General features: G+C 41.3%; 1 long non-coding RNA gene across 1 annotated transcript; it reads left to right on the top strand.

The window, feature by feature from the left end:
* The first annotated feature begins 17,245 nt into the window (after positions 1 to 17,245).
* LOC110219538 (uncharacterized) lies at positions 17,246 to 46,595 on the top strand. Its single transcript, XR_002327666.2, has 4 exons — positions 17,246 to 17,495; positions 43,834 to 43,976; positions 44,100 to 44,183; positions 46,388 to 46,595. It is a non-coding gene; the product is annotated as an uncharacterized LOC110219538 (long non-coding RNA).
* The last annotated feature ends 13,182 nt before the right edge of the window (positions 46,596 to 59,777 follow it).

Genomic DNA, 59,777 nt, shown 5'->3' with positions numbered 1-59,777 from the left:
AACAGACATATTTTCTCCCCTTCCTATAGAATGGAATAAATTCCTTGAGGTCAGGGTCTGTTTCCTCTCTGTCTTTGTATCTCTAACACTTAGTCTATGGCTTGGAATCCCAAAAGCACTTAATAAAATGCACATTGAATTGAATTGAATGACAAGGGTAATTTGAATTCCAGCTGTAATTGCAGAGGTCTTTATAGCCACCTGATTCTTGCATCAGCCCTGTAAGGGAGGTAGTACATCTGACTCCTTTTATCTCCATCTTTCAAATGAGAAAACTGAGGTTCAAAGACAATGAAGTGAATTGTTCAAGTCCTTACACTTAGTCACGGGCATTTTTTGTGCCCTTCACTTCCCTTGTAGTTCTTTATCTGGGGGGGAAAAAAAGCTAGTATGGAATGAATGTTGAATTTGGAGTCATTTGAACTCAGGTCTTTTGACCTCGGGACAGCATTCTTTCCATTGAGCCACATGATTACGGAAAGCCTTCTGTTTTAGGTTGCAGCTTTCTCAGGAATCTTGAGAGATTCTTAAAATAAGTTATGAAGTCCCTGTGGAGAGATGAAAAGAGAATGACCCTCGTTGCTAGCATGCAGATACACACAACTTCTGTTGTTGGGGGGTGAGTTAAGGGGTGCAAAGCCAATTTCTCTTGTAGGCAAGAAACGTTTTCAGGTCAGCTCTGGGACATACACTTCAGGGGCCTCCCTCTTCCTCTGATGGCGATCCCTCAGTCCTCTCTCCCTGGCCCAACCTCGATATGACCTTACTGGCATGCTGCAAGGAAGTGTATACAGCCCTGGCACCTTGATCTCCTCTGGGGGTTACCGTCATCAGCCCTGGGGCAGAGATCAGAATGGCAGCCAGGCTGATCTCTGGAGATTTCATATCTTCTAACAGCCTTGAGGTGGTTGGCTCAGATGTGAAGACTCTGAATAAGGACAAGGAAGACAGTGAAAAATGTGTGCATATATATATGAGGAAGGTAGGGGCTCGCAGAAATTTTTTCCTATCACAGATTTCCTCATGAGCAGTGAGCAGCCTCCTCCCATCATCCTCCCCTAGGGTTATGGCCCCTAGGACTGGCTCAGTTGCTGCATTCCCTAGCTCTGACTCCTCACTAGTATTTCTTAAGCTGCTGCCTCCCAAATCCCAGTCAGATATGTTTTCCACCTCATTTGGCACTTGTCAAAGGTGCTTGGTTGATACAGCCCCTAGCAGAGCAGAAGGCCTCTCTTTTCCCCAGGCTGGTGCCAAGAATTCCATTCCCGGCTTCCTGGCAGGAAGAACATAAAGAGAATATTCTCTCTGAGTCACTAAGGACCCCAAGTTCATTGTGAAGATGGCCCTGCCAGAGACCAAGGTGACCTTTTGTCTGGTTAGGAATTATTAGGAATTACCCAGATAGACAGATGTCCCCTGTGTTCCCCACCCAGTCTCAGCCTCATGACAAGAGAATGAAGCTGCCTGAGAGGTAGGGTTTGGATTGGAAGCATATGGAGGGATTTGGGAAGAATAAACTGACCTCTTCAGACAGGGATGTGCTGAAGTCAGCTCATACCAGCTCAAGAAAGTCAACCGTTAAATTTTCAGCATGAACATTTTTGCCTTGGATATTGGCAAAAGCCACAAATTAGAATTTGATTTACTATTTTGTTGATTGTCTAGATTTAATAAAGTGATGGAGAAAATGCAGATTAATGCATATTATAATCTCCAGTATAAATAATGCAAATTAAATGCTAAAATATATGCACATATGTTTTAACATTTAATTTTAATTTTAAAATAGTATATATGTATATCCATCTCTCTCTCTCTCTCTCTCTCTCTCTCTCTCTCTCTCTCTCTCTCTCTCTTTTATGTATCTGTCTGTCTATCCACGTTTTTTTTTCCTGGAGAGTCGGTCATTAAACATTGACCAGCACACCTTGATCTTCAGGTGGCCCTTTGGTGTGTCAGGATTCACATCTGATGAGAGAATTTACAGAACTGCTGATGTATCGTAGGAAGGTCCCACTTTATCAGGGAGCAGGCAGGAACTTGCCTACTCCACTCTGGGCTACCAACCATAAAGTTTGAAAGCCTTGGACTTGCCAGGGTTCAACTTGGCAATTAGCTGATTTTAGGCTAATTACCTCTACGCTTCATGTTTTCATCTGTCAAATAGGTATAATTCCACCAACCTTAATTATCACATGAGGTGAGGAACAACCAAAGGAACAATGAAGGTGCTTTGGAGAAGAAAAAAGTGATATTCCAATACAAGGGGAAATTATTATTTTATTGCTTTATAGAAACAACACAGAGAATCACTGAGGCATAGTAGGTAGAATGTTGGACTTGGAAGTAAGGAGACCTAGGTTCAGAATCTGTTCTTTGTGACTGTAGGAAAATTATTTAACCTCTCTGAGCTTCAGGTAACTCTCTAAGACTAAGAGTTACAGAGGATTATGATCTAAATTGTTTGTTCAGTTGTTTCTTCATGACCCCATTTGGGGTTTTCTTGGCAGAGATACTGGAGTGGTTTGCCTTTCCCTTCTCCAGCTCATTTTACAGACAAGGAAACTGAGACAAATAGGGTGAAGTGACATACAGCTAGTAAGAGTCTGAGGCTGGATTTGAACTCATGAAGATGGGTCTTCCTAGTTCCAAGCCCAGTGCGCTATCCATTGTACCAACTAGCTTCCCCTTGTGGTCTACATAGGTGGAAGAAATTCCCACATTTCATTGTGAGGTCCTTCAGGCATGGATAATAGTAATAATTTATTATTATAATTAATCTATTACTATAACAACTAAGAATTAATATTATCATTACTATGATTGTAGCTAACATTTATGTAGCACCTGCTATATGCCAGGCACTATGCTAAACACTTTACAATTGTTATTTCATTTGATCCTCACAAGAACCCTGGGAGGCAGGTACTATTATTATTCTCATTTTGCCGATGAGGCAAATAGAGGTTAAGTGACTTGCCCAGGGTCACACAGCTAGTAAATATCTTAGGCAGGATTCAAACTTAGGTTTTCCTGACTCCAATACCAGTCACCCTACAGTTCTCAAAGGTTAAAACTGACAATAATATTTTTTAAAGTATCCAAACAAAAATCTGGATAATACTAATGAACCACAGAGTTCCCTAACTCCAGGCAGCTATAGAAAGAGGAGAACTTCCTTCTCAAAAAGGAGGGAGGGGGGATTGAAAGCATATGATAAACAGGTTTAAAACCTCACGACCAAAAGACCACACCACTGGGCTTAGCAAATGTGACCAATATTGCTTTATTTCTGTTTTTTTTGTTTTGTTTTTGTTTTTTGTTTTTAGGCAGTTGGAGTTAAGTGACTTGCCCAGGGTCACACAGCTAGTAAGTGTCAAGTGTTTGGTCTGAGGCCAGATTTGAACTCAGGTCCTCCTGACTTCAGGGCCGGTGCTCTATCCACTGTGCCACCGAGCTGCCCCTATTGCTTTATTTCAGGATGGACCCATGAAACAGCTAAGATGGAAGAGTAGAACTAAAAAGTCCCCCATGGGTGACACCCACATGGACTCAACCAACAATATGTCAACAAAGAAGGGCTGAATAAATGACTGAATGACACAGATTCACTCACAGAAATGAGGGAGTTTATGATAGCCAAGGAAGAAGGAGCTCCTTGCTGCCACAAGTTATAGAAGGGTCATCCTCAAGGATCATGGACCTCTTGCTTGAGGCAGATTTTTGCAAGGAAATGGTAGAAATTGAGCAGCAAATTGCTTCAAGCTGTCAAAATTTGCCACCTATAAATACCTACAAAGACACAATCAGAATCTCACTGTCCTTCAATATCACTATGGTTCAAAAGCTTGGAAGGCAAAAGGAAGCTAGATTGTGCAATAGATAGAGCACTGGAGCTGGAGTCAGGAAGACTCATCTCCTTGAGTTCAAAACTGGCCTTAGATACTTAATAGCTGTGTGACCCTGGGCAAGTTACTTCACCCTGTTTGCCTCAGTTTCCTCATGTATAAAATGAACGAGAGAAGAAAATGGTAAACCACACCAGTACCTTTGCCAAGAAAACCCCCAAATGGGATCACAAAGAGTTGGATGTATCTGAACAACAACAAAAACACACTGTATCTGTAATTGAAATCTTAGAGAGAACTCTGGAGTGCTGAGAGATTAAGAGACAAAGAGTCAGATGTTACTGAACAACAACAATGGTTTAAAACTATATCACTACCATTCAAAACTAATAGACAGTGATACCCCATACTACAACTGCAAACTCCAACACATCTTGAATATTCAACAAATAAAACATGCTGGGACCACAAAAATATTGCCAATAGTTACCTAGACATGCCATTGACTCATACAAATTTGCCAACGATGTTTTTAATAGATTCTGCCATACTTAATGCTCCGGACTCCAATCTACTGTAAATAAAATCTGTGGCTGTAAGAGCCATTTGCATAAGACTCTTCTCATTCACAGAGATTGGGAAAGTCTTATGCAAATGGCCCCTTGAGCCACAGGTTACATGGAAAGTAGTGCATTGTGAGTGGATCTCCACTCTATTAATCCAGTTTGTCAATGTTCTTCTGAAAATGTCTCATGCTAATTAGGGTAGGTTTGATTACAAGGTGACAGATGATAGGATCATAGGTATATGTGGAGGGGTCCCTTGAGGTCATCTACTCCAACCCCCTCATTGTACAGATGGGGAACCTTAGGTACAGAAATCTCACCGCTACTGGTGAGATCTATAGCAGAGTCAGGCTTCTAACTCAGAGCCTCTGACTTCAAATCCGCTGTTCTATCCATTGGACCACGATGCCTACCTATGAACAGGAAAACTCATTCTGATGATTGTTTCTGCCAAAAGAACATTTTTGATTCATATAGCCTTAATGGATGGCTTTTGTAAGTTAAATGTAGATTCATTATTAGAAAATATGACCATAGGTTTAGAGCCAGAAGGGACCCTTACAGGTCAGCTAGTCTAACCCAGTTCATTTTGCAAAAGATGAACTTACTGCTAGGGAAGTGAAGGGACTTGCCTAATGCCATACAGGGAGTGTGTGGCACATCTGGTATTTGTGACTCTCTTTTAAAAGAATGATTTAGGGCAGCAGTTTTCAAACTTTTGGCTTCAGGCCATCTTTACACTCTTGAAAATTGAGAACCCCACCAAAGTTATATCTGTTGATATTTACCATTATTAAAAACTAAAATGTCATAGTAATATTATGAAAGTAATTTTGACCTTGGGAACCTCTTGGATTCCTGGACCACACTTTGGGAACTACTGATTTAGAGGAATGACTGCATAAATTATGAGATATAAATGAGAAGGAATATTATTGTGCTATAAGAAATGAAGAGATGGTCAAAGAAACTTGGGAAGACTTGTGTGAACTGATACAGAATAAAGTGAGCAGACCAGCAGAACAATTTATACTATAACATCATTAATATGAAAATGAACAATTTTGAAAGCCATCTGAACTCTGAACATCCCACTGATCAACCATGGTTCTAGAGGACTGATGATGCAAAAATGTTACTCGTCTCATGACAGAAAGGTAAGGGACTCAAAAATAAGACAGGCATTTTTGGAGAGACCCAGTGTAGGAATGTGTTTTGCTTGGCTATACATTTTTTATTATGAGGATTTTGTTTTTCTTTTTTCCTCCAGGAGTTGAGGGGAAGGAGTGAAAGACAGCAAAAAAAAAAATGCTTGACTGTTGAAAAAAGAAGTGAATTTTTTTAAAAAGGAAAAAAAAAAGATAAAACAATGATTTGCAGAGACCATGCTTAGACTTTGGAATTATTATATTATATATATTGGATATATAATACATGTGTATTATATATATGTGGAAATATTCTACTCAAAATGTTTCTTTCCTTTCTATTCTCCCTCTCTTCTGGCCCTTTAGAAATGGTTAATTTATCTACTTTTTTTTAACCTATTACTTTTTAGAGAGATAAGGGTAAGACTTATAGACAGATAAGGAAGTTTGATTGTAGCTATTATCACTTATCTCCATTATACATGTATATACATATATGTGTATGTCTGTATATGGGTGTGTGTACATATGTATATACACATTTAGGATTATTTTGAGTCCCAACCTAAGAAAAAGAAAGAAATAAACTTATATGTACATGTATATTTATACGCATGTATGTATATGCATACAGACTTATGTATACATATATATATATATATATATATATATATATATATATATATATATACTTTTGAGCTGAGACCTGTGATTTCTTCAATTTAGGCTTTCCCAGTGAGGAATTTCCTCTACCAATCAAGATTGTCACATTCTCTGAAATTTATAATCTTAGGGAGACTTTCCATGCCTGGGGCATAAGATGTAAAAGTCAGACAGCCAGAATGAGTGAGTAAAATGCAGCTCGAAAACCCATGTCCTCTCAACTCCCTCAGCCAGCTCTCTATTTGCATTCCATTATCTCATCCTTTCTCTCATCTCTCAGTACTGCTGTGTATGATAAAAATTCATTTCTACGTGGTGGATTGAGGTTAACAAAGGGTTTTCTTTTTTAAAAAATTATATTTTTTTTCCAATTTCAGGTAAAAATATTTTTGACATTTTTTTAAATCTTGAGTTCCAAATTATCTCCCTCCCTCCAACCTCCTTGAGAAGGCAAACAATTTTATATAGATTGTTATACATACACAATCATGCAAACCATATTTTCATATTAGCCTTGTTGCAAAAGAAAACAGACTTAAAAAAACCCCCAACAACATCAACTTAAGAAGAAGAAGGAAGAAAGCAAAAAAAAAATGATCTGTATTCAGACTCCATCATTTCTTTCTCTGGAGGTGGAGAGCATTTTCATCATGAGTCCTTTGAAATTGTCTTGGATTGTTGTGCTGTTGAGAATAGCTAAGTCATTCACAGTTGATCTTTTTTACAATATTGCTGTTACTGTGTACAATGTTCTCCTGGGCCTGCTCACCTCACTTTGCATCAGTACATGTAACTCTTTCTGGGTTCTTCTGAAACCATCCTGCTCATCCTTTCTTATAGCACAATAGTATTCCATTACATTCATATACCACAACTTGTTTGGCCATTCCCCAATTGATGAGCATCCCCTCGATTTCCAATTTTTTGCCCCCACAGAAAGAGCTGCTATAAATATTTTTGCACACATAGGTCTTTTTCCTTTTTCTTTGATCTCTTTGGGATACAGACCTAGTAGTAAGTGGTATTGCTGGATCAAAGGGTATGCACAGATTTCTAACAACCCTGTGAAGTAGGTGGGGCAAGGATTGTTATCCCACAATGAGGGAACTGAAAAATGAGCAGGTTAAGTGGAAGCCAGGTCTCAAACTCTCATCACCTCATTCCACTCTGCTCTCCCTGCTCATTTCTGCCTCCAGGTTTCCCAGGATCCCTTCGAGTCCCAGCTAATATTTTGCCTTCTACAGGAAGCTTTTTCCAATCTCGATTCGGCACTTTTGCTCTGTCGGTTGCTTCCTGTATACCCTGCCTGTAGCTTGTTGGTACTCGTTTGCATATTGTCTCCTCCTTTAGATTGTGAGCTCCTTGAGGGCAGGGTCTGTCTTTTGCCTTTCTTTGTGTCCCCAGCACTGAGCCCAGTGCCTGGTATACAGTAGGCACTTAATACGTGCTTACTGGCTGACTTTACTGCATTGCCAGCAGTGGATATGCTTATGGCTGTCAAAAGTCACATTTTGAGAACTGAATGGACTGGTTGTCTGAGGCTTTATGAAATGTTCTAGACATAGAAAGCATTGACTCCAAAATCCTGGTAAGGCTTGCATCCATTTTACCAAATAATGTATAGAGGTACCTCTGGGACCATCCTAACATGGGTTTCCTAAAATTTATAAAATAACCACAAAATGTATACACTCTAAACATGTCAGAAAATGTAACTTCTCACTTAAAAGTTACATGTTGTACAACTTTGAGCTTATATATATATTTTATTTTATTTTTTATTTTTTTGCTTTTTGGTGAGGCAAATGAGGTTAAGTGACCTGCTGAGGTCACACAGCTAGTAAGTGTTATGTGTCTAAGGCCAGATTTGAATTCAGGTCTTCCTGACTCCAGGGCCAGTGCTCTATCCATTGTGCCACCTAGCTGCTGCAAGCTTTAATATATCTTAAATTAATAATAATAATAGTTAACATTTATAAAGCACTCACTATGTGCCAGGCCCTGTGCTAAAGACATTACAATTACTATCTCACTTGATCCTCACAACAACCCTGGAAGGTAGGTGCTATTATTATGCCTATTTTACAGATGAGGAAACTGAGGCAGACAAAAGGTTAAGTGACTTGCCCAGGGTCACATAGCTAGCGAGTGTCTGAGACCAGATTTGAATTCAGGTCTTCCAGACTTTAAGCTCAGTACTCTATCCACTGTACCACCTAATTGTTCCAAAACTTAAAAAATAAAGAAACAAAAAAAAAAATGCCCCTTGAATATGCTCTGGGCTCTCCCACCTCCATGCCTTTGCTCAAACTGTTTCCCATGCTTGGAATGTCCTCCTTCTCTCTCTTGAAATGCCTACCCCTCCTTTGTCACTGTTGTTTGTCCTTTGTTCTCGAAGAGGACTGTAAGTGACATCAGGACTGTTCTCTGAATTCTGTTGTCTTCTGCTGGTGATGTTCTTCCTTAGTCAGCAAACAAGCATTTATTAAGTGCTTACTACATGCCAAGTGCATTGTTAAACCTGGAAAGACAAACACAAGTTAAAAAAAAATAGTCCCTGCCCTCAAGGAGCTTCCAATCGAACGGAGAAGACAACAAACAAATACGTACAAACAAGCCAGAATAGAAACTGGCCCCAGCTGGCTCTGGAGGAGTAAGTGAGGCTGGTGACCTTGCCCAGCCCTGCCGCACTTAAATACAATTCACTTGCATGTCATGGCATCACCTGCCTGATGTCACCATCCTCTTTGAGAATGAAGGAAAAACCACACCCACAACCACAAATGAGCCAGAGATTGGACAAATAAGAAATGATTAGAAGAAGAGAGGGGTTGGGAAAGGCTTCCTGTAGAAGATGGAACTTACAGGAAGCCGGGAAGCCAGCAGGCAGAGATGAGGAAGGAGAGTGTTTCAGGCTTTGGGGGCAGAGAAAACGACCAAGATAATAGTCGTGGATGAAGAAATCAAGGAAGAACAGCAAAGGAGAAAAGAAGGGGACACTGGTAAGAAGGAAGCTGTCACCAGGAAGGACTGTGTGGTGGTCACTAATATTGCCCTGGTTCTGGTGGGTTCTTTTTTGCCTTAAGAGAGATGTGGGATGTGTAAGAGGGGAGAGAGCAGCCATCAAGGTCCTGGCCAGCTTCTGGGCTCTTCCTCAGTCTCTCCCCTAGCCCCGTTAGGTCAGGGAGGTCATAGAGGGACTACTCATGCAATGCAGATGGTCGGACTGACTGCTGTCTGCGGAAATCCCTTGGCTCCCAAAGTGTCTGTGATTCTCCCAGCTCTGGTCCCCTCCGGTGCCTGAGGGTGGCAGCCAGCCTAGTAGCAGCAGCCTCAGAAGGCTCAGTTAATAGATGACAAGGAACAAGGGAAGCTGGGTGTGAGGGACAGCGAGTCCCTCAGAGGTAGCAATAAAAGGGGTGATCCTATTCTTAGCCTCTGCATCACAAACAGGGCCCTGCCTGGAGAGTCCTGACCTTCAGGGAAGAATTTGCTCCTGAGCCCCAGTCCTAAGCCTACCATTCCACGGCCTGAGGACATTCAGCAAAGGATCCCACAGAAGGACCTTTGTCCAAGCAAATCCCCTCACTGACTCACCCTAAGCCTTCGTCTGCTAACTTAAATCCTGGCCATCCTTCTGAGTCAGTCAATGAGCTCTTATTAAATGCCCACTATGTGCCAGGGACTAAGTAGTGGAGATCAAAAACACTGTGTGTGTGTGTGTGTGTGTGTGTGTGTAAACCAGTCCCTGCCCTTAAGACCTCAGAGTTTAATAGGGGAGATTATGTTCAAACAACGATGTACCAACAAGATGTCTGTGGATTATTATCCGAGATAGTCTCAGAGAGAAGGCACTAAGGTTAATGAGGATGGGGAAGGGCTTCTTGCAGAAACTGGGACCTAGTTGAGACTTGAAGGAAGTCAGGGAAGCCAGGAGGAGAGCATGAGGAAGAGGATGAGGACAGAGATTCAAGCATAATGGACAGATGGTGAAAATGCCTGTGGTTGGAAGCTGTGGGTCATGTGTGAGCAATGGTAAGGGAGCTAGGGTCCCTAGAGGGCTGGGCTCAGTAAGGTTCAAGATGACTGGCCTTTCTAAACTGATGAGTCCCCAGTGAAGTCTTTCCATTGCTCCAGCTGGCAATGACTCCTTATCTGACCACCCACAGTCACTATGGTCTGTTCTATACATTCTGCTCTCTCCTACTCTCCCACTCGAAGAAGCCTCATTTTGAGCATTTTATTGTGTAAGAGACCTAGTTTCCTCTGTCACACATGTGTATGCTCGTATCTCCCCACCTTGGAAAACCTCTTCAGGGCAGGGATTGCCCTCATACTTCCTTTGGTGTCTCCCCCTATAATAATAATAAAAATAAGAATATGAAATATATCCATACAATATTAACACAACATGAGGTACATCACCCTAAGGAAGTCATTAAAAAATCAGTACTTCTCACTCAAAAAACAGAAAAGAAGACTACTAGATATTCTTTTTTTTTTCTTTTAGCCAAAGACAAGTTTATTACAACATCCGTCATATTGGGCAGACTCTTAAGGAGTCTGAACATCAGTAAGCTATTGGCTAGATTATAAGAATCTGAGCTCCTTACATACAGAAAGACTATGGGAGGGATCTAGGAGTGGCCAAGTAGTCTGGTGGACGACTGTGAGGTAATAGTACGCTGAGGACCTGGACCGCCCGGGCCAAGGGAGAATGGAGCCTAGATAGGATTAAGGGTAGGAGGTGGCCATAGGGAGGTAAGACTATGGAGGGCTAGGCTATGTTAATAGTAACACAGAATTGGGAGATTGGGTGTAGCCACAATGAAAGGCCAGCTGATGGGATTACAGTTGATGGGACCGCCAGAGATTTGCCTATATGGGAAAGACCAGGGTTTTTCCTTTTTTGGGGTCTAGATCCCATCCTCATCATTCGCCCCTCAAACAAATGGGGCCCAAAGTCTTTTGGGGCAAGGGGTGAAGGTCTCAGCTTCTGAAACTGCTTCTTGCTGGTAAGGGGCATAGAGCTGTCCCTGCTTCAAAGAGGTCCCAAAGAGATTGATTGGAACAGAGCACAGGATGCATCCAGGGAACGATGGGGGACATTGGTTGGTACCCAGTGTTTGCTATCAACTATAGGTGAATTTCCTACTACTAATTAGAGCAAAAACTTGGCAGGTCAAAAAGTTATAGAAATATTTTTGGAGCAAGTAGATATCATTTCATTCAGCAATAGTAAAGGATACTTGAGATTTGTTGAATATAACCTAACGTGACTTACCTCTGAATGGAGCCCATGATATGGCTAAGATCTAATAATAGTACTAAAAGGCTCTCTGTGGGTGAGATCTGCAAGAATTAGGCAATAATATGTTGACAAAGAAGCATTAGGCAAATATAGCTGACTCATACGCATTTTGTGTTTGTGTGTGGAAACCAGGTCGTTGACCCCAGAAACTACTGAAAGTTGGCCCTTCCTTTAAGAGCCCAGACTTAGAGACCAATGTAGATGAGGCAAGAAAATAGTTCAGGCTGTGAAAGTTTAACACCTACTTAATACCTGGTAGCTAGAATTATACATCACAAACTCACTTTCTTTCATGAACTTGCAAATGACAAATTCCCATACAACCAATGCAGACCTCAGAATATCTTGGAAAATTCAACCGACAAATGATATTAGAACCAGATGGTGATCCCAAATAGAATGGTGTCATAACATTACTGGGTCAATACATTGATTTGTAGAAACTATATTTTTAAGTTTAAAAGACAATTTTTAGAAATAGATGTCACCAAATAGTTATAATCTCAAAGCTGTGTGGAACAAAAGCTTTCGGAATATTGAAACTGCTCAGAATCTGCTCAGAATCAGAATGAGCTACACAGGAACCCTGTTGTCTGTCTGCTACTGGATTTATACTGAGGATGCTCTCAGTGAAGCTGCAGGTGACCTTACAACCTAATATTTTTATTAAACTACAATATAAATCTGTATCTGAGTCCACAGAATATTGAATTTAAAGGGAGAGCTACTTGTCCCAGGACAGTTTATTTCTGAACTCCATAAAAATAAGGGGGAGTAGAGGGGAGGAGCAGAGGAATAAGCATTTATTTGTTTGTTTTTGCCTTTTGGCAAGGCAACTAGGGTTAAGCGACTTGCCCAGGGTCACATAACTAGTAAGTGATGAACTCAGGTCCTCCTGACTCCAAGGCCAGAGCTCTAGCCACTGTATCACCTAGCTGTCCCCTGGAATAAGAATTTATTAAGTGTTTGTTATGTACTGAGCATAGTATTAAAGCGCTTTTTATAAATATTATCTCATTTGATCCTCTCAACAACCCTGTAAGGTAGGTGGTATTATTATCATCCCCATGTTACAGTTGAGGAAACTGAGGCAAGCAGAAGCTAGTTTGACTCCAGGCTCAATGCTCTAAGAGCTGGGCCACAGGCTGCCTCTGAAAATAAAAAGATAATTATATTAAAAGGAGATCTATACATTTATGTATGTCTCACAAAGCACATTGCATTCATTATTTAATGATCCTCACAACAATTGTGTAAGACAGGCATTATTGTTATCCCCATTTTATAGCTGAGGAAACCGAGGTGCTCAGAGATTGTGTCTGATAAATGACCACACAGTCATGAACATGTGGAAGGGTAGATTCAAACCCAGATTCCTCTGACTCTGCATCAAACCCTCTCTCCACTCCACGACATTGTGCCTAGAGAAGTGCTGCTTAAATTGAATGTCTGTTGTTGAAATGTTTGTAAACGTGTTAAGAGCCTCCCATCTTGATGTTAACCACTTTGGCCACAGCTAAGCTGGTCACACCTTTGGCACCGTGCCAGATAGTCAGCACAACTCGGGCTTGTAACTTCCTAGGCTTGCTACTGCTACCAGCTGCAGCAACAAAATTATCTCGCCCATTTTATTCTCCCTCAAAGCATTTTCACATATATTTTGTATGCCATCTAGATAGTCTGTCTCCTTGACCATCCTCCGTGTGCCCATATACAACGTTCAAGGCTGGAATTGGAGTGAAGACAAAAGCCCATTTCTGAAGCCTCACAGCTATTTTTGGCTCCACCTGAGTCCTGTACAGAGAGCCCTGGACTCTCAGTACATGTCAAAGCCACAAACTTCAAGCCTGGCCCAAACTGGTTCTTGAAATTGTTAAGCCAAAATTATCCCCGGGCACAAGAAGGCAGGCTACAGGCCAGGACTGCATGGTGTGTTATTGCCCATAATAATCCCAATGCTCTGTCTCTATCTCTTTTCTTTTCTTTCTTTCTTTCTTTCTTTCTTTCTTTCTTTCTTTCTTTCTTTCTTTCTTTCTTTCTTTCTTTCTTTCTTTCTTTCTTTCTTTCTTTCTTTTCTTTCTTTCTTTCTTCCTTTCTTCCTTTCTTCCTTTCTTCCTTTCTTCCTTTCTTCCTTCCTTCCTTCCTTCCTTCCTTCCTTCCTTCCTTCCTTCCTTCCTTCCTTCCTTCCTTCCTTCCTTCCTTCCTTTCTTTCTTTCTTTCTTTCTTTCTTTCTTTCTTTCTTTCTTTCTTTCTTTCTTTCTTTCTCTTTCTTCTTTCTTTCTTCCTTCCTTTCCTTTCTTCCTTCCTTCCTTCCTTTCTTCCTTCCTTCCTTCTTTCTTCCTTTCTTTCTTTCTTTCTTTCCTTTCTTTCCTTCTTTCCTTCTTTTTTTCTTTCTTCTTTTTCTTCTTTCTTTCTTTCTTTCTTTCTTTCTTTCTTTCTTTCTTTCTTTCTTTCTTTCTTTCTGTCTTTCTGTCTCTCTGTCTCTCTCCCTCCTTTTCTCTCTCTCTCTCTCCCTCTCTCTCTCTCCCTCCCTCTTTCTCTCACATACAGACACAGACACACAGACACACAGACACACACACACACACACACACACACACACACACTGCTTTATAGTTACAAAGCCACTAGCTGGCTTAGATCAGCTTGGAGTCAGGAAGATCTGAGTTCAAATACTTCCTACTTTTGCGGCCCTGAGCAAGTCACTTAACCTCTGTCTGCCTTGGTTTCTTCACTTGTCAAATGGGAATATTAATAGGATCTCCTTCCTCATGGTGAGCACCAGTGAGATAGTAATTATAAAGCACTTGGCACAGTGTCTGAACCATGGTAGGTGTTTAATTTTTGCCTCCTTCCTTCCTTCCAAAGAACTTTAGATCCATTATCTAATCTGGTTTGCATAACAACCCGTCTGGGAGGGCAGTACAGGTAATATTATCTTCACTTTATTAGCCAGGAAACTGAGACAAAATATTAAGTAACTTGCCCAGGCCACTAAGCTGTGAAGTAGCAAGTCCTGGGCTCCTTCTCAGGTCTTCTGATTCCAACGTCAGAGCGTTCATCACTCCAGCTAACGTTTACATTCGACTTACAGCTTTGCAAAGCACTTTGTACGTTATCTCATATGGTTCTCACTACTCTGAGAAGGAGGCACTATTATTTACCTCATTTTACAGATAAAGAAACTAAGGTACCCAAATGTTAAATGACTTGCCCAGGGTCACACAAGGCTACCAAGTCTCTGAGGCAGAATCGCAGCTCACGCCTTCTTCACTCCAGATCTAGCTCTCAATTCACTATGCCCAGCTATCTCCCACTTTCTCGAGTCACCACCTTTGGCTGGAACGGCTTTAGACAAGTTGAAACATTAGCCTTTGGAAACTCAAGCCAGGCCAGGAGGTGAGAGAAAGGCAACATCGTTCCCTAGGGAGCGTGAGGACCAGGCCTGGTAAGCTATATGCCTCAAAACCATCAGAAATATGTATCCATTAGGCAATCACACACGCAGATATCTCTGTCTCTCCTAATTCAAGATACTGCTGCAGGCAGAGATATTTTCCACTGTGAAAACGCCTGGGGAGGCCACTGGAAGATGGTCATGCAAAACCATATGGATTCCTATGATGCCCTCAGGTCATTCTCACTTCCCTTTGAAGGGCAGCCTATAGCACTTAAGAAGGTCCTAAGCTGGAAGTCACAGGGTTAAAGTAAAGAGTGAGAGTGAGAACCGGAAGTGAACCCAGAAGCCTCCATCTTATAGATGGGGAATCTGAGGCCCAAAGAGATAGAAATGGTTCGCCCAATATCAAGCATATAAGGATCAGAGGCAGAATTTGAACCCAGGTCCTCTGACTCCAGAGTTAAGTCTCAGTGTCCTGGTCCATGCCCTTCTGCTTGGTTCAGTTATTTAACTGATCTTGAGTATCAGACTGGATCCATAAAACACCATGGCTTAACCCAGCCCCTTTCTGTCCCTCGACTTATTGTATTAAACCTTCACCAAGCCTTTGCAGCAAAATTGAGGAAATACAATACTGAGGGTGGAAGGGCTTGTTTAGGCCTGATGTCCCTTTCCCCCAGTCTTTACTTCCTCCCTATTGAACTCCATTGTTGGGCATGGTGTTTGTTTTTTTTTTTTTTGTTCATCTGCAGTATTATTTACAGAGTGCTATCAGGGCCTGGCATCAGAGCTCTCTGGCCTCCATAAATCACTGTCTGCCATAGCTAATTCAGTTGCTAAATCCTCTAAATTTCTAGAATGTGGCTTAACACACTGGACTTAAAACTGGAAAATCTGGGTTCAAGTTCAAGCTCTCTGTGAAGCTAGCAATGGAGTCTTGGGCAGGATAAGACACCACCTGCCCCCTACAACAGCTGCTTTAGAAAAGCAAATGAGATAATGAAGGCAAAGGGCTTTCATAACCGTAAGGTGCTCTATAACATTTTTCCCGTCATTTCCAACTCTCCATGACCTAACTGAGGTTTTCCTGGCAAAGATACTAGGGTGATTTGCCATTTCTTTTTCCAGATGAGGACACTCAGGCAAACAGAGTTAAGTGACTTGCCCAGGGTCACACAGCCAGTAAGTGCCTGATGCTGGATTTGAGCTCAAGTCTTCCTGACTCCTGGGCTGGTGCGGTAATCTTGCTGCACCACCTCGATAAATGTGTTATCCCATTTATTTAGCCAAGAAAGGTAAAGCTTACTCAGGACACTGAGTTAGGCACAGGGAGGCAGTGTTTATATAAGATGAGATCTCCACACTCAAGTTAATGGTCCAGTTTGGGAATAAGATGTAAAGGCAGATAACTATGACAAACTATTACAGACATGCATAGGAGATTTGCAAAATAAAATTCTATGGGAATTCTCAGGAGGGAATTATTGCTGACCCATTGAAGAACAGACTTCCCAGATGAGCTGGCCTTTGAACAGGGCTTTAAAAGGAGAGCCAGACTTAGGACCAGAAAGAGAAAAAAAATTTGCTGTGTGATTCTGGGAAGGTTATTTGAATTCTCAGTGCTCTAGGCAAATCTATAATAATAGTAATGATAATAGCTGTCATTTATAGGGAATAACTCATTTGATTCTTGCAATAACCCTGGGAGATAGGGGCTATGATTATTTCCATTTTACAGATCAGTAAACCAAGGCACAAAGATTAAGTGATTTGCCCAGGGTCACACAGTTAGTAAGTGTCTCAGGAAGGTGGGAACTCAGGTCTTCTGACTCTAAGTTCACCTAGCTGCCTCACAACTCTCAGAAAAAGTCCTGACTTACATTAGTAGTTTTCTTATCTGGCAGTTCCCAACCATTGTCCAGTTTAAAGGAGGGATAAGAATATAGTAGTAGGCAGATTTGGTGAAGAAGAGCATTGGAACTAATTTACTGAGCCTGTTGAGAGTTATTTCTCGCATGACTCTAGTCTGCATGAGGAAAGAGTGAGAGACAGTAGAGAAGGAGATCAAGGCAGAGGGGCCTCATTTTTTCCTTTTCTCTAGGCTGAGATGCCTAAGTAGTCCACTTGATAAGCTGTGCTTGGGAGGACCTGAGAATAATGCTTGATGTGAGCCAAAGGTAAGAGGGGCCTTTCTGAAGTTTTCTAGCTGTGCTGGAAAGGAAGTTCATTTCCAGGCCATTAAGCACAGTCCCCAGTGTTCAGCTGAAGGTTCCACTCCTCCTTTGGTGCAGATCTCAGCAGATTGGAGACAGTTTAGCCAGGGTTTGTTTCTATTTTAGCTGACAGCAATTTTCGTGCCTACCAGGAAACCAGGGGTAGGATGAAAATAGAGAATTGCTCATGGGCTTTTGCACTCACGATCCAGCACCTGGCTGTTTCTCGGTGTCCATTCCTGGCTTAAAAACAAGATAACAGAGGTAAAAATGAAAAAATGCAGAGTAGAGACTCTCCGATATGCCTGCTGCTGTTGAAAGACATGGGGGCAGCTCTGCTGAAGGAGTGAGTATGAGCCTGATGAAATACTAGTCCCATCTGGAGAATATTTATAGGTTCATAGCATTATAGACTTAAATGTGGAAGGGACTTTAAAGGCCTCTCAGTTTACAGATAAGGAAACTGAGGCATTAAGTGATTTTTTTTCTCAGACTCACATGGCAAGATTTGAATGCAAAATTTGATTCAGATTCAGTACAGCAATTCCTGATTTGTATTATCTGCTATTTTAGTGGTGTGGACACTCCTTCAATCAGATCACAGACTCCCTGTGCCTTACTAGACAGTCTAATAAGCCCACCCAACAAATCTAAACCCCAGACTACCAAGACAATAGTTTTAGAAAACATATACACTTAGTTCTAATTTACATCAGTTTTCTGGAATCAGCAAGTCATAGAATTTAAGAGAGACCTAAGATATAACCTAGTCCAGGGCAGCTAGGTGGCGCACTGGATAGAGCACCGGCCCTAAAGTCAGGAGTACCTGAGTTCAAATCCGGTCTCAGACCAAATGCTTGACACTTACCAGCTGTGTGACCCTGGGCAAGTCACTTAACCCCAACTGCCTTAAAAAAAGATATAATCTAGTCCATGGGTTCTAACTTTTTTCTGCCATAGAGCCCTCTGGCAGTCTGATAGAGCCATTCTGAGAATATCGTTTTTAAATATATAAAATGAAATATACAGTATTACAAAGGAAACCAATTATATTGAAATACAGTTATCTGTTTATATTATATATTACATATATCTGTATAAACATAGGTTCATAGACCTCAAGTTAAGAACCCTGAACTAGTCCATCTCTCTAATTTTATAGATAGGGAAAATGAGGCCCAGAGAAGTGAAATGACTTTTCCAAGGTTGAGGTAGACCTAAAAACCTAGGTCTTCTGCTTCCCATTCCAATATTCTTTCCCTGATACTGTTCTTCCCTGTTTCTCAAAAAAAATGAAAACAGAAAACAAGCATCTAGATTTTTAAAACAAATTAACTTGTCTGTTTTACTTCCTCAACACCTCTTGATATCTGTCCCCTTCTCTCTAATCGAGCCACAACTACCCTGGTTTGGGCCCCAGTCATCTCTCACTTAGACTATTGATTCTTGACTGATTGTCCTGCAATCAGTCCTTCTCCTCTCCAATTCATTCTCCACACAGTTGTCAAAGTGATGTTCCTAAAATGCAGGTCTGTGTGTGTCACTATTGTGCTCCAGAAACTTCACTGACTCCCTCTTCCCATCTGCTGGAGCCCTTTCTGCTAAAAGTAGAGGAGCTAATAACTTCTAGGCTCACCTCAAGACAATTTCATCCTTCAGAAGGTGGAGGAACCACAAAGAGGGAAATTCAATACGACACCTTAATGTGGTAACTAACAGGGAATGAGTAGTTTCTGGGAGTGTGAATGATGATAATCATGGAGAAAGGCAGAGAGGGAGGAGGTCAGAGAAATGACCACTCCCTCCTGGGGTTTATGAAATATAAGGAGAGGAAAGCTTAGATGTAGATTAGATGATAGTGTGATTATATGGACTCAGACTCGGTTGGATGGTTAGACTGAAAGGTATTGTTAAGGGTTCAGTGTTGACCTAGCAGGAGGTCTCCAGTGGAATGTCCCAGGGATCTGCTTTTAGCCCTGTGCCATTGTACATTTTTGTTAATTACTTAGACAAAGGAATGGGTGGCATGCTCATTAAACTTACAGATGAGATTCATCCGGGAGAAACAGCTAATGCTCTGGATGACTGGGTTAGGATCTGGAAAGATCCCATGACGCTAAAGCTTTGGGCTGAAATCTAATGAAATGAAATTCAACAGGGCTAAAAGGGAAAGTCTTATACTTGGGTCAAAGAAATCAACCTGACGAATGTAGAATAAGGGTGAGAATAAGCATGTTTCGAAAAGAGCTGGTATGAAAAAAGAGCTTGGTCTTTCTCTGTCTGCAATCAAATACAATCTCCTCCATTTGGCATTTTATGGAGTTATATACTCAGTATGAATCAGCAGTGGTGATGTGGCTGCCAAAAAAAAGCCAAGGTAACCTTGGGCTGCTTTAGTTCCACCTCTTCCAGAGATGAGATAAAGATTCTACCACACTCTGCCCTAGTTAGACAACCTATGATGGTTGTGGTCAGTTCTAAGCAGAATGGCTTGGGAAGAACATTGAGAGGCTGAAGCCCATTTAGATGAGCACAGCCAGGATGGTGAAGGATCTCAAGCCAACGCCACATTGAGATTTGGTGGAGGAAATGGGGAACAGAAGATTGAAGAAGGGAGGGGAGGCAAATGATATCTGCATTCAAGTATTTGAAAAGCTGTCATGTACAGGACGAAATTGACTTTTCCTTCTTGTCCCCCAAGGGATACCACCAGCAGCAATGAGTGGACATTGTAGAGGCAATCTTAGGCTTGATATGCGAGAAAAACTTCCTATTAGTTGTAGCTGAGCCAAACAGGGCTGCTGCTGGAGGTGGTGGGTTCTCACCAGGGATGTGCTGGTAAGTGGCTCTCTGAAGGAAAAAGAAAAAAAAAAGACTGTACCTTGGAAACACTTTTAAATTTAATTTGCATTTTAAATCCTAAGTCTAGATAATCAACAAAACTATAAAGCAAGGCCTGATTTGTAGAGTTTTCTGATTTCCAAAGTGTAAACACATACACTGAAAATTTAATGATTGGCTTTCTAGAGTTGGTAGGAACTATTCTGGAGCACCTCTGGTTCCTTCTCACTTGAAGTCTTTAAGGAAAGGCTATACGAGCACCTCTTGGATATATTAGAGTCAGGATTCTTTTCAGGTATAGGTTGGATTGAATTCCTGCTAAGTGTGTCACAACTCTAAATAAATTCCATGGTTCTATGAATCTGTCTCTAAGATAAAATATAAACTCCCGTTTGGCATTTTGCATGCTTCGGAATCTGGCTCCAGCCTAACTTTTTCCCCTGTGCATTCTATGCTTCAGTCAGTCTGGTCTCCAATGCACAGGCTGTACCCCCTCACCCCCAATTCATGCCTGTAATGCCTCCCTCCTTAAGCCAGTTAAGCTCAAGTGCCATCTCCTTAATGAGAAGATGCTGGAGACAGAACCTCGTTCCTGTCCCTTCTCCTCCCCAGGTTACTTTGTATTTATGCTGTATATATCCTGTATTTACTTTCCCATGAACATGTATGTCCCTTCAGTGGAATGTAAACTCCTTGGGGGCAAGACCTATCTTGTTTTTGTATTTTAGTTTCCTAATGTCTAGCACAGTGTCTAACACATAAGAGGTATTTAATGCTGATTGACTGGCTCTTAACTCAATAAAATTATTTAAATTTAGGTTTAGCTTAGGAATCAGTAAATGAATAAGGCTGTTTTCAATTGGGAGTTAACGGGGGCAGCCAGGTGGTGCGGTGGATAGAGCACTGGCCCTGGAGTCAGGAGGAATTGAGTTCAAATCCTGCCTCAGACACATGATACTCACTAGCTGTGTGACCCTGGGCAAGTCACTTAACCCCAATTGCCTCCCCCAAAGAAACAAAACAACAACGACAACAAAAACCAGTTGGGGGTTAATGATCAATTTTTTTTTTTTTCTGGTCAGGATCCCATAGCCTGAGATAATAAGAAAGGGCTCAGTCCTTCAGTAGTCTCTATGTCTAAGACCTCAGGCAGTTTATAGAAGAAAATGGCATACGATACTTCTCCAAGAATCTATGCAATACAGAAGAGTACAAACAGAGATGGGAAAACAATCCAGGTGCCTAGTGAGCCTCACTTCTTTTTGTCATCAAGGAGGTCTCCCCTCCTCCCTTTCCTGGCAAAACATGAATTCTGTGATTCTAGTACAATGATCATTGACTTCAATCTAGTAGGGACTGCAGAGGCCATTGAGACCAACATTCCCATTTTACAGATGAGGAAACAGAGGCCCAAAGGAAACAATGAAAATAAATAGCAGCACTTAGATTCGAACCCATGTCCTGACTCTATCTGTTTCATCCCTGCCAACCTAACACAGGTCCAATCTTAGAAACTGCTGGTTGCAGCTTCTGCTTTCCTGCTTCTATAGCTCAATAACTTTGCCACCATGATTGTGGCAAGATGGTTCCAAAGGGCTCCAGGGGGGACAATTAGAATCAATAGTTGGGAGTTCCAGAGAGGAAAGTATTGACTCAGTATCAAGGAGAACTTCCTGACAATTGGAGCTGTCCAAAGGTAGGATTAACTGTTACATGAAATAATGATTTCCCTGTCTAATTGGTCAAGCAGAAACTGGACAACCACTTGATAGAAATTTAAAAGGTAGATCCATGTACTGGGAAGGTATTTAGATAAAGTTGATCTGTAGGACCCCTTGCAGCTCTGGTATTCAATGAGATCCTACCCCAAAGACTAGGGCAGACCATCGTTCTTTAACGACACCATCTATTTCCTGCTCCCTGAAAGTCTCTCCTGCTCTCCTGGCCCTGATGGAACACTCTACGAAGAATAGGTCACGTTCTACCCAGAGGTCAAGAGGGGAGAAATCTATCTTGTCATATGAGTTGGGTCCCCAAAAGGAGAACAAGGTCAGCTTCCTTTCAGAGTGAAACAGCCAGCTGCGAGTTGAATTTGGGTTTCCACAGCTGCAGGCTTCTGGGGATGTACCTGAGAGTGTTCAGCATGGCTGAATAAGACCTCATCTCTTTCTAAAACTCTCAGGCAGACAGGTGCAACTTATTAAAATTTTCAGCGCATAGGATGAGTCTCTCCAAGGGCAGCTGGAATTTTCTGTCTTGCAAATGAAAAAAAAAAAGTGAGGATAAATAACTCCACACATGTAGTATGTTCATGACACTTCCTCGTGGGAGTTAGTTATCACACCGACATCTCTCAGTATCTGATACTCTTTCTTGAGAATGCAGAGAGTGTTTGCAGGGACTCATGACTGAGGAAGGACAGCACAAAAGGCAATGATACACTGGAGAGAGAGCTGGATTTGGAGACAGAGGACCTAGATGTGAATCCTTCCTCTATCTTTTTCTACCTATAAAAGCTTAACCAGGATCCTTCCTTTCTCTGAGCCTCATTTTTCACATCTGTAAAGTGAATGGGTTATAGCCATTCTGGAGAACAACTTGGAACTAGACCCAGGATATCACTAAACTGGACATACTCTATGATACAGCAATACTACTACTAGGCCTATTCCTCAAAGAGATCAAAGGAAAAGGAGCCATATGCACAAAGATATTTATATCAGCTCTTTTTATAGTGACAACTGGAAGCTAAAGGGTATCCAAACTGGAGAGTGGTTGAACAAATAATGGCACTTGAATGTAACAGAACATTGTTGTGCTATTAAAAAATGGCAAAAGAGATTGTTTCAAAGAAAACTGAAAAGACTCATATGAACTGATATGGAGTAAAGTGAGCAGAACCAGCAGAACAATTTATACAATAATAGCAAACTATGGCAAAATAACAAATATACAATAATGGTAAAATAATAGCAAAAATCATACCAAAATATTTTAAAATTATTTTATAATGGCAAATATTTTATTAAAATTATAATTATGTGATATTGATATGTTATTGTAGTTCAAAAAACTTTGAAAGACTTAAGAACTCTAATCAATGCGATGATCAATCATGATTCCAGAGGGCTAATGAGGAAACATGCTACCCACTTGCTGACAGAGAGAGGACTGGTTAAAATGCAGAATGAGACACACATTTTTGGACATGGTCAATGTGGGAATCTCTATGCATATTTGCACAAGGATTTTGTTTTTATTTTTCCACAATGTGTTAGGGATGGAAGAGAAACAAAACAAGTGCTTGTTAATTAAAAATAAAATAAAATTAACATTTTGAAAACATGAATGGGTTGTATTGATGAACTCTAAAAGCTCTTTGCAGCAAAAATCTATGATCCCATGGGATTTCACTGATATAGACATGTCTACGATGAACAATTTTTTCCAATGTAGGTCAGTACCTCTTATGCAACCCATAGTCTTATAGAGTTACCTAGAGTACTGACAGGTTAAATAACATGCCCAAAGTTACATAATCAGTATGTGTCAGAGGCAGATTTTCCTGGTTCCATGGCCAGATCTTGATCTATTATACTACATTGTCTCACATGCTCCTACTATATGTTCACATATTATTTTATATTATAGTTAGCAATATTTGTGTCATATTCTTCTACTAGCCTATAAGTTTTATAAGGGCAGAGATTGTTTTGTATCCAAACTCTTAAAAGGGATGGATGTAAATTCCTTTTAAATTACCTTACCCTAAAGGTTTACCTTAAAACTTGAATAAAACCCAGGAGATTCTATCTTTATAAGACCACCAGAAAGAGAAAACTCAAAAAGAGATTGCCTATATACTTCCTCTGCGATCACAAAGGTGATTTGCCTTCCTGACTACCTCCATCCTCTATGTTGCCCCATATTGCTGCTTATTTTAAAATTTATTTGTAAGAAGCTAAAGGACATAGATAATATTTTATACTTTCTTGTCTTCTTTGTACCCATTGCAGTGTCTGATGTGCATAGATGGTAAAGATAATGGTAAGAAAAAAAGGCTTCTTGTAGACATGAATGAATACAGACTATGACTTTTCCTCAAATGCTAACTTCACATAAAATATAACTTTTGTAAAGCTATGAAGCATAGAACAACTAATGTCTAATTATATGTAGAAAGTGACAAACCTCTTAAAACTTAAATATGAACACTCAGGTATAATTTGACAACTTTCTTACCCTTGATTGAAAATAATCATGACATGATTTAACCTTGGCTGTCCCACAAGTTTGAGGCTATACCACTTTTCTAATTTGACCTGAACTTTTTCTTGAGACAAAAGTCTTCCCAGCTGATTATAGAATTTTGACTCAGGTGCTTTGGGGCATCAGAAAGTCTTGATGTTTGAAGGGCTTAGAGGAAGCTTCTGTTTAGCCTTTCCTCTCATCAGCAAGGAATTTTCCATTAAATATTTTTGCTCTTTGCTTACAACTAATTAGAGTGAAGATGGTAGGTCACCTACGTTGGCACTCCCAGGTAGCTTTTTGAACATTGCCTACTGATTCTGACTCTTTTGCTTCTTCCTCCTTGCAAAAGCAGAAAGAAAAGAGTGAAGACATTTTTCCAGTCAGAAGAGAACTTAATAATAATCTTACCATGATATGTTGTCTTCAATGAAGGGATGTGGAAGGAGTGCAAGGTGATGGAGAAGCAAGAAAAAACCATTCATTCACCCATGTTTTGGTTATATGAAGAATGGGGCAACTTCGCTAGCCAAGTTAAGCATCACCAAAGACTAGATTTCTTAACGTTTGAGCATCTGGCTCAATCCTTACTGCCAGTTGTCTGGCAAGCCAGTCACATGATTTCCCCTCTTACAAGGGAAGGATGTAAACTCCACTTAATTCTCAGTGAAGGAGCAGCCTCTTTCACTGCTGGTTTGTTGCTGTTTAGTCATTTTCAGTTATGTCCAACTCTTTGTTTCTTTTCTTGGCAAAGATCCTGGAGTGGTTTGCCATTTCCTTCTGCAGCTCATTTCACAGATGAGGAAAATGAGGCAAACAGAGTTAAGTGACTTGCTCAGGGTCACACAGCTAGGAGGTGTCTGAGGCCAGACTTGAACTCAGGAAGATGAGCTTTTCTGACTCCAGGCCAGTTACTCTATCCACTGTGCCACCCACCCACAGTTAATTCCCCGCACTTCCTCTTTATGATTCAAGAGGGGTGATCATTCTAGGTTCTCAGTAATTTGGAAGTTGCCTGTGTTTAGGGCAGTGCTGACAGCTCCCAGAGCAATGCAGCTTCTATCATACAACAAGCCCTTTGGCTATAGGCTCTCTGCTGAATTGCTGCCTGACAACTTCATTATCACAGGAGGCTGAGACCCCAGTGGCCAGGCAACAGTACCACAGAGCTCAACATAGCAACAGGCCCAGACTAAACATTCACTGACCTCAAGGCTGTTGGTATTTAGTTATTGAGGAGAGAATCCAAGGGTAGTGTCCGGAAGTATTGCCATTCAAAGACTGGTTCAGATTGCTGTTCTCAGCCCCTTCTGTATGGACTGGCCACCAATGACTCTAATCAAGAGACTCTCTAAGAAGGAGAGATCCCTCCCTGCAGAAACCTCAAGATCCTATAAATAGGAACCTTGTTTTGCTGCTTTATGGGCAGTGAAGATACCTGCCCTGGGCCAGCTCTCCTTCTTGAACTCACTCAGGTCTTCTTGACCTGATTTTCAATCTGGTCTAGTTCTCAATCCACATTTCTACCTAACTGCGCAAGCTCAGATGAAGGCACCTTGTCTCTCTCTCTGTCTCTCTCTCTTTATCTCTCTACCTCTGTCTCTCCATCTCTGTCTCTGTCTCTCTGTCTGTCTCTCCTTCTCTGCCTTTCTGTCTCTCTCTACCTCTCTGTCTCTCTCTGTCTCCATCTCTGTCTCTCTGTCTCTCTGTCTCTCTCTGTCTCTGTCTCTCTCTCTCTCTCTCTCTCTCTCTCTCTCTCTCTCTCTCTCTCTCTCTCCTGTTCCCCAATTTAGACTGGGATTTGCCTGTTTTCTAGCTAAGAGAACAAAGTGATCAGGAGCATGAATTCAATTCAATTCAACAAGCCTTTCTTGAGTGCCCACTATATACTAGGTATTGCGTTAGACCCTGGATATACAAACACAAAAATGAAATAATCTGCCCTCAGGAAGCTTAAATTCTGAGGGGAATATAATATAAGCATTCCTCAGAGATATTGCCAAGGCACAAGGACTGCTTTAGTTATTTATTTTGGATAACTGCCTTCATCCTCTCTTCCAGTTTGCTTATGGGAACAGGCCAAGAGGTAAGGGCATAGGATTAAGAAGTCCTATAGACTCCTAGTCCAGATCTGTTTCCATTAGATTGAAGCTCTGCTCCATTTTATTAGGGTTGGTTGGGGGAGGGGAAGAAGGGGAATAAGAAACACCCAACATATGTTTAAAGAGCATAAAGAAATCAAGTCTCTATAAAAATATATATCCAAAGAAGGAAAAAGTTCCATTTCTTGGGGGGAGGGGAAGACTTTACACGGTATTCTTCCAAGAAAAACATGGTAGTGAAGTCACGCCAAGTAGGAACACATTGGGTGGGATGCTCTTCATAAAAGAGAGGCCTGCTTGCCTTGAAAGCCAATGCTACTCTTCCTCTCCTTCCTTCTAGCTGACAACTGCTCTCAGCCACTTCTTTATATTTCCCCAGGTGGCTTTTTCATGGTTGGTGACCGACAAAATACTGTGGGCCAAGGGTACGACCCAAGGGCAGCTAGATTGCACAGTGGATAGAGAGCCCTGGGCCTAGAGTCAGGAAGACTCATGTTTCTGAGTTCAAATCTGGCCTCAGACACTTACTATCCTTGTGACCCTGAAGAAGTCACTTTACCCTGCTTACCTCAGTTTCTTCATCTGTAAAAAAAAAAAAGTGAACTGGAGAAGGAAATGGTGGTATCTTTGCCAAGAAAATGGGGTCGTGGAGAATGACTGAAATTGACTGAACAACAACAAACATGACCCCAAACCCTGAAACAAATGTCAGTATCTGAAATCTGGAGTGTTTTTTGAAAGAAAGAAGGAAAGGAAGGGAAGGATGGAGGGAGGGAAGGAAGGAAGGAAGGAATGGAGGGAGGAGGGGAAAAACAAGGAAAGGACATAAGGAGGGAAGAAGAAAAAGAAAGAGAAAGAAAGAGGAAAGAAGGAAGAAAAAGAAAGGAAAGGAGAAGGAAGAAAGGATGTAAGGAAAGAAGAAAGGGGAAGTGCTTAAAAAAATCTTTATCACTTCCTAGTGCCTTCCTCACTCTGCCCCCACTCTCAACCAATGAAACCTTCTCTTGCAACAAAGCAATAGTTAAGCAAAACTAATAAAAACATTTGCCACGTCTGAAAATGTTTGCCCTACTCTGCACCTGTATTCTACCCCCTCTTTGCCAAGAGGATGAGGTGTGCTTCACTGCCAGGCCTCAGAAGTCATAACTGGTCCCTGCACTGCTCAGAGTTCTAGTCTTTTGAACGCTGTGTTTCTTGACATCAGTGTGGTCATTGTTCTTACAGCTCTTCCTAGCTTCTTTCTGCATCAGCTTGTATAAGTCTTCCCAAGCTGCCCTTACTTCTTCTTATTTATCATTTCTTATGAGTAGAATAATATTTTGTTTCATCTCCATACCACAGTTTGTTCAGTCATTCTCCAGTTGATGAATACCTACTTCTCCACCCCCGCCCCCACTCATTTGCTACCACACACACACACACACAAATCACTTTTTTTCCTAGGGTGTCTGAAACATTGTTAGGGGTATACTGTAGCCACCACTGCTGCTGTTGCTCCTCCTCTTCCTCCTCTTTCTCCTCCTTGTAATAATAACAGCTGACATTTGTAAATCACTTTAAGGTTTGCAAAATGCTTTGCATATATAAACTCACTTGAAGCTCACAATAATTACGCATGGTAGGTGCTATGCTGGGCCAGCTACATCATACTGGAATTGCTTATGCAGGGGCGTGGTCTTGTGGTGGAAAAGGCCAGACCTTAGAACAAATCACTTGTGTGTCCTGGGCTGGGTTTGTAAAATGTGTGACTCTCCGTTACAAGCGTTGAACCCACGGTATTATACATGCAACTTGACTTTTCACAAAATAAATACCTTACAGGTCAGGGAATAGAATTTCCTGGCATTAAAAGGATATTTACTTACAAATAAAATCATAATGAAAAGATTTCTTTGTTGTATTTCCCACTCTGCCCATCTACTACCCTAGTTTTGGCTCCCCAACTTTTTTAATGCTTTGAAAACAATTGAATTGATTTCCTTTGTAATTCTGTGTATTTTATGCACTTAAAATATTATTATGAGAGTTCGTCCATAGTCTTCACCAGACTGCCAAAGGGTCCATGATGCAGTAAGGTTAAGAAGCCTTAGCCTTAGATGATCAGGGTACTAAGGCTTGCTGGGCATGCTCAGGGCATGCGACACCTCTGAAAGGATAGTGAAAGACATGACGTCAGTGGATAGGAGGAAGTATGATGTATGAGATAGACAGTGGGCTTAGGAGGTGATAGATAAATGAATGGATGAATAAAAAAGCATTTGTTAAGTACTTACTGTGAGGCAAGCACCATGCTAACTGCTGAGGATCCAAAAATTAGCAAGGAAAATAGTTCACGTCCTCCATCTAATGAGGAAGACAATGTATAAGTATAAAGAAGAGAGTTGGAAAGTCAAGAGATGGTCACAGTTGGGTAATGCTGAGGAATTGTCATGGTGGTCTGGTTCCAAGCAAGATGAGCAAAAAGCACCCCATTAGAGCCCAGGGTCTAAGAGGAAATGTTTTGTGAACCATAAAACACTATGCATAAGCTGTTATTATAGAGTCCCTAAATTGGGCCTTAGAGAGAACATTTCCAGATATATATGGCATATGGCCATGATTCAAATGAAGTATGACATTCCCTTTTCTTTTCTTGTTCATGGAAACAGGACAATCTTCAGTGCACGATGGGCATCTGGAAGGGGCTGTCCATTTTGTATTTTTCTGAAACAAGTTAGCACCATAATAGACTTCTGGCTTAAGCCAGAACTCAGCTTTTTGAGATCATATCCTTCATGGATGATTGATCTGTAATAGTCTTTTAAGGAGAACTTAGTGACATTTGGAGCACACTCCTAACCTTTTGAAGTAAATGTCCCAGAGGACAAATACCATGATCTTCAATTAAACCTTCCTGGGTGCCATTGTCAAGAACAGAACGTTGGGCTAGCTACATCATTGGTCTGACTCAATGCAGCATTTCTTACATTTCCATATACTTTAATCCTATTCTGGCCTATAAAAGTGAAAAGATATTAACACTGGCATTAATTAACCATTTTGTTTTTATCTGTTTTCATTCTTCTTATATAGATGTGTATATATATATATATATATACACATACACATATACATGCATATATAAATTATATATATATATATATATATATATATATTTTTTTCCTTGATGTCTCTCCCATTGCAATAAGTTTCATGGGAGTAGAGTTTGTTGCATTCATTGTATTTTTATCCCCAGAGGCTCACACATAGTAAGTGCTTAATTTATTCTATCATAAAAGTGGTCATTTTTATCTACCTATACCATAGTCTGCAGAACATCAAACAGGAAAGAATAATAGCTAGGGAGTGACTGGTCCTAGCATCATTGCTAGCTATACTTCATCAGAAAAGATGTGGAAAAAAGAACCAATGATAAAAAATGCTGTCCACCTCCAGAGAGAGATCTGATAACTCTGAGAGCAGATTGAAGCATACTTTCCCCCACTTCTTTATGTTTCTTGCTTTTTATTGTGTTTGTTTTTTGCAACATGGCTAATGTAGAAATATGTTTTGCATGACTTCACACATATAATTGATATCATTTTGCTTGCCTTTTTAATGGGTGGGGGAGGGGTAAGAGGGAGGAAGGGAATTTGAAACTCAAAATTTTTTTTAAAAAATGAATGTTAAAAATAAATTTATTGTATTTGCAAAGAACCAAACAAATAAAAATGACTAGCAAAAAAGTTAAGGAAAATGAGATAATAATGATGATGATAAATATCACTTGATGTTTATGTATGACATCAAATTATATGGTTCCACTGGAAAAAAAAACACTAAACAGCTTTGGTAACTTTTTCTAGTGGTATGAAGAAATGTCACTTGGACTTGAGAAATGTAAAATTCCTAATGTGTACCAAGGAAAAATAGAGACTGAAGGCTATGAATTAAGAGGTCAAATTTAAACAATGGAAGAAAATCACACTTATAAATGTCTCCATATTCTCTAGGCAAGACATACTAAGTACAGGGCTGTCAAGGCTGAGGTGGTGTATATATTTATTTTTTCTTTTTGGTGAGGCAGTTGGGGTTAAGTGACTTGCCCAGGGTCACACAGCTAGTAAGTGTCAAGTGTCTAAGGTCACATTTCAACTCAGGTCCTCCTGACTCCAAGGCTGGATCTCTATCCACTGCACCACCTAGCTGCCCCTGAGGGGATGTATATTAACAGCCTGACTAGCAACCTGTAGTCAAAGATTAGTAGGAAGAATACTTTAGAGTAACTAACACCTAAGCAACAATGAATCTAAAACGTGCCCAAATAAAACCCACACAATAGTAGTGAAACACAGGATTCATCACGCCAAGGCAGTATAAAAAGATTTGGAACTTCTTCAACAAAAAGAAGGAAGAGGATAGATGGATGTTGTCAGAGCCCATGTTAAAAAAGTTTTAAAATATATAGGAATACTTTAAAATGTATAGAAAACAAACATTCTGCAAAGTAAAAGTAAACATTTACAGCAAACCTATGCCAATGGATTTGTTGATTATAACTGAATCTGAACAGTCTATAAAATGGCTAAGATCTGAGAGTGGAACCAAAAGAGCTTCCATGACTGACATCCACATGAACTTACCCAACACCATATCGATAAAGGAGGTAGGTGGTACAGTGGATAGAACGCAGCACTGGAAGACTTGAAATCCGAAGTCTGAATTCTCACTTTGACACTTATCATCTAGGTGACTCTGGACAAGCCATCTAACTTCTTTCATCCTCAATTGTCTTCATCTGTAAAATGGGGATATTAAAGGTACTTACTTCACAGGGTTGTTGTGAAGACCGGATGAGAGAGCACACGTACAAGTGGTTTGCAAACCTTGAAGTCCTATATTATTGTAATATAAGCAGCAACAACAACAACAACAGAATGATTGCATCACGAGGATTTGTTTACAGAAATGGAGGAGTTTAGGATACAGCTCAGGACCAGGCGACTGCCACCAAAAATTAGAGAAAAGTTATCCTTTAGAGACTTAGCCTTAGTGATCACTGCAGATCATTCAATGAAACGCTGGAAACCATGTGATAGTATTACTATATGACATAAAAATTTAGCATCCATCAGATAGCCAGAAAGACTAGAATATGCCAGAAGCTTATGATCCTTTGTAAGCAATCATACGACAAATCCCTGTACTACAAATAAAAAAAAACCAAACATCCCAGAGGACTAAATAAAAAAATTAAACTGGAAACAGAGAATGGTTACAGACAAAACTGTAACCCACAACAGCGCTATGAAAGGAAAAAGTGGACAGTATTAGCAAGACACTGTGAGATGGCTCATTGGTGACAGGTAATCTAGGACAGCCTATTTCCAAAGTCTTGTGTTTCTCTCACCACCCTTCCACCCCTCAAGAAACCCGAGACCTCACTTAGTACTTTGGTTTTACCTTTCTAATGCATTTGTCAAGTATTATGATTATTTGAACATGTATCTTATCCCTTATCAGCTGTAAGCACAATGAAGGCAAGGATGGGCAGGGGGGTAGATACAACTTTGTACCTCTCTCAGTGTTTAACCCATTCATCTGGGCATAACAGGTGATTAAGAAATATTTGTTTGTGGAATTAAATTTTTTTGGGATATATATTACAAACAGAAGCTATAGTCAGAGGTATTTTATGCCCTGGACACATCTTAGTGAGAATGATATCTATAAGGTGGTTGGCTGAAACTCAGAAAATGTTTTGTCATAACAACTATTCAATAAATAGTGTTTAGATTCCTATGTTAGCCCACAAAAGCCTATTTTAAAAATTTATTTATTTTCGGTTTTCAACATTCACTTCCATGAGATTTTGAGTTTTAAACTTTCTCCCTCTACCTCCCCTCCCGCCACCCCAAGATGGTGGGCAATCTGTTATAGGCTCTACTTATACATTGATATTAGACATATTTTCACATTGGTCATGTTGTAAAAAAGAATTAGAACCAATAGGAGGAAGCATGAGAAAGAAGAAACAAACACACAAAAAGAGAGCAAATTGTACGCTTCGATCTGCATTCAGACTCCATAGTTCTCTTTTTGGATGTGGATAGCATTTTCCATCAGGAATCTTTTGGAACTGTCTTAGATCCTTGCATTGCTGAGAAGAGACAAGTCTATCAAACTTGGTCATAATACAATGTTCTCCTGGTTCTGCTCACTTCACTCAGCATCAGTTCATGCAAGCAAGTCCAGGTTTTTCAGAAGTCCGTCTGCTCATCATTTCTTATAGCGCAATAGTATTGCATTACATCCATATACCACAACTTGTTCAGCTGTTCTCCAATTGATGGGCATCCTCTCAATTTCCAATTCTTGGCCACCACAAAAAGAGCTGCTATAAATATTTTTGTACATATGGGTCCTTTTCCCATTTTTATGATCTCTTTGGGATACAGACCTAGAAGTGGTATTGCTGGGTCAAAAGGTATGCACAGTTTTATAGCCCTTTGGGCATAGTTCCAAATTGCTCTCCAGAATAGTTGGATCAGTTCACAACTCCACCAACAATGCATGAGTGTTCCAATTTTCTCACATCTTCTTCAGCATGTATCATTTTCCTGTTTTGTCATGATAGCCAGTCTGGTAGGTGTTATGGGTACCTCAGAGTTGTTTTGATTCGTATTTCTCTAATCAATAGTGATTTAGAACATTTTTTCGTATGACTATAGATAGCTTTAATTTCTTCATCTGAAAACTGCCTGTTTATATCCTTTGAGCCTTTATCAATTGGGGAATGATTTATATTCTTATAAATTTGACTCAGTTCTCTATATATTTGATTAACAGGGCCTGTATCAGAGACACTGGTTGTAAAAATTCTTTCCCAGCTTTCTACTTCCCTTCTAATCTTGGTTGCATGGCTTTGTGCAAAAACTTTTCAAATACAAAGGCTTATTAATACATGATATGACTAAACTGTAGTCTTAATTGTACTGAAGAACATAAGCAGCCCTTTAAACATTGTTTTTATGGAAAAACACATTCTAAATTCCAATTCAGGGGGATTGATGGCAGCCAGCGGGTGAGAGGTTAGGGGAGGGTGTTCAGCCTCTACGGTAGATCAATATATGTAACCAGGTGATGTAGTGAATAGAGAGTGCTGGATTTAGACTCAAGGAAGATCTGAGTTCCAGTCAGGCCTACCTCAGACACCTCTCCCAGCCTCAGTTTCCTCATCTGTAAAATGAGGATAATAATAACATCTATCTCCCAGGGCTGTTGTCAGGATCAAATGAGATGACAGATGTAAAGCACTTTGCTACTAGTATTACTATTAGTAATGGTTTTTTGTCCACTATATCTCTTTTTCACATAAAGATTTCTTTTTCATCACATATTATGAGAACTTCCTGTTCTACTCTCCTCACCACCAAAACCAATTTCACTCTAGGCTAATCTACAGTAGGGGCAGCTAGGTGGCACCATAGTGCCAGGCCTGGAGTCAGGAAGACTCATCTTCCTGAGTTCAAATCCAGTCTCAGACACTTCTTAGCTGTGTGATCCTGAGCAAGTCACTTAATCCTGTTTGCCTCAGTTTCCTCATCTATAAATTGAGCTAGAGAAGGAAATAGCAAACCACTCCAAGAAAACTGAATGACAACAAATCTACAGAAGCAAGATTATTGTTAATTTCTCTTATTTATGTCACCCTTTTCTCCCAGGGAGCTGGGGGATTGGAATATATATATATATACACACACATACACACATACATACACATATTATATATATATATATATATATATATACATACACACACATTATATATATATATACACGTATATATTACATATATATACACACATATATATTACATATATATACGTGTGTGTGTGTGTATTATATATAAGCAGCCACATTTATATTGCATTCCATGGTTCACAAAGCATTTTCTTTACCACTCCCTTTGATGTGAGTGGAACAAGTATTCCCATTTCACAGATGGGGAAATGGAGGCTCAGAGAGTCTAAGTGATTTATGCAAAATCACATGGCTAGTAAATGGTAAGGCTGGGATTTGAACCCATGCCTTCTGGGGCCAAACCTAGGTCTCATTCAGCCATGTGCCACCGCTTTTCCAATATTGTACCTCATTTTCTGACATCAATTCCACATGGTGTTTCTTTTTCTGCCTCTAGGGTCTAAATGAATACCAGGCAAGAAACCATGCCATTAAGCTCCTCTTGCAGGCACAAGGAAAGAGTATCATTATAAGTATAAAACTGCTTATAAAGTTCTTACTGCAACTGGAAGAAAGAAACTGGAAACGTTAACAGCTAAGTCCCAGATCAGCTTACACATCTTTAAACAATAACTCCTATGAACGTAATAGCTCAGAGGCCCTTTGCAAATGGACCTAAATAAAGCCCAAATCGAGAGCGGGTCTGAAGGCTGCAGATGTCCAAGCATCTATAAAAGATCCCACAGCTCCAAAGTCAGGTGCATGTTATCATGGCACGTCATATCTCGGCTTTCTGTCACATTTCTGGACTGAGAAACCCCAAGTGTTGAAATACAGACTTCATAAGTTAATGCAGTCCCACAGTGACCCAGCAGGTCCCCCATCAGAAAGAGGAGAATTGAACTGTAGCCAGTATCTCTACCTCCCAGGTTGCTAGAAATAAAATGCTTGAAAAGGGTAATTCAGGTTGGTTCAGTTCAGTTTATTTCAGTTTAATTTAACTAACTGTAGCATCTTTTCTCATGTAGTCCTCTGAAAACTGCTGTGTTCAAAACCATAGCAAGTGAACCCCCACTGAGGCGCTTCCTTTATCAGACAACTGAAGGATGCATCAGCTCAAAGGAAAACACCTAATTAAACAACATAGCAAAGAGATTCAAGGTCCCTCCTGCATCCTGGGATAACCTCTCCCACTCTAGCAGACGCCAGTGGGGAAGGAGGATGCAGTCATGTGGAGATCAGCACAGCCAGGGCTCTCTGGCTCTGAAGCTCTTGTGGCTTTCTGCCTGGCAAAGCTGCCCACGCCTTTTGGAGATAACACTCAGGCGTGACTTGCTATCTGTGGTGTCCGAGGTCCTCCATCTGTTTCTCTGGTCTTCATGCTCAGGGGCTGTGTCTTCCTAAGTTGCTCTCTACTGCCCTCTGCTGCCCACTCCTGCAACTGCCGTGCAGCCTATTCCCCCTTAGAGCACTTAGGTGGCTCAGCTGATAGAATGCCGGACCTGGAATCAGAAGAGTCATCTTCATGAGTTCAAATCTGGCCTCAGACACTTACTTTGCTGTCTGGCCCTGGGCAAGTCACTTAACCCTGTTTGTCTCAGATTCCTTGTCTGTAAAATGAGCTGGAGAAGGAAACGGCAAACCACGCCAGGATCTTTGCCAAGAGAACCCCTCATTGGGTCACAAAGAGTCAAACAGCATTGAATGACAAGTCGGGCTTTGATTTCCTCATCTGGAAAATGAAGGGATTGGACCAGATGACCTCTAATGTCTCTTCCAGCCTTAAATCTAAGATCCTTTTTACCTATCTAAATAATCTCCTTGATTTCCTCTTCTGCGATTTGACCTCCCAACAAGCCCTAACTCTGGAGGCTTATACAGTTTGTCAGTGATTTGTGTACCGATAAAATTATCCTTTCAAGTCAACATCCAGTTTTCCCTTCCTCTTTACTTCTAAACTTTGAGAAAAAGTAGTCTACACTCCAGCTTAGCTCCCTTGCCTCCCTTAATTCTCAGAAATCTGGCTTCTGTCCCCATTACTGTTTTGAACCAGCCCTCTCTAAGGTGAACCAAAATCTTGTAATGATATTTTAAAAACTGCCATTCTCCTTGTTCTTTCTGAAGTTTTAAATGCAAGTGACCACTCCCTTCTGTGTATGACTTTCCTTAGAATCACAAAATTTGAGGATTGGAAGGGATATCATCTATTTCAACCAGATGCATCAAAGACAGATAAGTGGAGCAGCAGATAGCAGACTGAACCTCAAGTCAGAAAGACCTGAGTTCAAATCCAGCCTCAGACACTTACTAGCTAAGTGACCCTGGGCAAGTCACTTAAACTCTATCTGCCTCTATTTCCTCATCTGAAAGGTAGGGATAATAATAGTGGGATTGCTGTGAGGATCAAATGATATAATATTTGTAAGGTACTTTATAAGCCAGCTAGCAATTGTTATTATTTAAAGAATTCTTTCTATAATGTCCCCAACAAAGTAATCAGTGAATTTTTGTTTGAAGACTTTCCCTGAGAAATATCCACTGCCTCAGTGGTCAGCTCATTTCACTTTAGGGCATCTGGAATCATTAAGATGATTTTCCTTGCATCAGTTCCAAATCTGTCTCTCACCAGCTTCCATCCACAGCTCCTAGTTCTCTCTGGAGCCTTGTAGAACAAATCTAATCCCCCATCTCCACATCAATACTTTAAATGCTTGGAGATGACTATTTTACTCTCTGGGTTTATGAGATCATAGCTAAAAGGAACCTTGAAGATATATCTTCTCTTCTCCCAAATACCAGTAGTTCCTCTAAATGAAATGCACATCTCCAGTTTTCTCATTATTCCAGTTGCCCTGTTCTTGAAACACATCAGGTTATTTTAATCTTTCTTAAATAGGTACTGAGAACTGGACACAGTCCTTTAGGATTCATCAGTATGGTAGAATTACCACTTGCATTGTTTCTTCTGGACACTGATACTCTTAATGCAGCTGAGAGTAGCATTAGTTGTTTTTTTTCCCTACCATAACATACTGTTGACCCATATTGAGCTTGTGGTCCACTTGACACCCCAGATCCCCTCAAATATTTTTCATGAGGACTGTTGTCTACTCATGCCTCTCCTTTTCTCAGTAAGTTGTCATTTGGAATCAATATATTGAACTCTATATTTGTCCTTTTTAAATTTCACCTTATCCCATTGGATCCATCATCCTTTAGTTACTGATGGCAATTAACTATAAGAATATCACGTGCCCAGGGACCCAGAGAGATGTCATTGTGAAGGGAGTTGTTTGTTTTTTAACAGCCGCTGAAAAGGCAGAGGGAGAAATTGAGGCAGGAGGAAAATGGGTGGATTAAAGGAAGTCTAAATGGGCAGCATGGGATGAATGGAAATTGTGCCTATGTGAACTCATCTCTTGCTGAAAGCTTAAGTTTCCTGGTTGAGACTAATTTCAAGGTTGATTTTGATGGAAATCTGAGACTACTTTTGGACTGAATAGAACAAATCTGACATCCAAGGGAAAAAGAACAGGTAATATTCTGTGTCCCACAGGAAAAAAAAAACAGTTTGTGTAGTTTCCCTATCTCCAAGGATTATAGAGTAGGTAACACCATTGTACCCATCCCCTCTCATATGGTAGGACCTAGCCATTTTCAAGTGTAGCTAGGGAGGGCAATGGAAGGATAGAGCAATACAGTTGGAGTCAGGAAGAAAACTCAAATATTTACAAACTGTGTGACCCTAGACACACAAACTCACTTTTCTCATTTGTAAACGGAGATAATAATATCATGTGGTTCATAGGATTCTTATAAAGATCAAATTAGGGGTAGTTAGATGGCACAGGGGATAGAGTGCTGGGCCTGGAGTCAGGAAGACTCATGTTCCTGAATTCAAATCTAGCCTCAGCTACTTACTAGCTGTGTGACCCTGGGGAAGTCACTTAAACCTGTTTGCCTCAGTTTCCTTGTCTTTAAAATGAGCTACAGAAGGAAATGGCATCCGCTCCAGTATCTTTGCCAAGAAAACCCCAAAGGGGGTCATGAAACACTCTTATGCTAGGTGACCCTGAGCAAGTCACCTAAACTCTATCTGCCTCTATTTCCTCATCTGAAAGGTGGGGATAATAGCAGAGTTTTTGTGAGGATCAATGATATAATATTTGTAAAGTATTTTGTAAGCCTGCTAGCTTTTAGATGGCACAAGGGATCAGTGAATGACTGACTGAGAAGCAGCCCAGCTCCCGCTGGGTTTGGAGTCTGACCGTAGGGGTAGATCCCAGCTCTGCTATTTACTGCTCGAGGGTCCCCAGAGCAGTCACTTTTCTGAGTCTCAGTTGCCTCATCTGTAAAATGAAGGAGTTAGAACAGTTGCTGAATAATCACAACAAGAATTAAAGAAGATAACGTGGAGAAAGGGTTCTGCAGCCCTTCTAGCACTATATAAATATCAACTAGCAGATGATGGTGGTGATGATGACTATATGGTGGAAGAGGGATTTGGCTTCTTCTGTCCGGTTCCAGAGGGTGCTATTATTATCCTCACTTTATAGTTGAGGTCTGGGTGCCCTCCTTTCAATGGAGGCTCTTGGAGGAGCTCTTTGCTCTGCCCTCCAAACTGAGGAATCCCAGGGGAGAGGCTTCTGACGAGGTTGAGTGCTAAGGCTGGAGCCATTTTGTAGGATGCTGAGGTTCCTGGGGGCACAATGGAGTGTAGCTGGGTGGGAAACAAAAAGGATACCCACTATTACATACTCCACAAGTGATCTTCTGGCTTCTGCTTGAAGGCCTGCAAGGAAGGGGCACCCACCATCTCTCCAGGGAATGCATTCTGCCTTTGGACAGCTGTGCTTGTTAAATAGTGTTTCCTGACCAGCCTACATTGGCTTTCCTACATCTTCCATTCATTGCTTCTGGTTCTGACCTCTGGGCCCAAGCAGAACAAATCCAGTCCCAACTCTACTTGACATCCCTTCAAACACTTGAAGACAACTATCATGTCCTCCCTGAGGCTTCTTCTCTTCTCCAGGCTGAACATCACTCATTCATAAGATGAACACTTACTGGTGCAGCTAGGATTAGATAGAGCTCTAGCCTTGGAGTCAGGAGGACCTGAGTTCAAATCCAACCTCAGACACTTGACACTTACTAGCTGTGTGACCCTGGACAAGTCATTTAACTCTGATTGCCTCATCAAAAAGAAAAAAAAGATGAATACTTACTGAACATCTAGGATGTGCAAAGGGCTAAGGGTTAAACAAAGATGAATGAAAGCCATATGATCATGCTAATGAGAGTTGGAAATCACCTGTTCTAAGAAATCCTTCATTTTACAGATGAAGCAACTAAAACTCAGAAAAGTGACTGCTCTGGGGTCCCTCAGATAGTAAATAGCAAAGCTGGGATCCAAAGCCCATCCTCAGACTCCAAAGGTAGTGGATGCTGGGCTGTTTCTTAGGCATTCATTCACTTATTCCATGAGGGCAGGAACCCTTGTATCTCTGTCTCTCCTTTGGTTCCTAATTCAGGAATGGAGTAAGAATCTAATAAGTGACTCTAAAATCATTGTTATCCCAGAGCTTTGAGGAACCCACAATCCGACTGAGAAGAGGAAATATTGGAAGGATCCACACGGGATGTTCCTCCCGGCAGTGGCAACAACCACGGCTTTATACAATCAATGCGTTTCCTGAAAAGTTGTCTGTGAAACTAGCTTTTGGAATTGACCCTATTTGCCTTACATTGAAATCCCAGAAATGGGATTCTTCACTTGGCAGAGGCTTCTGATGCTTAACTATAAATTTCTCTGCCTGCCTTTAATTTCTCTGGCAAGTAGTGAACAAGCTGTAGATAAATATTTAAATGCTTGCGGGACATTTAAAGGAACTCTTTACAAAATTCAGAAATCCTTTTAGAGTGTGAATGATCATTCCCTACTCCGATAGCTCTTTGGTAAATAAGGGGGAACTGCAGGACCCTCATGGGATTCTTCAGAGGAACCTTGAGTTCTTACCCCACTGGGACTGTGGGTAGGGTGCCTCCACTCTCAGCCTTGGGACTCTAGGTCAGCTTATGAAGCAACTTGGGGCGGGGCTGAGCAAGAGATAGAGAGTGCCAGTGAAAGTTCGGGTGGAGTTGTCCAACACCACCACGTGGAAAGAATACTGGACTAGGAAGCTCAGAAGACCTGAGGCCAAGGTACCAGCTCTCTTGTTTTCATAAAGCATAGAATTCTGGAGCTAGAAGAGCTCTTGGAGATCATCCAGCCCAATTTTTACCAACTGAACCTTTCTGACACCTAGTTTCCTAGGGAATAATAATAATACTTATATTGCACAGTGTAAGGGAAGCGCTTTGTAAACTGTAGAAATGTGAGCTGTAGATGATGATGATAACAATGGTGATGATACTGGCCACCCTAGGGACCAGACATGGAAATGGATGGAATGTTCATTGAATAAGCAAATTAACAAGTAATTGTTCTGTAACAACTTTGCAGAATTTTGTTGTTGGTGTTTATATCATTCCAGTGGTGTCTAACTCTTTGGACCCCATTTGGGGTTTTCTTGGCAAAGATACTGAAGTGGGTTGCCATTTCCTTCTCTATTTAACAGATGAGGAAACTGAGGCAAACTGGGTTAAGCAGCTTGCCCAGGGTCACAGAGCTAGTGTCTGAACCTGGATTTGAACTCATGAAGACGAGTCTTCCTGATTCCAAGCCCATCTCTATCCACCATGTCACCTAGCTGCCCTAATAATATATAACTTTGTATAATACACAATTCTAGACCTTTGGGAAGCCCCAGTAAAGGAGAACCTCCATGTGGGTTTCATTCTGTTGGAAAGAAGATGGACCTTGATGTCAATGAACATGAGTTCAAATCTGACTCCTAATGCTTTCTACCCATGTGATCTTGGATCACAAAGCTCTCTATGATTTTTGGTTTCCTCATTAACAAAATGGGGAGGTTGGGTTAGATAATGTCACTTCCAGTCAAAATACTGTGACCAACAATCCTTCTTGATGTCACTGGTGCATCTTGGACTGAATCAGGAATTCCACTTGTGAATGCAATAAACCTCCAAGGAGGGCCACTCGAGTGTCCTTGGACAGGAACCACATTAGCCTGCAATAGACTGGAGATATTTGTTTAGTTGTTTTCAGTTGTGTCTGACTTTCTGTGATCCTTTTTGGGCTTTTCTTGGGTAAAGATATTGGAGTGATTTGCTATTTCCTTCTCCAGCTCATTTTGCAGATAAGGAAACTGAGGCAAATGGGGTTAAGTGACTTGCCCAGGGTCACACAGCTAGTGTCTGAGGACAGATTTGAACTCAGGTTTTCCTAACTCCAGGCCCAGTGCTCTATCCACTGCACCACCTGGCTGCCCCTAGCATATTGGAGAGGGGGGATTATTCTCTAGAGCAGACCTTCAGAGCCTGGCCCATATATGCAGGTGGGCCTTGCTTCCCAGAATTCCATGGTCAGCTCCAGACCCTCAGAATACAGGCTTGGAGTCCACCCCACCCCCACCTTCCACCTCCATCCAGCCCAGCTATATCCTCATTTGTGAAACGATCAAGTTGGATCAGACAATCTTAAAGGTTTCTCCTACCACTAAATTCTATGATGCCATTACCCTATCTTGAAAGGTCTGGGACATTATCAACCCTGAAGGGGTTGGTTGAGGGTTGGCCAGTGGGATAAGACCACCATTCTTTATTTTATCTGAAGTTTATTTAGAACCCTTAATGGGTGCAGTACCTTTGGTGGCGGGTTCATGAGCCTTGGTGCATTTTCTTGCTTCTCTCTCAGTGTTGTCTGGATCTTTCCTGGCTGAGGGAGACTCATGTTTAGGGATCCGCAGCCCTTCCAGAATCTATTTCACCACCTTGGCTCTAGGTGTGGGACTTGACCTTGACACAGATATTTCTTCATTTGGTCTCCCTGGTGTCCAACTTCTGAGGTTCCAAGGTCTAAACAATAGAATTATCTTTTCTTTGTTGCTGTTAAGTCATTTTTCAGTAGTGTCTGATTCTTTGTGACTCCATTTGGGGTTTTCTTGGCAAAGACGCTTGAGTAGTTTGCCATCTCTTTCTTCAGCTTATGTTATAGATAAGGAAATTGAGGCTAACAGGGTTAAGTGACTTCTTCAGACTAACACAGCCAAGAAGTGTCTAAGGCCAGATTTGAACTCAGGAAGATGAGTGTTCCTGGCTCTAGGTCCAGCGCTCTGCGTACTATGGCACCACCTAGCTGCCACACTCTTTTCTTACTGAAACCAGTAAGAGATGAAGGCAAAGGGATGACAGGAATCAAAGGAAGTCAAAGATGGAAAAGGCACAGGAAAAAGGAGAAAGCTGGGAGAGAGAAGGAGAAAGGTGAGATTGTGGTGCATGGATGTCCTGCCCTTCCTTCTATTTCCTCTCCGGCTGCCATTTTTTTCTGTCATTGAGTCCCCTCCCTTCTTCTGGCTTTTCATAAGTGCCATTTCCTTCTTCTGGCACCAGCTGCTAGTGCCTTTCCCTCAGAAATTACCTTCTGTTCATTCTGTATATATTTTGTATGTACCTAGTTATTTACATTTGTCTTCCCATGAGGATGTGAGCTCCTTGAAAGATTTTTTTTTTTTGCATTTCTTTGTATCTCTAGCACTTAGTACAGTGTATGACACATAGTAGGTACTTAATAAATAATTTACTGACTTGCCATCTGATTGTAAGTGCTTAATAAGTGCTTACTGACTGATATGTTCCCCATTATTCAATTTTGCTTAAGGGAAGCTGTAGGTATTAACTTTTCTACCTAGCTGTCTCTCAGAGCAGTACAGGGATCTTTGGTCTTTTCAAGGTTCTGTTTGTTTGTTTTTTTTTCTAATCGATACAAGGAATCATATAGGATCTTGAAATAGCCAATGGAGCCCAAAGTTGCAAAGTGGAAAGTTTTTAGAAGTCTTAATATCTTTGCTGAATCTTCAGGGCACATGCAGAATGATAGGTCAACATCTGTCTTGGTTTCTCTGATTCACTGTCAAAATACCTTCTACCGGAACTTATCTGGAGTCTGCTGACTCAGTCCTATAAGTATTAGATGCTAGCTGGGTATATTGAGATTGAGTTTTGCAAGTGTGCTGGCTCCCTTAGCCTTTTCAGAAACTGCTTTCTCAACTTGGTTCCAGGTGGGACCCCTGTAGAGGCACTCTTTTTTCATCCAACCACAAAGATTCTTCTCTTGATCTCTTGCCCAGCCAGGTTTAGGGGGTTCCAGCTTACTCTAAGTCCTACTTTGCTGTCCTACACAAAAAGTCTTTTTTCTCTATGTGGTCTCCAAAATTCCTTTAATGGTCTTCAGACCATCTTGTGCTTACACCTAAGTCATCTTCACTCTCCTGAAGATGTTCATGGGCCCTAGAAACTCTCAAACAGGCATCGAGGTAACACTGGACATGGAGTGAGGAAGGACTGAATTTGAATCACAGGGCAAGTCACTTCCCCCCTCAATCTCAGTTACCACATGTATAAAATGGGAATAAGAGTAGTACTTACCTTACAAGGTAGTTGTGAAGATCAACATAGGCAAAGCTACTTGCAAATCTATAGAAATGTTAGCTACTATTATTAACTCTCCCTTGACTTACTTTTCTCATTGCATCTTGCTTGGTTTTCCTGAAGCACATTTGCTAGCCACTTGTGATTGAGTCTATCTTTAAATAAAGCTTATCTTCCAACTCTGTTGCTCTAGATTGTAATCTCTGCCCCATTTCTTTCTAGAAAGATGTCGTGTGGTCCCAAGGCCATTGGGACTATGGTAGGACCACAGATTCAGAGTTAGAAGGGACAACAGAGATCACCTTATCCAAACTCCTCATTTTATAGATGAGGAAACTGAAGCCTACAGAGTTTAAGTCACACAGGTAAGCTGTGCCCTCAGCCCTACTGCCCTCAGTGATAATTCTTCATAAGATCTACTATTCCCCCCCCCCCCGCAAAAGCATCCGTTGGATTTGCAATGTTCCTATTTCTGGTCTTAATTCTAGCTTTGACTTGTCAGAGCAGAGACAGCAGACAGGTCCTCTGCATGGCTCAGATGACTATTTCTACTACTTCTCAAGTGCCAGCAGGTGAGAAATTATCCAGGAAGAATGAGAAGAACAAGAAATGAATAGTGGTGGTTGGTGGTTTACCACTGAAGGGGCACTGAGACAGCTTTTGTAACCAAACATTAAGAGAATGCTTCCATTGAACCACCCCACTCCATATCCCAACTAACACTGAAGCATCAGGGGGGATGACTACTCCAAATTCAAGATTTGTGGATCTGTATTTCTAAAATTATAGCCCAAGAGCCCCCTCTAATATGTTTACCGTTATTAGTCAGCCTGAGGACACAATTAACCTGAAACAAAGGCATTTACTGAAATGGCATAGCTACAAAACACTGCCCCTACAAATTTGGGCTACATGCACCATCAGTGGGAAGATTGGGCACATTCATAAAATACATTAGCAGAAGGGGAACACAGACAGCCAAGGGGGCACTACAAAGATGTCTTCCTGGTTCTCATGGTGTCGGCACACTGCTTCCCCTCAGTATAGTGAATCTGCCAGGCAGGTCATTCTACTGGGCCCTCTTCCCTCCTCTCCTAATCTCATCTCAGCTTTGTAGTTGGACTCCCTGCTGCTAAGCATGTATCTCTTATCTCTTTATGCACAAATTGTCCTCTGGAAGATACCAATCCTGTTTAGGGATAAGGGGAGGAAGAAGAAGAGAGAAGAGAAGGCAAGGCTAGGAATAAGCATTTATATAGTGCCTAGCATGCATCAGGCACTGTGCTAAGTGCTTTACAAATATTATCTCATTTGATTCTCACAGAAACTCTTTGAGGTAAGTACTGTTATTATCCTCATTTCATTATTGGGGAAACTGAGACAAACAGAGATTAAGTGACTTGCCCAGGGTCATGCAGCTGGCTAGTAGGTATCTAAGGCCAGAACTGAACTTGGGTCTTGCTGAGTCAAGGCCCAGCACTCTATCTAATGAGCAACTTAATTGTCTCTAAATATCCCCTCTCCCCCATGCTCCACTCTGGGAGAGGCACAAGGGGACAGACAAATTCCCTGGGTTCTTCCTCCACAACTAACTCTTTTCTTCTCTGCCAGGGATGGCCCCTTCTCAATTGGTATTAGAACTCCCTGGCTTGTTTTTGTTTTTTAAAGGCCAAGGGACCTTTGGTCTGATACCTCTCAGACAATTTCTAACACTGATGCTACCTGTTAGTTGTCTGTAGCTAATGGTCTATTATTCCCTCATAAACATGATTTTTTTTTACCTTTTAAAGCAGTAAAAAAATGTGAACATTCCTAAAACTTTCTTTACAAGCTGTGAATTTGCCTCCCTTTATGGAGGCCACTCAGCATGTATATTGACACTCAAGGTTTCATGCCCTTGTAAGCCAAGACTTCAGACACTCAAAGTCCTAAAGAGGCAAAATCACTTGTCTCCTTGTCTCTGTTACCTGCCCCTAACATCTGATAATCTTATCAAGTGGGTTGGAGGGGGACTCAAATGGTCAGGTGTCTCTTGATATAATCACCCCCTCATACACACATGAAAAATAGAGATGTCTGCTGTATTCTGGGGTATGCATTCAGGATGTGTTGGAGAATCTCTTGAGACTTGTGAAATCTGATGACTATCCACTTCTGGTCATCCATGTGAGCAGAAATGTTGTTGCCTAAAAATAATCTAGAAGTCGTCATTGAGGATTATAAAATGCCCACTGGGTATGTGGTAGTGGTGGGAAAATACAAGATAACGCAGATATGAAATATCATATAATTTAAGGAGAAAGGAAATACTTAACATTGGAGAAATTAAGGAAGATTTAATGTAGGATGTCACACCTGACATTTGGGAGTTGAAAATAAGAGAGTGCATTCCAGGCATGGGGACAGAAAGGAACGTGCATGGAGAGTTCAATAAAAGACTGTGTTTTGGATATACAACTGCATTGTAACAAAATTACATGCTGAGTTAGGTAACAGTCATACTGTTTTCTTTTTTAATTATTCTTTTCTTCTGAGCCTGGGATAATGATGTTACAAGAAGAGAGACTGCCAAAGCAGTTTCTGATAATTCTTGCACAAATGAGATGAATGCTCTCCTACCTTCTCACTGGAGGTCTCCAGGAGTGTATACTCATAGCAAGAAGGGAGCCATGTGATAGGACAGAGGGAGCCCAAGGTATGTTCTCTAGTATGGATGGTTGCCTGCTTCCTTCTCTTTCCACTGCTCTTGAGAGTTGGACTTCCAATTTTTCTTCAGGTGATGGGGCAAGAGAAGATGTTGCCTTGGGTTTTTGGTCTTTGGGGCTTCCATAAGATAAATCAGAAAAGGGGTGTGGCTACTGGAGATCAGCTGTGAAGAGATGATCAGATTTTGAAGCAGAGAAGACCGCTGTACCAAGAAGAAGGATCCGGAGTCTCAAGACCCATTCTGTTGGCAAGCTGGAAATAAAGCTTGATTTCTTTCACTGCTCTTCCCTCTGCTTTTCCCTGGTATAGTTTGTATTTCTGAGATAGGGACTCAGTATTCCACCCCCTTCCTCTATTTATTCCTTTCCAATGAACTATAAGTGTGAATCAGGGGATTTGGGAGGTCAAGTGGGAAAAGGTTTAGGAGATGGCTGGAGGAAGTGGCTCCCTATAGGAGTTGAGGTTTTTTTTTTCTGTGTTCAGTAACTAATGTGATTATAATATATTAAGTATTAGAGTCCTCTTAAGAGGGGAGGAGGGAAAAGTGGATGGGTTATAACCAGATAGAGGAAAGCACAGAGGTAATGAGGGCTCTAGGGCTATGTATAGATCATAGACTTTACAGTTTGGTATTTTGAGTAATACTTATTCCATTTTATGCTCTAGAATAATTATTAGACCTGGACAGCCCCAGGTTCAGCAGTAAGTGGAAGCAGTATAGGCATTTGCAGACTGAGTACCCTCTGGTGGTCAATAGTGATACTGTATCATTTTAAAACTAAGCCACATATTTTCTGGAGACTAATGAGTCCGGAGGTGGTGAGTGAACAACTCAGCTGGTTACTAAAATAGAATGCTACTGGTGGGCAGTTTTCATATGCACTCCCTCACTGAATATTTAATACAGTGACATATTGTTTTCCTGTAGGCTTGGGGAAGTCAACACAAGCCACATAGGCTAAGGATACCGAGAAAAGTGCCAGAATAGTCTAGTCGCAATAGTATGGAATCTGAGACACTGTTCAAGGATTTGGTTCATGTATTCTCTATGTATCAGACTGAGGGGGAGCGATTTGCCATTAGAAGGTGAGGTTTTAAATGGAGGGATGTGAAAAGTTTAAAGTAGGGGGGAAACCACCTACGAACTGTGACTGAAGATTATGTAAAGGGGGATGCCATAAAAACAAGAAAAAAAGTTCTTTCAGGAACAATCAGAGAGCTTCAGCAGTCATGGAAAATTTAGCACTGGGGAAGATGTCAATAATCTTGTCCGAGCAGCACCAGAATGTCATTATATCTCTAGGATGGGATTAAGCCTTGTCCAAGGCCAGTATTACTTTGTCTAGGGACAGAGGAGATTCAACAGAGTTGCCACAGACTTGTTGGAGTGTATACAGTGAAGAAAAAACTTGGAACTTCAAGGCAATAGAAATTTGGGCTCAAAAAAAATACTAGCTGAGTGACATGTCACATGTATAAGCACATGTGTGTTTACACACACATAGATTATGCACAAAATAAATAAAAGATGGTGTGGGAAGAGAGGGCACTAGCAGCTAGGAAAACTAGGACTCATCTTGAAGGTAGAATTTGAGTTGAATCTCGAAAGGAAACCAGGGATTCTCAGAGGCAGGGATGGGAAGGGAGTGCATTCCAGACATAGAGGATGGCCAATGCAAAGACACAAAGATGGGAGATGGCACATTGGAAGTGAGAAACAGCAAGTTGGCTAATGTGACTAGACCATAGAGTTCAGGGAGAAGAGTAATGTGTATGAAGACTGGAAAGATGGAATGGACCCGTTATAACAACAGAAGTATTTAAGTCTGGGATAACACAAACCACACCTGAGGAAAGTGACGTTAAACATGGCATTAAATTAACTTTTTTTAGCCAGGAAAACATGGTGCAGCCATTGTTGGGATGGGAGTAAAGGATAGCTCAGATGACAGAAGAGCTTGCCTAAGGTAGAACCACAAGGGGACAGAAGAGGGCCAATTGGTAGCTTCCTATTTTAAGCAATTCTGTTATTTCTCCAATGCTGAAGGATGGCGAGGACTTTCAATACCCTCTAAACTGGGCAAAGTCCCAGTTTCCTTGCCCTGGTTACGTCTTTGTCTAACATGCTCTGAACCAAAGCCAAAGTTTCACATTCACCGTCTTTTGCCCCATAGCAGAAATCTGCCTGCTTCCTGATGTCCATAAATATTCCTACAGAATTGTCATCCATCATTTTCCTCCCTACCTCCTCTGCAGCAGTGAGAATCATAAAGCTAATTTTCCCCCAAGAATGTCACCGTCTGCACGGCTTTCCTTTCCCCAACTCTACTACCTCTGGACATCCTAACATCATCCATCACTCAGCAGATGAAGATGGCATATTAGCTGACTGGATCAAAAAATACAGATCCATGATCATCTCATGCAACTGTTGACAGAATGCGATAAATGTGTCTCAAGTACCTGTGATATGCCAGGCTCTGTCACAGATATTGGGGGTACAAAGATAAAATATAAGCCCTGCCCACAAGGGACTGAAAATACAATAGAAGGGGTATGAAATGTGCACAAATATATACAATAGCAGAAGGTGATTAAGGACAAAGGAAATATCAAGTTAAGGTGCTTTTTTTTTGGTGAGGTAATCAGGGTTAAGTGACTTACCAAGGGTCACACAGCTAGCAACTGTCAAGTGTCTGAGGCTGGATTTGAACTCAGGTCCTCCTGACTCCAAAGTGCTCTTGAAAAACATGAGGAGGCATAGCATGCTTGCATCCAGGGCAGGTGGAGTAGGGAGCAGGGAAGGCTTTGAGGAGGAGGTGGTAACAAAGCTGGGTTTCCACTTTCATGCCATCATTTAACAAAAATCTATAAGCTTCTGTAATGAAATAACATTGCTTCTAATATTAGTGGAAATTGTATGTTCTTATTTGGGAGATCATAGATTTGGAGGTGGAAGGGATCTTTGCTCAACTACTGTTGTCCGACCCTTTCACTTTGCAGATGAGGAGAATGGAGCCCAGAGAAATTCAACGACTCTCCCAAAGTCACCCAGTTGATAAGCATCAGAGGCAAGATTTGATTGCTAAAAACTTAATTCTAAGGGAGAGGGCATCCAATAGAACGTAAGATCTTGGATGGTAGAGACTATTTTCTATCCCCAGCACTTAGAATGATGCTTTGTCCATGGTGAGCACTCAATAAATGCTTGTTGAATTGAATCTATGGCTAAGCCAAGAGTTTAGAGACCTGGGGAAGGGAGGATTGGAGAAGGGAAGAATAGAAGGGGGAAGAAGTAGATTTCACCTTCTGAAAAATGTCTTCATAGTAAGTAGAGTGCTGCTGTTTGTCCTTCATCTGGGAGGAGGACTGTGACATTGAGAAGGTGATGTCATGCCTTGCAAGCGAGGGAGGGCTGTGCAAAGTCACCAGCCTCAGCTTCTCCTCAGGAGCCATCTCAGTCCAGTGGCAAGATAGAGATTAGGACAATTCGAGATGGCCCCGGATGCACAGGCAGACCTTGACCTTTTTAAGCTAAGGTCTTTCTGAATTCTCACTTTGACTGAGGCAACACCCATTCAATGATTGAGGCTAGGCAAGAAATGAGGCAATAATGACCTCTTTTGCTCAGATTCTTAAAATCTAGGCACTGCTCAGATTCTTAAGATCTGGCCCACTTGCATTAGAGACAGAAATGCTTAGAATCCTCAAGGGTCTGGTCAAATGTGGCGGACGTTCTAATAAACCTTGTCTTTGGCTGAAAGAAGGCTTGGGTCGAATTCATTCAGGCAGGACTGACGTGTGATTTTGGGGTCCCAGCACCCCCAACCCCTAAACCTCAACATTTTGGTAGCCTGTATGGGGAAGCTACCTAACCCCAAGTTCTTCTCCAGCCAAGACTGTAAGAGGTATGTAAGCCTCCTCCCACTTCTTTCTTGCCCAGCAGTTGGTGTCACTCTCCAAGCACCTACAGAGGCTTGGAGGTGCTTTTCGGGCAGGCAGTTACGAGGCTGTCTCACACTCGGCCTAAAGCTCTCAAGCTCTGGGTCCACTGGTTTGGTTCAAGGCCACGGACCTGGGTACACCTTCCGTAGCATAGAGGACAAGGACAGATACCCTATCTGGAAGTGTATGCACAATTTTGTCAATTCTCTCAGCACTAGGGAATTGGGAAAGCTGCAGGTGCTTTTGGGTTCCCTAAGGCTTACTTACTCCCTTCCCTCTATATCCCTGAATCCTCCTTCATGGAGGTCACGGGGAAAAGTTAGAACAGCTAAAAACACCTTAGCAGATTCTGTGATCGATCATTAAGGAGTTTTGAAACACCCCCTTACAACCCTGGTTACTCTCTTCTCCCACTCCCTTCCCTTGAGTCAAGAGGGTAACCGTTAATCCCTCTCTTAGGAGAACAGAGTTTCCCCTCCTCCCCACTCCCCACCTCTGAATTCACTTTCTACAGCATAGGCCCCCCCCCGGCAATGGCCTTGGACCCTGGGACAACCTTTGCCTGGAAGCATGACCCAGGTTCAGCATATCCTGCTCAAGGTAAAGAAGCTGGCCTCCAAACATGCGTAAGCAGCTCTTTCAAATTTATAGTTTTAACTGTTAATAATGAGATGTTGATTCTCTGTGTAAAGTTATTTGGGAAATGTGTTTAACAAAATTGAAGTCACCTGATTGGTAATGGGTTTTTTTCAAGTTTCAAATTGGCGAACTTTTTCTATCAAGCAACTTTTCATAATTTGGTTACCACTAAAATAATTTGGCTATTGTTGGTTATTGTTTTAATGTGTAAACTTGCCAAGAAGCTTGTTTGGGTTTTGTCTTCCTGAGAATTTCCAAGTATACAGAAATAATCTCTAATGATTGGCTTTTTACACCAAGACAAATTTAAATTTGAGATGTAAATCCTGGAAAAGTTTTTCCTAAGCCGTGATTAGTGAAACTTGCTGTTTGAGGTAAAAGTTCAGAGGATTTTATTTCTAATTGTCTGATGGATCATAATCCATCAATAATCAATAATTCACCATCTCTGAGAGAAATTCTGCAGGCTACTCAGAGAGAATGTGATGCTGGTGGGAAGTCAGCCTCGGGAAAAGCTGAGAGGACAATTTTAGCTTCAGTCGAAGATGGGATCCTTCTGGCTCAGTTTCCTCATTATGTTCCTTTGAAAAGGAATGTTGCCTACCTGGCTATACCTGGCTATGAGGTGGATTTGATACTGCATGGTTGGAAAACTGAATTATCTGAATCCAAACAGAGCTAAGGATGTTTTATCCCGAAACATTTAGGCTCTGCAGTCTTTTCTGTTGGATTTGTGTCTTCCAGACTAGAATCCATTCACCTATAGTTGGTAGCAAACAGCAGGTACCAGCCAATATCCTCACATCATCCCCTGGATGCAGCCTGTGCTCAGTTCTGGTCAACCTCCTCTTTGGGACCCCCTCAAGGCAGGGACAGTTTTATGCCCCTTGTCAGTAGGAAGCAGTTTCAGAAGCCCCTTACCCCAAAAGAATTTGGGTCCCATTTGTTTGAGGGAGGGAATGATGGGGATGGGACCTGGACCACAAAAAGGAAAACCCCTAGACTTTCTCACATGGCCAAATCTCTGGTGTTCACCTGAGGCTGTAATCCTATCAACTGGCCTAAGGCCCAATCTATCTCCAGATGGTCCCTGGCCACTTCCCACCCTTAATCCTATTTAGACTCCATTGTCCCTTGCCTGCCACTTAGACCTAGACAAAAAAAAAAATCAATCTGTGAATGGAAGACCTTCAGGGTTTCTGGCCAAAATAGAAACAATTGCTATTTACACTTACTCTGAACCTTTGGAGCCCAAACTGCTGACCAAATGAGACTTGGGCTGGTCCATATTGTTGGGCCAATCAATGAGAGCCAGAGTGCTCTGGGTTTAAGCATGGTCCTTAAAAAGAAATCTAGTTGAAACCCCAAGATATCTTACTAGGTTTCAGCGATGGAAATTCCTTTGGGCAGAGTACCTGCAGATAAGGGTATGATTCAGGGTTGTTGAAAAGAGCAAAATCAAATGAAATAATATTTGTAAAGTGTATTACAGTTCTTATAGTGCTATACAAATGTTAACTATTGTCAATAGTGCCTCCCCTCTGAGCTTGTATATACATAATTTTTTTGCATGTTGTCTTCCCCTTTGGCATGTAAACTTCCTAAGGAAAAGGGAGTCAAGTTTTTGCCTTTCTTTGTATCCTGTCCCCAAAACTTAGATAAATGTCTGGCACATAGTAAATGCTTAGCAAATATTTTTTGACTGACTGATAGGAGAGGTACAAATCAGAGTAGACTGGAGGCCAAACAAAGACTTGTCACAGCATTAGGGACACAGAAGGATTATAGGATTTAGAGCTGGCTTTCCATGACATCAAATTTACTGTCACTTTCATTCACTATTTTTCCTCTCAAACACCTAATTATTGGCCAGAGTATAAAGGCTGCCAAAAAAGCAAATTTCATTGGAGATTATGTAATCAGTTGAGGCCTCCATCTTTGGGTTACCTGATCCACAAATTGTGATTTTGGCAGGCATTGGCATTATTCAGAGTTGTGGCTCTGGGAAATGCCTATTCACCTCCACCACCTAGAGGCTCCCTTTCCTCTGGGTCCTTTAGTGTGAGTTTCATGTGCCTGATTGTTGGCACAGAATAGATTCTCACACATCCAGGTATACAGGGAGGATGAAAGTCCTCTGGTCAAAGGTCCATTGTCTGTTTTATCTTCATATATGGGCAAGGGGGAGAAGCTAAGGGCCCTTTAGAGTTGGCTATGATGCCATTTATTCTGTCTGCAGACTCCACTGAGGAGCAATCTGATAACATGTTTCTGAGGCATCTTCCTATTCCTATTCTTTAGATTTATACTGGAAGAAGTGAGCTTTTCCTCACTGAGTGTGCTGGGAAAGGGCCAGGCATGTTCCAGAGGGGATTTTAGTCACCAGATGAAAGGAACATGGTGGAATAGAGCAGGTCTTAGGGAATCCCACTTTCAATATTTGAAATTGGGGCCATCCTTTATGATCCAGGACATAGTGTCCCCATAGGTACATATCCTTACCCAAATGTTTCCCCATGAAGTCATCCATACAGTCAACAAGCATTTATAAAGCATCTGCTAGTTTTAATTCCTTGTTATCAGACTCTGGTCCTGCCGTCAAGGAGTTTATAATCTAATAGGAAAGATAAGATGGGTATGAAAGTACACTCTAATGAAACCCTTTCAAATTGGCTTCTCTGCTTCCAGTCTCTATCTTTTAAAATCAACCCTCTACATCAGAGGTGTCAAACAGGCATCATTACTGCCTGCACCTCTCCTCAGGGCCAAAAAAATGTGATTGGGAAATTTTAACAAAATAAGTAAAAATACAATAGAATATAGATAATGTTAATATGTGGTTTTCTAAGTCAATATGAAAACTTGCAGGATCCATTGGCGTGTTTAGTGGCCCCCATTTCTATTTGAATTTGACATCATTGCTCTATGTAGATACTTAGTAATATATTAGCATTACTATAATAGTAACATACCAATTAGTATTACTATATTAATATTTTACTAAATTAATATTACTATAATAGTAATATACCAAAATAATCTTCTTAAGATGCTGATCTAACCATATTGTGATTTGAGAGGTTGAACTCAAAGGCCTCTGATGTCCCTACTGGCTCTAAATCTATGATTCTATAATCCTTCAGTGGCTCTCTATCACTTCTAAAATACAAACTCTCAGCTTGGGTCCTAAGGCCCTCTACAATATGGCTCCGACTTACCTTTCCAACTTTATTTGATATTAATCTTGTTCACATATTCTACATTCTTGCCAAACTAGTCTAGTAACTATTTCCTGAACTCAATATTCCATCTTTTTTCCACTGTATATTCACATAAGCCATTCCCACATGCCTGGAAAGACTGGAAAAGGCAAAATTGGCGTGTGTTTGGAGAGAGCCCGGCATAGTGATTGATCACTGAACTTAGAGTCACAGGACTTGAGCTTAAATCTCAGCTCCTGCCACTTATTTCCTCTGTGACAAGGGCAAGTCATTTAATGCCTCCTGGGCTTCAGTTTCCTCATATATAAAATGAAGGGGTTGGACTAGATGAGCTTTAAGGTCTCTTCCAGCTCTAGATTCATGACCCTATGAAGAATCTTCCCCAAAGACACATGGAATGCCTACACCTCCTAAGACGGTGGCACCCACATTGAAGATGCTGGGGGACCTGCTTCAGGGATACAGGAGAATTGGCATATGCATGGATATTTTGCATTGACCTACCGTAGGGTTGGGAGCAGCCTTTTCTCATTGGCTTGTGTAGAGAGAACTTAGCCAGAACTGCCTGCGTCTTTAAAACTGACTGACAAGACAGTGAGGCTTTTTTCTGCATTTCCATGTGAGGTTGAAAGATTTTTTCACTCATTCTATGGTAAGCAAGAGGGCCTGAGGACTGAGTTTCCTCCACCCATTCTTAGAGAAAGTGGCTCAGAGCAAAGAACTTGAGGTTTTGACGCTTCCCTTTTTGTCCTTACCAGCTCTAGGTGTAAGCAGTGGAGTCTCCTATGTGGAATCTCTAGTCATGGGGATCTAGGAGTCCAGGCATCTAAGCCAGGCATTATATCCATCCCAGCAGCAAAGTCCTGGGGACCAAGGGTTCAGCAGAGTTTGGGATTGGAACTTGGTAGGACTGATGCTATGGAGAACTGGGATGAACTGTGAACCTAATCCCTCCCCACTGTCCCCTGAACTGAGAGACTGTGTGTGTCGGATTATGCTTATGAGATGTTTGCTTGATTTTTGTAAATTTTTAAAGTAAACATCCCTTTCTAAAACTGAATCTGATATTAAGTGGCATGGGAGTGCTAGTTACAGGTCCCCTAGAATGGGAGGAACACAATGGGCAGGGCTTTGAGCCAATGGCAGAGAAAGGAGAATCCCCAACCCTGGGGTAGCGGTGGTGGTAGCAGTGGTGTAAAGTTTAACAGACCTGGCCCTCAATGAGCGGATCCTGAGTAATCCCCGTTATGCACAAAAATGAAGTACAGGACTACGCCCTGCTAAGTGGCAAACAACATTATAATTCGACTGCTTGCTGGAGTGAGGACAGGATAGGAGAATGCTCGGTACATTATGTGACCTCAGTCTTACCTCGTTTTTTTAGCCCAAGGATCCTGAAATCTTAATGGAGGCTAGAAAATCTGAGCAACTATTGACTCAGGTGTAAAAGTCCCTTGGAAGCTACATTTCTTTCTTTTTTGTTCCAGAAGCTGCTTAGAGCAGGGATGAATTCGTGTTTATTGAATTGAACCAGAAGCTGGAGGTGGAGGGTGGGTATGGAGAGAGGAAAACATGATTGTGAACTTCAATGGAGCTTGATATTGGGACTGCTAATGGAACATAAAAGCACCTGCAAGTGGGGAAGGCATTGATCTGTAGTTGGTAACCGAGTAACCTTGGGACAAGCTGTTGGTTGTTCCAATTTCCTAATGATGATGCTTGCAGCGTGCGTGTGTGTGTGTATGTGGGGGGGTGCCACAGATTATGATTTAAATGGCTGCTTCCTGTCCACTTTGTTTTGCCTTCGGAAGGAGTATCTTTCTGGTTTTTAAATTATTGGTGCTTTTTTTTTTCTCCAGAAGTTGTTTTAAAAAACCAAGACCTATAACAGAAGGTCACAAGGACACTTGCTGGCTTCAATTTAGACTCTTCACGCTTTGTATTGAAAAAGAATCCCATTCATTAAAGAGCACTCATAGGCTTCCTGGACAGTTAAAATACAAAGATAACTTTTAACTCTACAATCTAGAGAAAACATGGTATTAAAACAAATTCTTTCTCCAAGTCTTAGTCTCATCTGTACAATGGGAATAATGACAGTCTTCCTCTATTCTCTACCTGTGTGACAATGGGCAAGTGATCTAACCTATTTGGGTCTGGCTTTTCTCATCTGTAAAATGAGAGGGACAAGGAAGCTGGGCTCCATGACCTCTGAGATCTCTTCTAGCTCCCCACATCACGGTTCTTTCAAACTTCCCTATTTCTGACAATAGCTTTCAATCTTCAACCTATGTACCCAATCTATGAGCTATAATGACAATTCAGAGGGTTGCTTTGAAGAAAGTATTTTATAAACTGAAAAATACAACTCCAGTGGGAATTATTATTATTTCAACCCTCATATCATTGCTCCAATAAAGCCATTAAGTGCCTGCTAAATATAAAGTGCTATGTTAGGTGCTGGGGAGACGGGGGTGGGGGGGTGGGGGTAGTGAGGTGGAAGGGTGAGGGGTGGGGGGGAAAGGAGGGTGGAGGGGGAATTGGGGGGGTACAGAGCCAAAATGCCCTAAAGCAATGCATGTTATGCTCGGTCGGGGGAAGAGGATACAAAGTCCACAGATAAATGTATATCTGATAATTGGAGGAGGGAACTAACTGCCTGTTGGCCCCATCCACTGGGAACTCTTGTATCACTGGACTCACTAAAGGAAGGGGAAAGGTAGAAAGGGTGAAAAGGTGGAGGAGGAGAAGAAAGAATCTGCCTCACTGTTGGGGCATCATATTTAAAATGGAACTTCTTATCTACCCCAATTCCACCTGTATTTCTTTCAAACTTCCTTATTTCCCTCAAGGGCTTACAACCTTGGAATCTTTCTCCACTCAGTCTCTCTTTGCAAAGTCTTGTTGATTTCACCTCCAAAACATTTCTCACATCAGTCCCTTTCTCTACATTTACCCAGACTCCTTTCTAGTTCAAGCCTTCATTAAGGCATTATACATGCAAAACTGAGATCCAGAGAGTTCAAATGATTTGTTCAGGGTTCCACAGCTAATGAGTAAAAGAACCTAGATTTGAACCCAGGTCCTTTGCATTAGAGTGCCGGGCCTGCAATCAGGAAGACCCATCTTCCTGAGTTCAAATCTGGCCTCAGACACTTATTGGCTGTGTGACATTGGGCACTTGCCCACTTAACCCTGTTTGCCTCAATTTCCTCATCTGTCAAATGAGCTGGAGAGGGGAAAGGTAAATCCTTCCAGTATCTCTGCCAAGAGAACTCCAAATGAGGTCATAAAGAGTTGGACAGGACTGAAACGACTGAGCAACAATCTCTGACTCCAAATTCAGTGCCCTTCCCATTACATCGTGCCCCTTCCAGTGACAGATACCACAGCAGCCTCCTGGGAGCTAAATGTAGTTAGGATCTGGGCTACCAGTAAAGAAGAAGCAAACCAAAGGAAAAAACCTGAGGGAAAGTTAACATCCTGGGAACCCAGATGCCAAGTTCTAGAAGCTTGTCCTGGCCAATGGTCATCAGTTATGAAATGGACCTGAAAAGCCAGGTCCTGATTTTCCCCTTCTGGGGCAACAGCTGCTTGACTTCTCTTCAGAACTGGGAATTATTTAGTTTGGGCAAATGAGATCTTGAAAGGACTGGGAGCTCTCCTAATTTTCCATAATCAGATGCCTGGTTTTATTTAACCACGAGGCCAAGGGGAAATTTTCCATTGGTTTACAAATTTTGCTCAGGAAATATTATAATACACATTTTCAGTCGAGAAGAGGCCTTTTCAAAAGAAAACTCACTCATGAAAACCCAAATTTATGAAACAGTTCAATAGAGGGAGGGGTGTGATGATTAACATTACAAGAAGAATATTATCTTGTAATTGGGGTTCCTTTAAATATAAACTCTTTCATTGCATTCCAGTATTTGTTTACTTGAGAATTAACTATTTGGACATAGTCTAGAGGAGAAACTTAACAAACTGTTCAGCCTGGAGATAATGCTGAAGGAAAGCAAGCACAAATGAAGATGAAGCATTTTTGAGTTGAATCCTTGGGAAGAGCACTAGTCCTATGACTTTGAATGAAGTACTTCTCATCTCTGGGCCTCGGTTTCCTCGTATGTCAAATGAGGAGGCAGTATTCCATACCTGCTGAGGTTCCATTGGCTTGGTGAGCTCTGGAGCTTTCTGCCTGCTCTTTCCTGGATTTGGAATCTGGGCACCACCACTTCCCTCACCCTTGGGTTTCAGGCTAGTGGTGAGGTCAACAAGAAGAAACATTCTTAAGTCGTGTCAGCTAGCCTAATGCCATTTCTAAAATCATACAATAACAATAGGAAAAATTATAGAGGTTCTCACAACCCTGTAAGATGGGGGACAGAAGCTTTATTATCTCTGTTTTGCAGATGAAGAAAGTGAATGTCACCCCAATCCCAAAGCTCATTGGTATAGGATTCATTCTTTATTGGTGGAAATCAATGCCCCATGCCTACTTAAGAGGTAGGACAGACTTGGCAAGCCAGGTAGGAAAGAGTCACATACCAATTGGCTTTGGGACTGGAGCTACACTTATTAATATCCTTCCTAAGATCTCTTCAAGCTCCAACTTTCTATGATTCTAGAGTATTAAAAATAAATATATACACACGCACATATATATGCACAAATAACATATACATATATACACACATACATGTATATATATGTGTGTATACATACATATATATGTATATACACACACATGTATATATACATATATATATATACATATATATATATATATATATATATATATATCACCTGCTATATGCTTGGCATTGTGTTAAGTTACATATATTGTCTTATTTGATTTCCCCTTCAGGTCTTCAAGAAAAGGCTGCCTCAAGAAGAGATGGTAACCCAGTGTAGAGAGCTCAACAGAGGTGCCCAAGAGAGGGCAGAGGTTAATAGCAGAGAGTCAAAGTTTGGCATCCTCAGAGGACATCAGAAGCTCTGCAACAAAGGAGGCATGGGTTGCCCCAAGATTGTATGAGTTTTCTGGCCAAACCTATTCCATGTATGCATTGTTGTTTTTCAGTCATTTTTTCAGTCATGTCCAACCCTTTGTGACCTCATCTGAGGTTTTCTTGGCAAAGATGCTGGAGTGGTTTGCCAGTTCCTTCTCTGGCTCACTTTACAGATGAAGAAACTGAAGCAAACAGGGTTAAGTGGGCAAGTGCCCAAGGTCACACAGCTAATAAGTGTCTGAGGCCAGATTTGAACTCAGGAAGATAAGTCTTCTTGGCTCTAGGCCTGGCACTCTGTGTAGTATGGTGCCACTTGGCTACCCTCTAAGAGCTCGTTCTTTTCTTTCTTTTTATTTTTTAGGCAACTGGGGTTAAGTGTAGTCCTTTTCTATAATGGGCTTTTAGAACCTAGGCCTAGGGCTATACCACTATGAGACTTTAGAAGAGGAGGTCAGTGAAATTTGTCAACATGTTCCCTAAAGCTGACATGATTCAGAACTGACCATGATGATTCAGATGAGAACTGACAGGGACAGATTACATTGAGATGATCATCCTTTCATTCTGGACTCTATATCTTTGTCACTTTAGCCCAAGTCTCCATCATGGCTGCCTTGTTACACTGTTGATGCACATTAAGCCT

The sequence above is a fragment of the Phascolarctos cinereus genome, unplaced genomic scaffold (genome assembly GCF_003287225.1).
Source record: "Phascolarctos cinereus isolate Bilbo 61053 unplaced genomic scaffold, phaCin_HiC Scaffold_5;HRSCAF=322, whole genome shotgun sequence".
Classification (NCBI taxonomy): Eukaryota; Metazoa; Chordata; class Mammalia; order Diprotodontia; family Phascolarctidae; genus Phascolarctos; species Phascolarctos cinereus.
Note: the sequence above shows the minus strand (reverse complement) of the source record. Positions and strands in the feature narration are given on the sequence as shown.